This window comes from Lactuca sativa, chromosome 9 (genome assembly GCF_002870075.4).
Source record: "Lactuca sativa cultivar Salinas chromosome 9, Lsat_Salinas_v11, whole genome shotgun sequence".
NCBI lineage: Eukaryota > Viridiplantae > Streptophyta > Magnoliopsida > Asterales > Asteraceae > Lactuca > Lactuca sativa.
In genome coordinates this window covers 16,769,210-16,841,298 of record NC_056631.2, presented here as the reverse complement: position 1 = coordinate 16,841,298, position 72,089 = coordinate 16,769,210, and the positions used below count along the sequence as shown (strand labels likewise).

General features: G+C 36.9%; 2 protein-coding genes and 3 long non-coding RNA genes across 9 annotated transcripts; 2 read left to right on the top strand and 3 right to left on the bottom strand.

The window, feature by feature from the left end:
* Positions 1 to 38,581: 38,581 nt before the first annotated feature.
* LOC111903966 (uncharacterized) lies at positions 38,582 to 41,813 on the top strand. 4 transcript variants are annotated; one of them, XR_008226268.1, is made up of 4 exons: positions 38,582 to 39,553; positions 39,912 to 39,958; positions 40,678 to 41,667; positions 41,755 to 41,813. It is a non-coding gene; the product is annotated as an uncharacterized LOC111903966 (long non-coding RNA). The 4 variants fall into 4 exon arrangements; XR_002854389.3 differs by having other exon boundaries at positions 39,678 to 39,958; XR_008226267.1 differs by having other exon boundaries at positions 38,582 to 39,958; positions 40,678 to 40,853; positions 41,444 to 41,667.
* On the bottom strand, positions 38,632 to 43,755 carry LOC111903967 (uncharacterized). Of its 2 annotated transcripts, none has more exons than XR_006186641.2 (2): positions 43,093 to 43,755; positions 38,632 to 42,720 (listed from the first exon to the last, which is right to left on the bottom strand). It is a non-coding gene; the product is annotated as an uncharacterized LOC111903967 (long non-coding RNA). The 2 variants fall into 2 exon arrangements; XR_002854390.3 differs by having other exon boundaries at positions 38,632 to 42,713.
* A 2,387-nt stretch (positions 43,756 to 46,142) lies between these two features.
* LOC111903928 (uncharacterized) lies at positions 46,143 to 47,108 on the bottom strand. The gene has a single exon (XM_023899693.1). It carries the CDS (start codon positions 47,106 to 47,108, stop codon positions 46,143 to 46,145), a length of 966 nt encoding a protein of 321 aa, XP_023755461.1.
* Positions 47,109 to 48,508: 1,400 nt separating this feature from the next.
* Positions 48,509 to 49,234, top strand: LOC111903970 (uncharacterized). The gene is made up of 2 exons (XR_002854392.2): positions 48,509 to 48,758; positions 48,943 to 49,234. It is a non-coding gene; the product is annotated as an uncharacterized LOC111903970 (long non-coding RNA).
* A 2,442-nt stretch (positions 49,235 to 51,676) lies between these two features.
* Positions 51,677 to 52,668, bottom strand: LOC111903971 (EPIDERMAL PATTERNING FACTOR-like protein 9). The gene is made up of 3 exons (XM_023899745.3): positions 52,509 to 52,668; positions 52,175 to 52,245; positions 51,677 to 52,050 (listed from the first exon to the last, which is right to left on the bottom strand). Exons 1-3 carry the CDS (start codon positions 52,609 to 52,611, stop codon positions 51,886 to 51,888), a joined length of 339 nt encoding a protein of 112 aa, XP_023755513.1. The 5' UTR covers positions 52,612 to 52,668; the 3' UTR covers positions 51,677 to 51,885.
* Positions 52,669 to 72,089: the final 19,421 nt, after the last annotated feature.

Genomic DNA, 72,089 nt, shown 5'->3' with positions numbered 1-72,089 from the left:
ACTGTAGAACTCGGATCTACACTTGTTCTTCAACTTCTAGCTCCAACAATGGCTCCTTCTTCTCCTTCTTCACCTTGAAAAGATAACTTCAAGCTCAAAAACACACCCACATGCTAAAGCACGGATCTCAGCTCTCTAAGGACTCACTCAAGGGGATATGGTGGCTAGGGCAAAGGACTACATGTTCCTTTTATAGTGCACAAGCCAGAAATTAGGGTTTGCATCTGGGCTCACTACGCCCAGTGTAACCCCTGGGTACGCCCAGCGTACTCGGGCGAGTCCGCGTTCAATTTAAACGCGTGAGTACACGTGACGTACACCTCAGTACGCCCAGCATACTCACCAATCCAACATACAACTTTAAGGGACTAATTTGCCTACTCTCCAAAATAGATGGGTCATAAAGCTTACCTGGATTTCGGGCTGTTACACATATGCCATTATAGAGATTGAAAATTATGAATCTTGGAAGTGGTTCCTTGAATGTCTTGGTGATGACTTGGATCTACATGTTATGTCTAATTTCACTTTTGTTAGTGATAGACAAAAGGTAACGTGTAATTTGTTGCCAGGGTTTGCTACAAGCAGTTAGTCAACTGTTCCCGTGTGCTGAGCATAGGTTCTGTCTCAGACATATACATAAGAACATGAAGAAACAATGGAGAACCAAGGAATATAAAGATCACCTTTGGGATTGTGCCACAGCTACAATAGTGCCAGAGTTTAACCATTACATACACCAATTGAGTTTATATGACAACTCAACATATGAATGGTTGAAGTCAATACCACCACAACATTGGGCAAAAAGCCATTTCACAGGTAAGTTGTTATGATCCTTTTACCCTTTTACCCTGTTATGACCCTTTTACCCTTTTACCCTTTTATGACCACCACAACATTATGACACTTTTACCCTTTTCTATATAGGGAGAGCAACCACAGACATGCTGTTAAACAACCTTTATGAGGTGTTTAATGGCAAGCTGGTTGATGGGAGAGATAAACCAATTATTAGTTGCTTGGAGTTTATTAAGGAATATATGATGAAGAAGATATGCAATGTCCTTAAGGTGCAACAAAAGTGTGTAGGCCCACTCACCCCAACAACAACAAAGATCATGGAGAAGAATGAAGCAGCAGCTACTCAGTACATTGCAGATTGGTGTGGTGATGAAAAATACCGAGTCAAAAGGCCCATGGAATGATCAACATGTTGTTGATATGCATGAAAGGGTATACAACTACAGGAAATTAGAATTAACAGGTATCCCTTGCAGACATGTGATTTATGTGTTGTATAACAAAGCAGATCATGGTGAGTGTGTACAAGAGCTCCATACTTATGTCCGCAAGGTGCACTGGCTACAAACTTAGAAAACTGCATATGGGTACAAGGTGGAACAAATTAAAGGTCGGGAATTGTGACCTAGAAGTGAGTATCCAATGCAGATCACACCTCCCCCACACCGTAATCAACCTGGGAGACCCAAAAGGAAGAGAAGGCAATCCATGGAGGAGAGAAGTCAAAGCAAGATTCAAAGTCAGAGTCAAAGGTTAGATGTTGGTCCCAATGAGATTCATGGTCATGGCCCACATGGTAGTGGGAAACTAACAAGAAAGTTTGTTAGAGTGACATATAGTAAGTGTGGAAACAAAGGTCACAACTCCATGACATGTAATGATTAGGGAGGGACTTGATGGACTATGTTGGTTTTATCTTTTAGTTTGACTATGTTGAACAACTTTGTTTTGATTCCTAGATGTAGGATGTCTTTTGTTGCAATAACTTTGTTTTTAATTAACTTATGACATGTATTTTGAAGATGGCAATAGGTATTATGTGTTTAGTATGCTTTTGTGTTACCTACATATGGATGCATGTTATGTTATCTTTAGCAGGTTATGTATGAACAACAGAACAAATCCATAATTGGTCAATAGATACCAAATTTTCATTACCATTAATTTGCACTACAACAATGTTCAACATTTGCAAAAAATTAGCTAAACCAAGCACATATACCCTTAACCTATTACAAAAGATAACCATAACATTTATGGACTTACAACAAGAACACCAACACAATAACAAAAAAAATTCCAGCGATAGACTATGTAATACTTCAACATAGCTGCTTGTTTTTTGATCTTCACCAATTCTTTTTCATGCTTACTTGCTTGATCTTTTATATCATCCAATGCTTTTCGTAGCGTATTGATTGTCCTAAGCAGCCCTGGTATTATAACTTTGGAACGAGCACACATGAGTTCATCATACCACCCAATAAACCCACATGACAAATTTTTGAAAAAAAGAAGAAAGAAACATTAGATCATCAGGGAGCATTCGTCAAAAAAAAATTGTAACATACTTACCTGGTCAGGACATCCCTAAAATCGGCACCTTGGGTTGTTATCTGTCCACGATGTCCGAACTATCGCCGACTTTCTGCAGAAGCACATCACCATTGTCGATGGAGAAGATGAAATCACAGATGAAGTGATTGTTAGGGCTTGTTGCTGATGGGTTTTATCCATAAGAACTTTCCTATGTGCGCATGCAAAACCCTAATGCTTGGATCTAGGCTTTCTAATAAACATGCTTTGAATCCAAGACTTCTAATTACTAATTAGGTTAAATAAGAACATTGAAACAGATCTAGAATCATACCTTTGAGTTCCTTGTTGATCTTGAGGTCTTGGAGCTTCTAGAGTCACAAATGTCACTCCTCTAATGGCTTACAAACACCAAAGCAAAGAGGATGATTTGGGAGAGAGGAGAGGGGAGGAATTTCGACCAGAGGTTCCTTACTTTAGGTCAAGTGTCGAATTCCATCAGTCATAGGGTCTATTTATACTTGTAGACTCCTTAAGGGTTACAACCTAAACCCTAATTGGATAATCTTCTCTCAAGGCTATCCAAATCCATTCCTAGATAAGCATATGGACGATCTTAGCTCTCCTAAAGCTCTTAGAATCCGTCCAAACCATATCCTAATGGATTTACAGTCTAAAACTTAACTATCAAACAATTGACAGTTTATACCCCTTTATTTAATTAATCTCTTTAAGTCACCAAATTAATTCTATGACTTATATTAATCAAATAACAAATATATTATTCATTATATTATTCTCATAATATATTAATAATATTTATTCTCTCTTAATAAATCATCCTATCAAGTTGCTATGGTGAAGGCAACCCAAAAGGACCATGCACAACCGGATATAGTTACAGCCTTAGACACTATTCCAACAGTTGCTGGAGACGAGAATAGAGACGTTGAAGTCTCTTTATGGACTAAATAGTAATAAAATAATAAAGGGGCTTGATGAATGGACTAAAATACCCTTAAGTGAGAGGGACATGGGTAAAGCAACGGGAGCTTGGTAACGACTGTTAAGCCATTGGACTAAACTTGCAACAAAATGAAACTATTGGATCATCCTTGCAAGCCAAACCCATTTTGGACCAAACGTGCTAGTTTTGACATACCACAGGGACCAAATTTGCAATTTTGTCTTTCAAATTGTAATATAACAAAATTATAAGTACCAACTATCTAATAAATTGAAACCACAAGCACAATCATCATCAAAAATAGGTACTTACCTATGAGTTTTTGTAAACCACAAGTTCCATTTATGTAACTTTGTCTTTTTAGGGTGGAAGGAACCGTTGCCGTCGAACTCTCCAAACCCGCTCAAGCCGTCATTCTTGAGATGGATATGAAATAAATTGAAACCATGAGCACGATCATCATAAAAAATAGGGATTTACCTATGAGTTTTTGTAAACCACAAGTTCCATTTATGTAACTTTGTCTGCCTTTTTAGGGTGGAAGGAACCGTTGCCGCGTTTATTTAATCAAAACATGCAAAGTGAAACAATAGCTAAACAATTAACATAAGATAGTAACATTACTCATAAATAAAACTCCTTTATTTAATCATCAAATGTCAATTACATTTATCTATTACACGTTTCTAATACTATCTAATCTATGCTAATATCATCCTTCAGCCCAATACTCCTAGCATGCTGCAAGTGCTTAACCCTACTCAGTCCCTTCGTAAGCGGATCTGCTGGGTTATCTTCTGATGATATCCTCTTCACTACGAGTTGTCCTTCTTCTACACGATGTCTGATGAAGTGATATTTTCTGTCGATATGTCTTGATCTACCATGATCCCTCGGTTCCTTGGTCAAGGCAACCGCTCCTTCGTTATCACAGAAAATTTCCATGGGCTCCTTTATGGCAGGTACGACTCCAAGATCACCGATGAAGTTCTTTAGCCATATTGCCTCCTTCGACGCTTCGCTCGCTGCAATGTACTCTGATTCGCACGTTGAATCAGCTACGGTTTCCTGCTTGGAACTTTTCCATGTCACTGCTCCTCCATTTAGGGTAAAGACCCAGCTCGACTGCGAACGGTAGTTGTCCCTGTCGGTTTGAAAACTGGCGTCACTATACCCTCGCACCTTCAAGTCATCACTCCCTCCGAGGACTAAGAACCATTCCTTCGTCCTCCGAAGGTACTTAAGGATATTCTTCACCGCAATCCAATGGGCTTTGCCAGGATTCCCTTGATATCTGCTAACCATGCTCAAAGCGAAGGCTACATCAGGGCGAGTACAAGTCATAGCGTACATGATTGAGCCAACTGCGGAAGCATATGGTACTCGGCTCATTTCTGCTATCTCAGCTTCGGTACTCGCACTTTGAGTCTTACTCAATTTGGCATTACTTTGTATCGGTAGTTCTCCCTTCTTTGAGTTTTCCATACTAAAACGTTTTAGTACCTTCTCTAAGTAAGTATTCTGACTAAGTCCAATTAGTCTCTTACTTCTTTCTCTTACTATCCTTATTCCCAAAATGTAAGAAGCCTCTCCGAGGTCCTTCATAGCGAACCACTTCCCGAGCCAGGATTTTACCTCCTACAGAGTCGGGATGTCGTTTCCTATGAGTAATATGTCATCGACATATAGAACGAGGAAGCTTACTATACTCCCACTGGATTTGACATATACACAAGATTCGTCTTCGCTTCGTACAAATCCAAACTCTTTGACTTTCTCATCGAAACAAAGATTCCATCTGCGAGATGCTTGCTTAAGTCCATAAATGGACTTCTCAAGCTTACACACTCTATTCGGATGCTTCGGATCCACAAACCCCTCTGGCTGAGCCATGTAAACATCCTCAGCCAACTTTCCATTAAGGAAAGCGGTCTTGACATCCATTTGCCAAATCTCATAATCATGAAATGCGGCAATTGCTAACATCACTCTAATAGATTTAATCTTCGCAACTGGTGAGAAGGTCTCATCATAGTCAACTCCGGGAGTTTGAGTAAAGCCCTTCGCGACCAATCGCGCTTTATATGTGTGTACGTTCCCATCCACGTCGGTCTTCTTCTTGAAGATCCATTTGCACCCAACGGTCTTACGTCCGGGCACGTAATCAACCAAATTCCAAACTTGGTTATCATTCATGGATTGGATCTCGCTATCCATTGCCTCTTTCCACTTTACAGACTCTGGGCCTACCATGGCTTCCTTATAGCTATTAGGTTCATCAAGATTTACTAGTGTACCATCACTAATATACGTGTCCCCTTCGGTAGTAATATGAAAGCCATAAAATTGGGGATGAACTCTAATTCTATCGGAACGTCTAAGAGGTAAGGATTCGTCAATTGGTTCAACCGGAGTTTCCTCCTCGGGTTGAGTGCCAGCGGTAGAGGTTCCTTCATCTATCGATTCTTGAATCTCTTCAAGTTCGATTTGCCTCCCACTGTCTCCTTGGCTTATGAGTTCTCGCTCTCGGAAAACTCCTCTCCTCGCAACGAAGACAACATTGTCCTTCGGTCTATAGAAGAGATATCCAAAGGATGTCTGTGGGTAGCCGATGAAAATACATCGCTCACTTCGAGGTTCAAGCTTGTCGTGAGTATCTCATCTTACGAAAGCCTCGCAACCCCAAACCTTGATATGTGCCAACGAGGGAGTTTTCCCTGTCCACATCTCGTGAGGTGTTTTGGCAACCTTCTTAGTAGGGACTCGGTTAAGGATATGGGCGGCAGTCTCTAAGGCATACCCCCAAAAAGAGATTGGTAGTGAAGCACGACTCATCATAGAGCGAACCATATCCAATAAGGTTCGATTACGCCTTTCTGCCACACCATTCAACTGCGGTGTCCTAGGAGGCGTCAATTGCGAAACTATTCCACACTCCTTGAGATAATCGTGGAATTCAAGACTTAGGTACTCTCCTCCTCGATCGGATCGAAGCATCTTGATTTTCCTGCCCAATTGATTCTCCACTTCATTCTTGAACTCTTTGAACTTTTCAAAGGTGTCTGACTTTTGCTTGATTAAGTAGATATACCCATATCTACTATAGTCATCGGTAAAAGTCACATAGAAGCGGTTCCCATCCTTCGTGGTTGATCTAAACGGTCCACATACATCGGTATGTATTAGGTCCAACAGACCCTCGCCCCTTTCACAAGTGCTCGTGAAGGGCGACTTAGTCATCTTTCCAAGCAAACAAGACTCGCATGTGTCATTTTCCCTAAGGTCGAATGACTCCAACACTCCATCCTTTTGGAGTTGGGCTATGCGTTTCTTGTTGACATGTCCAAGACGACAATGCCACAAGGATGCTTTATCCATACTAGTGGAAGAATCAATATTCAAAACATCATTTCCTAAGTTATCAATAATCATAACGGTTTCATATATTCCATTACATGGTATAGCTTCAAAGTAAAAGACACCATTTAGATAAGCCAAAATAGAACCATTCTCATTATTAAAAGAAAATCTAAATCCTTGTCTATATAAACCATGAAATGAAATGATGTTTCTTGCCATTTCTGGCGAATAGCAACAATTGTTCAAATCTAAAACTAAACTATTCCTAAGCACTAAGGAATACACTCCAATCTTGGTCACATGCGACGATCTTCTGTTCCCCATGATTAGATTGATCCTTCCTTGCTCCACATCCCTACTTCTTCTTAGTCCCTGCACATTAGAACAAATGTGATAACCACAACCGGTATCAAGAACCCAAGAAATAGCATGATTAGAATCGTTAGATTTGATTGTATATATACCTGCGAAAGATGACTTGATCTTTCCTTCTTTGATTGCTTGCAGGTAATCCGGGCAGCTTCTTTTCCAATGTCCTATCTTGTGGCAGTGGTGGCACTCTGCCTCCTTCGGGTTAGAGCAGGGCTTGGCGGGATCAACTTTGGTCCCACTAGAAGAGGCACCATCTCGGGCTTTCACCTTGCGATAGTTCTTCGATGAAGCTTTCCTCTTCTTTCCCTTCCCTTGTCCAATAGCCAAGACAGGAGCAGCGGGCGGATTGGGAGTAGGTGCAACAGACTTGTCTTTGAAGTTGCTCTCAGCAACCCTCAAGAGACCTTGGAGCTTGCTTAGGGTGACCTCTTCTTTGTTCATGTGGTAGGTCATCCTAAATTGATTGTACATCGGAGGCAAAGAGTGAAGCACCATGTCGATCGCCAAATCCTCACCGAAGTCAACATTTAACTTGCGAAGGCGGTCGACATACCTTTGCATCTTTTGCAAGTGCACGGTAAGAGATTCTCCATGACCCATCTTCGCGGAAATCATGTTAGTGAAAATCTCGTACCTCTCTTGTCTCGCGTTTTGGTGGTACCTCTCCAATAAGTCTTGATGCATCTCGTACGGGTACATGTCCTCGTAGGACTTTTGGAATTCGGAGTTCACGGTGGCGATCATGATGCAATGTACCTTCGTTGCATCTCGCTCATGAGTTTCAAAGGCGGTGATTTCGGCTGGAGTAGCGATTTCGGTGTTGATTTTCTCGAGCTTCTCATCAAGGACATACTCTTTGTCCTCATAGCGAGCAATGGTGCGAATGTATCTTATCCATTCGCTAAAGTTCGTTCCATCGAAGGTGACCTTTTGGCAAAGGCTCATCAATGTGAAAGAACTAGCAGCAGTGTTGTTTGCGTTCGACATCTACAATTAGAAAAGGACAAAGATAGATTAGAATAAGAATCCCTAATTATCACCCAATAAGAAAATTAGGGCTAGGATCCAACAATGACATTTACATACTAGAAAAGGGATGCCGTAATCTAACATGCAAATAAATTGAAGGTAAGTGAATGACGATTCACTAATTCTCCATCACGAAACTTAAACTATTAGTCCTAAGTGTTTTTGAGAATTCCTAGGTTCGGATGAGATTCATTGAAACTATTCAATGGCATGTTTAAATCTCGATATGCCCCTCTTGTTTGTGACTGGGATGCTGAGGATCACAAAGCGGGTGTGAATTACCATGCAAATTCACATGGCGCCTTCATTGTAACAATCACCTATTCGATGTGCCGGTAAACCACACACGCTCCATCGAACTATGATAAACAACGAATCACCCTTTGCCACCTTCGCTTAGAACCAATTAGCGTGCCGGTAAACCACACGCGCTCCACTAACATCTTAGCAAGGTGCAAAGTGTAATTTCATGGGATTGCATCAATTCACTTTTCCTAAAGTAACTAGGATTGGGAAATTTAAAAAAATGTGTAGTTACTTTATATTTCTTATTATACTTTTAATGAGAGGATGAGGTTGCCCTATCCTACCCGTTCGGCTAACGACCCTCCACCAATCAAGCAAGCGGTAGGTGTGAGTGTACACCCATTAAGCGCCATTTTATAGGCCGCAACCTTATACCCACCTTAAAGATCAGCTTCGTGAATGAGGCCTACTAACGGTAAGACTAGCATTTAGTTATACATATATATTATTCTAGTAATATCATATTAGTATAGGGTTGTATTTTAAAACTTTTAAAATCTAGGGTTTGAAATTTAAGTTGTCTAAATTAAAAATTTTAATCACAAAAGTAAATTTCAAAACAAGAGGGTAGGATTTAAACATTTAAAATATGGAGGATCAAATAACAAATAATTCCAATTAACAATTAATATCCTAATTATCTATATTTGATTTATTCAAGATTTCTTTTTAAGATAATTACCAAAATAATCAAAATAATTAATTAATTATCATATAAGGAAATTAAATATTTAATTAGTTGATAATTACCTTTAACTAGATCAAGATAATAGTTATATTTATCAGAAAAACGAATTAATATTGATCTAATTAGTTTATGGTAAGTTAAGATAAGATAAACACAAAGAAATCCTCAATCTGGCCATTCCTGACGCCTGGACTCGCCGAGTGCACAAAGGGACTCGCCGAGTCAGGCCTACTCGCCGAGTCCACTTTGAGACTCGCCGAGTCCATGACTCAGAAACCAAAAATCGAATTTTGCAGGTTTGTTTCAGTTAATCAAGCAACAATTTACAGAAAACCAAGCTAGTCTCTGATACCACTGATGGGTTTTATCCATAAGAACTTTCCTATGTGCGCATGCAAAACCCTAATGCTTGGATCTAGGCTTTCTAATAAACATGCTTTGAATCCAAGACTTCTAATTACTAATTAGGTTAAATAAGAACATTGAAACAGATCTAGAATCATACCTTTGAGTTCCTTGTTGATCTTGAGGTCTTGGAGCTTCTAGAGTCACAAATGTCACTCCTCTAATGGCTTACAAACACCAAAGCAAAGAGGATGATTTGGGAGAGAGGAGAGGGGAGGAATTTCGACCAGAGGTTCCTTACTTTAGGTCAAGTGTCGAATTCCATCAGTCATAGGGTCTATTTATACTTGTAGACTCCTTAAGGGTTACAACCTAAACCCTAATTGGATAATCTTCTCTCAAGGCTATCCAAATCCATTCCTAGATAAGCATATGGACGATCTTAGCTCTCCTAAAGCTCTTAGAATCCGTCCAAACCATATCCTAATGGATTTACAGTCTAAAACTTAACTATCAAACAATTGACAGTTTATACCCCTTTATTTAATTAATCTCTTTAAGTCACCAAATTAATTCTATGACTTATATTAATCAAATAACAAATATATTATTCATTATATTATTCTCATAATATATTAATAATATTTATTCTCTCTTAATAAATCATCCTATCAAGTTGCTATGGTGAAGGCAACCCAAAAGGACCATGCACAACCGGATATAGTTACAGCCTTAGACACTATTCCAACAGTTGCTGGAGACGAGAATAGAGACGTTGAAGTCTCTTTATGGACTAAATAGTAATAAAATAATAAAGGGGCTTGATGAATGGACTAAAATACCCTTAAGTGAGAGGGACATGGGTAAAGCAACGGGAGCTTGGTAACGACTGTTAAGCCATTGGACTAAACTTGCAACAAAATGAAACTATTGGATCATCCTTGCAAGCCAAACCCATTTTGGACCAAACGTGCTAGTTTTGACATACCACAGGGACCAAATTTGCAATTTTGTCTTTCAAATTGTAATATAACAAAATTATAAGTACCAACTATCTAATAAATTGAAACCACAAGCACAATCATCATCAAAAATAGGTACTTACCTATGAGTTTTTGTAAACCACAAGTTCCATTTATGTAACTTTGTCTTTTTAGGGTGGAAGGAACCGTTGCCGTCGAACTCTCCAAACCCGCTCAAGCCGTCATTCTTGAGATGGATATGAAATAAATTGAAACCATGAGCACGATCATCATAAAAAATAGGGATTTACCTATGAGTTTTTGTAAACCACAAGTTCCATTTATGTAACTTTGTCTGCCTTTTTAGGGTGGAAGGAACCGTTGCCGCCGAACCCTCCAAACCCTTTCAAGCCGTCATTCTCAAGATGGAGGGAACGTTGTTTACAACAAATGTGCACAACATGTGTCCCTCCCTAGTTGCATCCCTCCTATTCTTCTCTGTGTTAAGCCAAAATTGGTTTCATGAACCCACATTTATTTTTTAGTAATATCATCCTTTTACATTTTATATTAAGTTTACTTTGATCTAACGTGAAACATAGTAACATGTTTTTATTTATTTTTCAGTAATATCATCCTTTTACATTTTATATAGATGTATTGTATTATCAAAACGCTTCACTAATAACATTATTTCAAAAATCTAACTAGTATAATATACGTTAAGAGCTAAGAAGTCAATAATTAGAGGAAAGAAATGTTAGAATTTTGTAATTTTAAACTATATCAATATTTTTTGTTTTTCGATTTAAAATAGAAATTGTGTCATGAGGCTTTTCAATTTCTATTTTGTACAAAGATGACCACTAACTTAAAACATTATTACTTAATTCCATCACACTATCTCTATATCGAACACACCTGTAACATCCCAAAAATCATAGAAATTTAAATTTTTCAAAAACAACCCCTTAACAATAAAGTGTTTACAAAAACCATTGTTTCAAAAGTATAATCATAATCAGAGTAACCCAAGATCCAATATTATAAAAATATAAAGATGTGCACGATCATGCCTTCGCCTTCCCACGATCCTTTCAAGTACTTGAAACAATAATCTAAACAGTAAACCAAAGCTTAGTGAGTTCCCCAAAGTACCACCACATAACATAACAAATAACAGCATGCAAATATGATCCTTCAACCTAATGGGGCCGCCTCGCAGGTCCTAAAGCCTATCTGGACCGCTCTCCGGGCCTTCGGCCTGACTGGACTGTCTCGCAAGGCCTACAACCTATTCGGACCGCCCCGTGTATCTTGCCCTTTAGCACAAAGCAGGACCGCCTCAAACCAACCATAACATGTAAACATATACAATAGATAAACATAAACACATATCCAACAAATACAAATAATCATACAGATATACCAATCTATCATATGACCAACATAACATCATTCTATATACCAGGATACATAATCTTGTGGGCCGACATTGGTGCCTTCGACCCACAAGTAAAGTGAGAAAGACTCACAACTCAATCCGAACAAATAGCTGAATAGGTATTTACTCTGAATATTAGCTCTACCCGTAACCTATTCATTAAATAGTGACCAAACTTAATTACAACTAAAAATAACCAAAATACCTCACGTCAAACTTGGTCAAATCCTGGTCAATGTCAAAAGGTCAAGAAGTCAACTGAGTCAAGTTAGCTGAGTACGCATAGCGTTTAGAATGGACACATAACATACTCAGGCTTTTGATCAGAAATCGTGATCTGGACTTCGGATGCTACACGTTCATGAGGGACGCTAAGCGTTCTTCAGCTAGTCCCTTTTTCTCTTATTAAGAGCTTAATCCTTAAGTTGTTTTCATCCAATTCCAGATCTAGTCCTCAAATGATGTCCTTAACCATAAAGTTTCCAACCTTATGGACTAACATAGCTATTTAGAGCCCAACACCAAAAAACTCTAACTTCTTAACCCATAAAGACATCCTAGTTCATGCATGGAAGGAAACTAATGACCAAGACTATATTTTTATGCTTCTAAACGTTCCAAAATGTCTAAACAGACAAGTTATATAAATTAGAGTAATCCATACTCATAATACCAAGCTTATGGGACCAAAATGAACACAAAACCAAGGCTAAACAAGATCTAAACATAACTTCATCAAGTTCAAAGCTTTTTACCTCCAAAAGATGTCAAATGATGATGTGATTATGGATCCAAGGTTCTCCACACTTCTAAGATGGTCTCCTATTCTTTCTCCCTTCTTTAAGATCACTAAAAAACACTTTAATGGCTCAAGAATGCTCAAAAAGGCTTAAAAATGGATTAGGGTTTGATTGGGGACGAAGTGTGGGTTGGAGGCTGATGAAAGGAATGATACTTGGGAATTAATGATGAATGTATAGGGTCCAAACCCTAAAAATTAAGGTTTGCATCCAGATCGAGAACGCTACGCGTCCCAGATGGCGGCTACGCGTTCTGATAAAAATGCGTTTTCTCCAAAACGCTATAAGGGACCTATTTGAAAAGAATTCCACATTTAAGGGTAAAATGGTAAAGACCTATAATCACGATGTTACAATTCTTCCCCACATGAACTAGACTTCATCCTCAAAACCCTCTGATGTAAACAACTCAAGGTAATGCTCCCGCATCTCTGCCTCGGGTTCACATGTCCAGTTTTCTGGGGAGAGGTCATGCATCGAGTAATGGGAAGCACAAAGGTGGGGCAACGAGTCATGGGAAGCATAAAGGTGGTACTCAAGGCTACTAATTTGATTCAACAGGTGTGCGACTGGTTGCGGGTCGCGCAAAGCCGACATAAGAGTTATGTCGATTGGCGACGTTCAGACCATGAGTTTCATGTAAGAGACTTAATGCTCCTGAAGGTGTCACTTTGGAAAGGTGTCATCCGATTTCGAAAGCGAGGCAAGTTGGGACCCAAATTAATCGAACCTTTCGTGATTTTGGCCTGAGTGGGCAAGGTTACATACCGGCTGGATTTTCCTGATGAGCTCAGTCAAATCCATAACACTTTGCACGTGTCTCAGCTTCGGAAGTGTGTGGTCGATTAGTCTGCAGTTGTTCCCGTGGATGATATTCAGGTTGACGACCGCCTGAAATATATGGAGAGACCGGTGACGATCTTAGATCGGAAGACGAAGGCTCTTCGTAATAAGGAGGTTTCACTAGTCAAGGTCCAGTGGCAACATCGGAAGGGTTCCGAATGGACATGGGAGACTGAGGTGGAGATGTGAGAGCGTTACCTTGACTTGTTCACGACAGCAGAGTTCGAGGGTGAAGTCTAGTTCAAGTAGGGGAGAGTTGTAACATCTATTTTTCTAGGTATTTGCTTTTAGACCCTTGAGTTATGAATTATTTGAAAAATGGGTCCCTAAGGGTAATTCTGTGACTTTTGGGTGTAGCTTAAGTACGTTGGGTGTACACCTTGGTACGCTGGGCATACTAAGCCTCGTGCTAGTAGGTTACGCATACTTGTGTACGTCGGGCGTACGTGGTTCAGACCAAAACCCTAATATTTAGGGTTTGTGAACTATTTAAACATCATTATGGCCCCAAGACCTTTCCCTTTATCAACCTTCACTCCAACATCGACCCTCCTTGCAAACTGTAGTCCTTTTTGAGAATTTTTGAGATTTAAACATCATTATGTTTCGTTAGATCTTAGTTAAGCCTTGATTTTCACCCTTTTATCCCAAAACCAAGAGCTTGGTGAGTAAGAGGTACTCCAAGGCATTTAAAGTGTCCTTTCAAACGTTTTAAGGCCTTATAAGTCATAAAACTGCAAGCTTGGATCTTGATTTGTCCCCATGCAAGAGTTATTGTGAAGGAAAGGTTTGATTAAGCTAGGTTGTTAGTGTTGGGTTTCTTGTAACCATTCAAAGGCATAAATTTTACAACTTTATGGCCTTAGGGGTCTTATTAAGCTCAAATCTATTTTTTGGTCATAAGTTCTTAAGGCATTAAGATGTTGTAATGAGTTTTACCCTAGGAGTGTGTACATTGGGCGTAACTCCTAGTACGCCGCACATACTGCACGTTAGTTGCGATCCTTTCCCGATGTGGCTGAGTATGCTGCACGCCCCTGTTGGTACGCTGGGCATACAACCCAGTCCAACTTGGGTTATTTTGGGGCCTTTAATCATTGGGATTTTCTTGTTGGGCTAGATCATAGATTCTCATGGTATTGGACCACTTCTGATTTTGGGCCCATATTGGACTTTGGATGAATTTTAAGGTTGGGCCTAGGATTTTATTGGGCTTGAAAGGAAAGGATAACTTGGCCCTTTTTACCATGGACATTAGGCAAGTAATGTAGGTTTTTAGCTTTGGGTTATGTCCCTTGATCTTTAGATTTAAGCTCCATATCAGCCTTCCGACTGATCTCGCATTAGGGCCCTCAAAGCGGTCTTCTTTGGTCGTAATCTTCTTAGATTATTAACATTTTTTCCCTCTACATTCTCATTAGGTCAAAATTAGAGGTTTCTTTATATCTTTTATGACCAACTTGAAATCATGTCCTAAATTTAAATAGATAATTACTTATGAGTGTATTCAACTTTTTTTTTTTCAATTGTACATATTTAGTAATTTTTTGTATATATTTGTCTTATAAACTATAATAAAGTGTTAAAAAAAAGACTATTATGACATGCATTATTAAAAAATTACATAGTTTCTGATGACCAATAAACTTGTGAAAAAATTAATGTTTTTAATTTCACACATTTAGCCTTTTTTTTTAACATTTAACCAATAAAGTTATATTAAATGTTTAAAAAAGATCATTATGACCTACAAATTATTTCAAATGTGTAACACCCCAAAATTCAAGCCCGAAAATTTCATTTTTGAATTAATATGTTTAATAAACATTTTACCAAAACATTGTCGATAAAACAACACCTTACAAAATCATAATGTTTTGTCTCAAACCATGACATCAAAAGTAATGAAAATCAGAGTACAATCCTAAAAAATCAATGCGGAAACCATGTGTGTGTGTGTGATGCGCTGCTACACCGCCGACTCCTTCCCCTTCGATGAAGAGGTACTTGAAACCAAAACCAAAACTATAAGCACAAAGCTTAGTGAATTCCCCCATCATACCACATACCATACATTATCGTCGGTATCTTTCAACCGGTAACCTTCATCGGTATCTTTCAACCGGTAACCATCATCGGTATCTTTCAACCGGTAATCAACATCGATATCTTTCAACCGGTAACCATCATCGGTATCTTTCAACCGGTAATCAACATCGGTATCTTTTAACCGATATCCATCATCGGTATCTTTCAACCGGTAGCTGAGGACTATTTCACCCCCTACCACTAGCATACATTCAACAGATATAAACATACAGTCCGACATATCCGAGTGTTGACCTACCCCCGGGTCCTAAGGACCACTGATAGGGAAACTAATCCCTACTGTACACATAACAGATAATCTAGATAAATCTCACAACCAAAACATAACAAGACCAAGATAATTATCACAAAGACCATTATCTTCTAAATACCCCCTTTTTGGTGGGCCGACATTGTGACATTAGACCCACCCCTACTGGAAGGTAACTCACCTCAATGTCGTGCGGTGTTTGAATTCTCCTCGGTGCACAAGTCGACTCCCTTTGACTCCGCGATCCCTACACGACAACCTTCAAGTCAACACACAACACGTGCAATCCCTAAACAAGGTCAGTCCAAGTCCAGACAAAGTCAACTTCAAGTTGACCCGACTCGCCGAGTTGGGCCTTCAACTCGCCGAGTCCCTCACCCTTTACTCGTCCTCATCTATGACCCCACTCGTCGAGTTGGGCCGTCAACTTGACGAGTTCTTCTCTCATATGAATATCACATGAAAACTCATCCGACTTGCCGAGTTGATGAACAACTCGTCGAGTTCATCTTCATCCTTAAGAAGATTGCCTTGGACTCGCCGAGTCTGTTCTAGCACTCGCCGAGTCCCATGAACTCCAGGTCTAAAATCACGTCCAATGCATTGGGTAACTCTTTCTGTCCGGTTACAAACCTTCTAACACTCAACTGGGTTCCTTTGACTCTCAACAGATATACGGCTCAAAGCCTCGGACTCATCGAGTCCAACAACGGACTTGCCGAGTTGGTCACGTCCACACTCTAAATCTTTGATTTCTGATGTACAACCTTTGATCAAAAAGATAGATCCAAGCTTCTATAATCGATATAGCTATAAAAATTGCAAAATTTCGGCTTCCCTTGGTCTCTACTTGCTACCTCAAGATTTTCTCCTTCCTTCTTAAGACCACAAGCACCAAAATCCACCAATAAGGCTTAGATTGCTTCAATGACGGCTAGGGTTTCAATGAGAGGTGTTTTGAGAGCATAAGGGATGTTTTGGACGACATAACATTGTTTAAATAGGGTACACACCCTTGGATTAGGGTTTTTGTCCAGACAGCGTCTACTTGTCGTGTTCGGGACCCGACTCGTTGAGTAGACGGCTTAAACCCCGCATCCCATCTCACTTCTACTCGGTGAGTTGGTCCTTTAACTCACCGAGTCCAAGGCAAAAATGCAAAATACATAGATAAAAATAAAAAGAAAAGCATACCAAGAACCAGGTGCTACAAATTTCCCCCACTTATTTTAGACTTCGTCCTCGAAGTCTGCTGCTCGATCCTGAAACAACTCTGGGTAGTGCTCCATCATCTCGTCCACCGGCTCCCAAGTCCATTCCGAGCCCTTCGGTTCTGCCATTGCACCTTCACGAGTTCCACTCTCTTGTTCCTCAGATCCTTCGACTTCCGGTCGAGGATCACCACAGGTCGCTAAATGTAGTTCAGGCTGCCGTCGACCTGAATGTCCTCCAAGGGCACCACTACCGAGTCGTCCGCCAGACACTTTTGCAGCTAGGAAACGTGGAAAGTGTTGTGGATCTGACTGAGTTTGACTGGCAGATCCAGCCTATACGCCACCTTGCCCACCCGGGCTATAACCCTAAACGGTCCAATGTACCTGGGTCCCAACTTGACCCGTTTCCTAAATCGGATAACGCCCTTCCATGGCGACACCTTCAGGAGAACCATATCCCCGACCTGGAATTCCAGATTTGATCGGCGCTTATCGGCATAACTCTTCTTCCGACTCTGAGCAGTCTGAAGCCTGCCCCAGACCTGATGAATCCTCTATGTCATCCTGAGCACTACTTCGGTGCTCCTCATTACCCTCTGGTCAACCTCACCCCAACATATCGGGGTCCTGCACTTCCTCCCGTACAACATCTCGAAGGGAGGACGATCGATACTCGCATGATAACTATTGCTATAAGAGAACTCCGCCAAAGGGAGGTAGGTATCCCAACTACCTCCGAAGTCTAACACGCATGCTCACAGCATATCCTCCAGAGTCTGGATGGTCAGCTCGCTCTGACCATCTGTCTGAGGGTGAAAGGAGGTGCTAAAATACAGACGAGTACCCAGCTCATCGTGAAACTTCTTCCAAAACCTGGAAGTGAACCGCACATCTCTGTCTAAAATCACCGACACTGGCACCCCGTGCCGTGCCACCACCTCCCTGATATAGATGTCGACCAGCTTCTCGGCCGAGATGCTCTCCTGAATCGGAATAAAATGAGCGCTCTTGGTCAATTGATCGACGACGACCCAAATCGAATCCACCCCTCGCGCGGTCCTAGGAAGCTTTGTGATAAAATCCATCGTAATATCCTCCCATTTCCACAGCGGAATGTCCAACGACTGCATCTTTCCGTGTGGCCTCTGGTGCTCGGCCTTGACCTTCCTGCAGGTCAAGCACCGCTCCACGTACCATGCTACATCCCGTTTCATGCAGGGTCACCAATAGTCCATGCGAAGATCCCTATACATCTTCGTTGCCCCGGGATGAATGGAGAATCGAGATTTGTGCGCCTCCTCCATCAGAACCTGGCGCACACCACCGTGGTACGGCACCCACACCCTACGGTGCAGTGTCAATAACCCTCGGCTGTCATAGTCGAAGGAGGAAACCTGCCCCACAATCCGCTCGCTCTTCCGATGTTCCTCCTTCATGGCCTCCTGCTGGGCCTCCCGAATCCGCTCCAAAAACGGAGTCACCACTGTCATCCTCAGACAGATATCCCTGATCGGCGCTACCTTGCGGCTAAACGCGTCGGCCACCACATTGGCCTTTCCCAGATGGTAAAGGATCTTGCAATCATAATCCTTTACTACATCAAGCCACCGACGCGGCCTCATATTCAAATTTGGCTGGTCCATGAGATACCTCAGGCTCTTGTGGTCCGTGTAAACCGTACAACGAACCCCATATAGGTAATGATGCCAAATCTTGAGGGCGAACACAACAGCCCCCAACTCCAAATCATGCGTCGGGTAATTTGCCTCTTGAGGCTTCAGCTGCCTCGAAGCGTAAGCAATGACATGCCTTCTCTGCATCAATACTGCACCCAAACCCGAGATGGACGCATCACAGTACACGACGAAATCCTCCATGACCTCTGGCAGGGCTAAGATTGGCGCCTCGCACAATCTCTGCCTCAATGTCTCGAATGCAGCCTGCTGCTCAGGCCCCAAACAAAAGACCACGGCCTTCCTCGTTAGCCTGGTCAGGGGTACGACTATCTTGGAGAAATCCTGGATGAATCTCCGATAGTAGCCGGCTAATCCTAGGAAACTTCGAATCTCAGATGGAGATCTCGGAACCTCCCATCTCATCACAGCCTCCACTTTGTCCAGATCTATCGAAATCCCATTTTGGTTGACAAGGTGCCCAAGAGACTGCACCTCGCGCAACCAGAACTCGCACTTGGAGAACTTAGCATACAAGTTCTACCTCCTCAATGTCTCCAGAACCTCTCGCAGATAGTCCTCATGCTCCTTCTGCGTCCTGGAATAGACCAAGATGTCATCGATGAAAACTATCACGGACCGATCCAACATCGGTCTGCACACGCGGTTCATGAGATCCATGAATGTGGTAGGAGCATTGGTGAGCCCGAAAGGCATCACCACGAACTCATAGCGACCATAGTGCATACATAACGCCGTCTTCTGTACATCCTCCTCTTTGAACCTCATCTGATGATATCCTTAGTGCAGATCAATCTTAGAGAATCAAGATGCTCCCTATAACTGGTCAAAGAGGTCATCAATCCTCGGGAGTGGGTAACGGTTCTTCACCGTTACCTTATTCAATTCACGATAATCTATAAACATCCGATGCGACCCGTCCTTCTTCTTCAAAAACAAAATCGGGGCTCCCCAGGGTGAACTGTTCGGTCTAATGAATCCCTTGTCCAACAGCTCCTGCAGCTGTGTAGACAACTCCTGCATCTCAGGAGGAGCCAACCGATACGGTGCCTTGGCTATTGGAGCCACACCAGGGACCAGGTCGATTATGAAATCCACCTGCCTCTCTGGAGGTACCCCGGGCAACTCCTCGGGGAATACGTCCACAAACTCCCGTACTACAGGCACATCACCCACCGTCGCCCTACCCGCCTCCCGGGTATCCATAACATAGGCGACATAACCTGCGTAACCCTACTGAAGGTAGCGCCTAGCCCTCACTACTGAACATAAAGTTGGTCCTCGTTGTGGCCTTTCGCCCTGAACCACCAGCTCTCCCCCACTAGGGGTCCTAATCTGCACTGACTGCTGCGCGCAGTCGATCACTGCCCCATTGGGGCTCAGCCAGTCCATACCAATAATGACCTTGTTCCCCCGCAAAGGTATGGGAACCAAGTCCACCAGATAGCGTTCCTCGAACAGCCTCAAAACACAATCCTTGTAGACTTCCAACGCTCGTACCGACCAATCATCCGCAATCTCGACCTCTAGAGGGCAATCCAACATGCCTGAAGCCTCCAGAAACTTCTTGCTAAGCGCAAGAGAGACAAATGATCGAGTGACACCCGAATCAAACAACACCTGAACTGGGATAATGTTCACATGGAACTATCCTAAGCGAGGCACATAATATATAAAAATCACAGAGACATAACATAAAAGCATAAAATAAGAAATCATACCCGTTACCACATCGGGTGCAGCGCATGCCTCCTCGGCGGTCAGCTGAAATGCTCGGCTCCGAACCACTAGAGCCTCCACCTTGGCCTTCCGGCCATCCACAACCCGTGCTGTTGCTGAAGTCGGCGCCACCGTCGGTGCCGCTACTGCTGCTGCTGTTAATCTAGGGCAATTGGCCTTTTTATGGCCCTTCTGATTGCAATGAAAGCAAATCAGGTCAGATATCTGAATCGTAGGAGTAGGGGTAGTACAATCTTTGCCAAAATGTCCAACCTTGCCGCACTTATAGCAGCCTAAACCCGGCCCAGTGTGACAAGCTCCCTCGTGTGACCGACCGCATTTCCCACAACGGTCCTGCCCTGACTAGCCTTTCGGCCTACCATCGGATCCCTTGGGCTTCTTCCCCGAAGCCCCCATCGTCAGCCCCTCCGCTGCCTTCCTCTTCCGGATGTGCTCCAGATCAATCTCCCTTTCCCTAGCCCTGGCAATCATGGAATCCAAGGTAGGGCAAGCTGAGAAACTGACATGCTCTCGGATGTCAGCTCGTAGCATGTTATGGTAGCGGGTCCTCTTCATGTCCTCATCACCCCCATACTGGGGCACCAGCAATGCCCTCTCCCAGAGCTTAGCGGTGATCTCCGCCACAGTCTCCGTAGTCTGTTTCATATCCAAGACCTCCCTAGCCAGCTGCTAAATCTCCATAGCTGGCGCAAACTCCACCCTGAATCTGGTCACAAAGTTTAACCATGTCATAGCCTCAACAGCCGAGGCTCCCACCAATCTCTGGCCTTATCTCTCAAACACATTGCAGCGAAACGGACCTTCGACCCTTTTGGGCAGAAGCTCGTCAGCTGCGCAGACTCGATGTCTATAATCTATCTCTTAGCAGCAATGGGGTCCTTCACCCCATGGAAATCTGGCGCACCACTCCCTCTGAAGTCTTTAAAGGAAAGTGTGCGTGGCCCCGACTGGCTGGTCGCCAAATCACTCCTGAACGCCCTGAGGCGATCCTCCATCAACTCAATGATCCTTTCCTTGATCGACCCGAAGATAACCGGGGTCGCATCAAGGATACCCTTCTTGATCTCGGACGCGATGAACTTGCGTAACCCATCATCCACATGCTCGGATCCTACGCCCGAGCCCGATCCTGATCCAGATCCTGAACCTCCTGCTCCATGTCGCGTGACCACCATTCTGAAAATAAACATACGATTGTCAGGGTCACATATACCTTTTAGAGGTCTTACACACTTTCCAAGTTTCCAGGTTCCATCTAGCCCCTCCTTGATTCGAGTACGGGTCCTCTGCTTTCAGTAGTACGGACCCATACTACCTTCCACATCTACCCGTACTTTCCTCAAGGATTGCTTCGAATTCGCCAAGTCCCTTTTACCGATACCCTTTCCACTGACCTCATCCTAGGCATCCCTAGGGCACTCTCCGACCTACTCTCCGCCATTAGCTGCACTAGGAGTCCCTACCACCTCCCCTTAACTAGCTTGCAGATACTGTTACATATCCGCTCCTTAGTTAGTTGGAGCTGCCCCAAACCCCCATAGCACAAAGCAAGCAGCATTCGTGCATTGAGTAACCAAACCAGACATAACCTACACATGCCATCCTACTGCTGACTAAACAGCCCTAGCATACAGCTCAAACAATAGGCATATAAGGCATCCTTCTTAGATCCTTAGCCCTAACTAGCATGCAGTTCTCAGAATCATATATCAGGCACGCACGACATCCTCCTATATCCTTAGTCCTATTCTAGCATGCAGTTTTCAGAATCATATATCAGGCATGCAAGGCATCCTCCTAGATCCTTAGCCCTATTCTAGCATGCAGTTTTCTGAATCAAAACCATATAACAAAACATAGCGAGTATGGGTATCTTGGGGAAAACTTACTTGAGCCTGGCCGGTCGCATGCATCACACACTTTTCCTTTCTTAAAATCCTTCCATTTAGATTTTAGAAGACCATTTTCCTTGTAAAAATCTTTTAGTCCCTCAGTTTGAGTCCAGACACCCCCGAGGGTGTGTCCGAATCCCTCAAACCAGGGCTATGATACCAACTTGTAACACCCCAAAATTCAAGCCCGAAAATTTCATTTTTGAATTAATATATTTAATAAACATTTTACCAAAACATTGTCGATAAAACAACACCTTACAAAATCATAATGTTTTGTCTCACACCATGACATCAAAAGTAATGAAAATCAGAGTACAATCCCAGAAAATCAATGCGGAAACCATGTGTGTGTGTGTGTGATGCGCTGCTACACCGCCAACTCCTTCCCCGTTGATGAAGAGGTACCTGAAACCAAAACCAAAACTGTAAGCACAAAGCTTAGTGAGTTCCCCCATCATACCACATACCATACATTATCATCGGTATCTTTCAACCGGTAGCCTTCATCGGTATCTTTCAACTGGTAACCTTCATCGATATCTTTCAAGAGGTAATCAACATCGGTATATTTCAACCGGTAACCATCATCAATATCTTTCAACCGGTAATCAACATCGGTATCTTTCAATCGATAGCTGAGGACTATTTCACCCCTACCACTAGCATACATTCAACAGATATAAACATACAGTCCGACATATCCGGGTGCTGAACTACCCTCGGGTCCTAAGGACCACTGATAGGGAAGCTAATCCCTACTGTACACATAACAGATCATCTAGATAAATCTCACAACCAACACATAACAAGACCAAGATAATTATCAAAAAGACCATTATCTTCTAAATACCCCCTTTTTGGAGGGCTGACATTGTGGCCTTAGACCCACCCCTACTGGAAGGTAACTCACCTCAATGTCGTGCAGTGTTTGAATTCTCCTCGGCGGACAAGTCGACTCCCTTCGAATCCTCGATCCCTACACGACAACGTTCAAGTCAACACATAGCACGTGCAATCCCTAAACAGGGTTAGTCCAAGTCCAGACAAAGTCAACTTCAAGTTGACCTGACTCGCCGAGTTGGGCCGTCAACTCGCCGAGTCCCTCACTCTTTAATCGTCCTCATCCATGACCCCACTCGTCGAGTTGGGCCATCAACTCGACGAGTTCTTCTCTCATATGAACATCACATGAAAACTCATCCGACTCGCCGAGTTGATGAACAACTCGTCGAGTTCACCTTCATCTAATGAACAAGTTCTGTCCTCGACTCGCCAAGTTGATGAACAACTCGTTGAGTTCATCTTCGTCCTTAAGAAGATTGCCTTGGACTCACCGAGTCTGTTCTAGCAATCGCCGAGTCCCATGAACTCCAGGTCTAAAATCACGTCCAATGCATTGTGTAACTCTTTCTGTCCGGTTACAAACCTTCTAACACTCAACTGGGTTCCTTTGACTCTCAACAGATATGGGGCTCAAAGCCTCGGACTCGTCGAGTCCAAGAACAAACTCGCCAAGTTGGTCACGTCCACACTCTAAATCTTTGATTTCTGATGTACAACCTTTGATCAAAAGATAGATCCAAGCTTCTATAATTGATCTAGCCGTAAAGTTACTAACTTTACGTGTTTGCATGGGACATTGAGCTCAAAAAGACATAAAACAAGCTCTTAAGATGTATGGGGCCTTTCATAGGTGCAAAAGCCACTCAAATCTCCCTAGTAACCCCTTAAATGATGTGATCCATAAGCTTTAACCCCAACCTTGTTTGCAAACATGGTTGGCCACCAAAAATGGCTTAGAAAAGCCCTAAATCTCCCCAAAGAGGGATCTAACAAATGAATGAGCAATGTTACAACTTTTTACCTTCAACGAGCTGTAGAAAGTGCACAATTTCGGGTTCCCTTGGTCTCTACTTGCTACCTCAAGCTTTTCTCCTTCCTTCTTAAGACCACAAGCAACAAAATCCACCAATAAGGCTTAGATTGCTTCAATGACGGCTATGATTTCAATGAGAGGTGTTTTGGGAGCATAAGGGGTGTTTTGGACGACATAACATTGTTTAAATAGGGTGTAAACCCTTGGATTAAGGTTTTTGTCTAGACAACGTCTACTTGCCGAGTCTGGGACCCGACTCGTCGAGTAGATGGCTTAAACCCCGCGTCCCATCTCACTTCTACTCGGCGAGTTGGTCCTTCAACTCGTTGAGTCCAAGGCAAAAATGCAAAATACATAGATAAAAATAAAAAGAAAAGCGTACCAAGAACCAGGTGCTACAAAATGTCTTTTGTTTTTACCGATATAAAGATTAAATACAAAAAACTGGCTAGAAGCTACGAAATTACAAATTGTTAAAGGGTTTTGAAGCAAAAAACCAAGACATATGACTTTTACAGTTCATATTAGTAAGTTGAAAAAAAAGATAACTCAACAATCGAATAAAAAACCAGCTCTCGTCTACATATACTATTATTAATAAATCACGTCGTTCTTGAATCGCTAAAGCACCCAATACATATATTGTTTTGCTCAAAAATTGATAAAGTAACTGTGTAACTAAATTAGTAAATGTGGTGTGATGATTTAAATAACAGATTGGTTTGTAAATTGTTTAAGATGTTTAGACGTGCTCAGGATCTTGGTCACACCCAATATCTTGGAAACAAAATACTAATGTTCAATAGGTTACTCGAAAATGTTGCTTTGACTAGAAGTAAAAGTGAGTGTATTTTTGAGAGTTGGGACAAAATAATGTTCAAAACTATAAATTTGCTGAATAAAATGATTTATCTTATCTCATGTATTTTTATGATTGAACTCTATAGTGCTTTAACTTCAGATTCTTGGAACCTTGACACATGATATGGTACTCGCATTTTTTTCTCTAATGCGGAGGGACTAAAGTGTAGTAGGAAGTTAAGACATGGTGAACTCGACTTAATCATGGGAAACAAAAACAAGGAGGTTGTTAATGCGATTGATGATTACGAGTTTATTTTGTATAGTTGGTTTTCAATTAGTTTTTAGATTGTTGTTATTCGGCTTACAGGACAATTAACGTTATTTCTTTTCATGCATTGTACCGATATGATTTTCAATTTGGATTTGATAATGGAAGTATTTTAGTTTTAAAATATGGTAATCTTTATTTTAAAGCTAATCCATGCAATGACTTTTATAAAACTATTATAGGTTTAAGAAAGAATGATAACTTATTCATCCAATGATAGTTTGGATAAATGATATCTATGACATTGTCTACTTGGTCATATAAGCGAGAAATGCATTACCAAACTTCAATCAGGCGTGATATTGGAATCATTTGACTTACGGAGGAGGGAGTCATTCCCTTCCAACCTACTCAACCCACTTTCACATAAATTTTTTTTCTTCATCTTCAACTTACAATACATGAAAATCCTATTTTTTTTCAATCCACTCAATTAAAAAAAATACAAAACAACTAAGGTACAAATCTTAAAACACATGGTATAAGAGAAAAGGAGAGAGAGAAAGCAAAGAGAGAGGATGAAAGCGGTTAGGGAAACTAATTAAACAACCCACCATTCCCAACCCACTGAAGAGGGAGTGATATCTTGGAGGTACCAACGGTAGCTTTATTGCTAATTAAGAATTGTACCTTAGTTTTTTTGTATTTTTTTAATTGAATGAGTTGAAAAAGATATAGTTTTCATGTGTTGTGGGTTGAGAAAGATGAAGAAAAAAATAGAGAAAAATTGATGTGGTAGTGGGTTGGGAGAATAACTCCCTCCTCGCTTAGAGTCACATGATGTATACGACTCTTGCTTACTTGACAAGATGATAAAACTCCATTCACATAAAATGTACACCGATGTATATAATTCTTGCTTACTTGACAAGATGACAAAACTCCATTCACAGGAAACCAGAAAACCATACGCAGTGACGAGTCTAGAAAAGACAATCACATGGTTCACCAACTAAGGTCGGTTAAAAAAAAGTTGGATTTAACCGAACCGGTTCAACCATAAAAATAACCTATTTAGTGTGTATTTATATATATATATATATATATATATATATATATATATATATATATATATATATATATATATATATATATATATATATATATATATATATATATATATATATATATATAAAATGACATTCTAAGTTAACTATCTAGGCATGCATAAAAACATAATACATGTGTAACTAATTATTACTCCAATCTAATACTCATTAATCATATATGTAAGTAATAGTTTTTCGTTTTTTTTAAGAAAACGTGATATGAAAATAGATTTAAAAGTAAAACAAAAAATAAAAAACAAATTAGCAAATGGATATAAAATCTCGATGAAATTAAGGATGGTATATCCTCCGATTCCCCCCAAAATAGTAAAATCTAATAAGGCAATAAACAATAGATAAATTCATTTTAATCGTAATAGAAATAATAAATATATAATAATTATCAAAAACAACCATATACATAAAAAAGTACTAAATGGACTCATAAAAAAGTACCAAAAGTCCATTCTTAAATATTGTGTTTTCCTTTTTCAAACACTCAAAAGAAACTTAATTTTGCTAATCTCGCTAATCTCATGGCTCTCTCTGTGTGATAACTGTGGCCGTTCCGTTACTCCAAAATCCTTTTTTCTTTCTTTTCCTTCCTTTGTTTTTATAAGTAGTTTCTTTAAAAAATTTAAGGTAGTTCCTAAATGTTTTGGTATATAATTTCTAGTGTTATTTATAAAATTAGGTGGGTCATGTGACCCACCTTAAACATATATTTGGTGTAAATGACAATTTTTTGAAAGTAAGCTTTTGATTTCTTTGTTAAATTTAATAACCTATTTTGAAACACCATTTATGCAATTAGATTCGTTTTATATCATTTATTTATCATATATGCGTTCAGACCGTAATACATATTCTCTTATTTCATTTTCGATACATGTTCTCTTTTATATATATATATATATATATATATATATATATATATATATATATATATATATATATATATATATATATATATATATATATATATATATATATATATATATTATACTTGGACAATGCTAAGGAATAGTGAACATTGTCCTTTTTTGTCGCAGCTGCCGTCGCTTTCTATCTGTCCTTCTTATTTTCGAATGAAATGTATTTTGGGTGCTATTTGACAATTTGTTGAGACTTTGCCGTTTTCGTATCCAATCACGCTTTCACTGCTGTATTTGTTTTAATTTTTTTTATGGGTAATATTTTGGCATTTTGTATATTCTAAAACGTGTTGTTTCTATCTTACTTTCACCGCTTTTCGACCCAATTAGATTCCGATGAGTGTTATTCTTCTTCACGTGCTTCCGATCAATGTTAATCCCTCCACCCATCCACCGCCTTGGATACTTCTTAATTCTTCATTATCGCTCACTTCCACTGCAAACTTTCATATGCTCCAAAACCCACCGTCTCTCTCTAAAGGCATCGATGGGTTCTTGACTGACGCGATTTATCGGAAGCTCGGGTTCGTGTCGGGCTTTCCAGAACAGCCTAATACTCCTTCTTCGATATCATCTGATGTGTCCAGATTGGGTGGATTAAGGTGCCCAGGAGTAGTTCATGTGATCCACGCCCAAGACGAGAACAAAAATCAGCGAACGATTTATCGGAGGCTCGGGTTCGTGTGGGGCTTTCCAGAACAGCCGAATATTCCTTCTCTAATATCATCCGATGCGTCCAGATTGGGAGGATTAAGGCGCCCAGGAGTGGTTCATGTGATCCAGGCCCAAGACAAGAACAAAAATCGGCGAACGTGGGCATCCAATAAAGGGATCGATGGTGCTTAACCGTAATCTATATGGTCGCTTTTGTTTCTCTTCTCCAATCTACATATGGGTGCTGCTGTTGGTGGGTTGTACACTATCAACCCTTTCATACACGTTTACTGGTGTTTTACCTGAATTTTTTAATTTGATTATACATATTGAATTCTTATACGATTCTATTCATTCTTGGTTTTTTTTTTTCGATTTCATCATGTTTCAAGTTGAAAACCATGTATCACAGAGGACATAATCGATTCGTCTGTGTTGCTGTCAGGTCATGGGAACAAAAAATATGAGTGCAGCCACTGATTGTTATAGTGCCGACCATCGGAGGGTGTAGTGGTGACGTCCCGTTTTTACAAACGATGGATGGAAATTGCCTAAGCAATATCGCAGTAAACAAATTAGATATCGACGTAAGTTCTTCAATCCATAGTTCACCACTCTGTTTGAACTGAAAAGGATATGGAGAAGCATATTGGTAAAGAAAGAATGTAGCATGGGTAATAAACATATATTTAGATATCTAGATGTATCATTTAGTTATATGTCAAACAAAATTAACATTAAGCATTGAAATACTTGGAAGAAACTTTTATAATAATATAATTTATTTGGTCTTACAATTCAATTTTTTTTTTATTTTTTATAATTCAACTATCATTCTGATTGGGAAGATAGTCGGTACTGCAGAAGAAATGTTGCTGCCCTCATAAAGGTTAGATATCTAATATCAGATGAATTATGTATTTCTACTTATTTCAATTTTTTAGTTTGAAAACAGGAAAGCGGGACTGACAAGGCTATCGTTGGTAATCAAAATACGGTTAACATGTTTCTATTTTAGATGCATATGAAGTGTTCTATGAAATGCCCAAATGAACCTTCTGTTTATAAAAACACTTTTCAAGTCTTAAGAAACGACATCATGTAGTGGTGTTTGAGAAGATCATTAGCTTTCACAATTTAAGCTTGAAGCCAAGCATATTTATTTATTTATTTTTTGTTGATGTATATTTTATATTTTATACATGTTTTTTTATAATTTGTAATAATTTTGAAGTGGAAGTTGGTATGAACATGACAGAAGTAGATGGACGTGTGATGGCCACACGACAACTCAAACTCGATTCTTTAGATGGTAAAAAATAGCAGCAACGACAGAATATGCGACAGTAAAAGGTAAAACGCAGACAATATCATGAAATCCAGATATAATTTGTATTACATTATTTATATTCATTATTAGATAGCCTAAAAAGAGATTGACTTATGCTTATGGTACTTTGAGTATATGACAAGCAACACTTTTGGAATTTATCTGGAAAATTTATTGATAGCCAAGTTGTTAGTTGCTGCTGATAAATATGATTTGTAAGGGTATATCTGTCCATTCTGTTGGTAGCCCTCTACCACTTGGAGATGGTTATTAACTTATTATGTCAGAGAATTGAAAGTTGTTTGCTTAAGATTTGTTGTTGAAAAAATTACGGGTATACTCTCATTTTACAAAAGCTTTTTTTTTTTTTTTTTTTTTTCCATTCAAACGATTAGGTGCATACCTATCGGTCACCGCTTCCAGCTCCTACATCGACAATCAAATCAAATACGTACACGAATGTAGACCAGATGCGACCGTCTTCACGGTTCTCATACGCTTTCATGTCCGTTTACACCTGTCACCGTTCCTGTGCAGGTTTTTTTTTTTTTTTTTTTTTTTTTTTTTTTTTTTTAAATTAGTAACTGGTCTTGGAATTGTGTAAAATGTTTTTTTTTGTAAAGAATTTGTGATTCTGGATTGTCACTGAACTTGATGGAACTCACACCGGTGGTCATAAAGCTCTTAAAGGTCTGATGCCGATGATTTCTCGGAGACACACAAATCCTCGATTTTCTTTTATTTTGTCCACATGTTTGCTTTTTCTTATGTTCACCGTTATGCTAGCCAATTGTGATTAATTATAGCTTGACACCCTCCTCACAATTGCTCAAAGGAGAGGACCCAGACTCCGGACTCTTCCTGAAATAGCTGCACTCCATCTTTGAAAGTTGAAATGGGTTTAATACACATCTCTAGGTGTTTTGATTTCTAAACAATTAAATCCAATTTACTTGATTTCGACTCTTTTTTTTTTTCATTTGGGATTTCATATCTTCTCCTGTTGAGGTTTTCTCTTGTGGTTTTTGTAGTAAATAATGATTGCATGGAGTATTATGGAGAAGGAAGCAAGTTTTACCAAAGTGATTGGTGGTGGTTAAAGCAAGAATTGAACATGGAGGCGGATATTTGGTCTTTAGGGATAACAGCAACTGAAATGGCAAAAAAGGAACCTCCGTTACCAAATCTTCATCAATGAGAGTACATTTCATTATCAGGTCTTGATTTTTCCCTTTATTTCATCATTTCAAGATTTTCCTTGAATAAAGTCTCTTTGTTTTGTTTATTAATTTTTCTATTTTCAATATGTATATTGATTGTTTTTATACTCTTTATTTACATACTGTTTTAGACAAATGGAACTCCAACTAAATAAATGCAACATTTTTCCAATATTGACCTTTTTCCCATTAACAAGCATTGTAATAACGATTTTGACTAAAGTCATTGACTTTGTTTATAGTGTAGTATAATTTTGACCATATAATTGGATTTCTGATTGAATTTGCAGGTTAGTGGATGAAGATTTGTATTTAAAGCTAAACCCATTCAGAAAATGAAGTTGATTGTGTCGACTATTGCAAAGTCTCAGGTAGACACCCGATGTTAGTTATAATTTTTGATTTTCTTGATAGGTCATTGATTCATTAACGTCTTATAATCAATTTTTATAGGCAACTGATTTGTTGACTCACTGCAGCCATGGAAGCGTATTCCAAGATCCTGAAAGACCTTCCCCACATGTAACAACGAATGATCTTATATTATCATCTAAACAGATAAGCATCGGATGTAATATATACTATGTCTTCACACCAATATCAACTATGTGACGTTCATGCTTTCAACTATCTCTTACCGCATTAAGTTGCAAATATTCATATTGATGTAGACTCAACAACATATCATTAACACTTAAAAAGAGTAGTTTGCATTCTACAGGTAACTAATATTTTTTACAAAATTCATAGCTATGCCATAACCTTCCACAAACAAATTGTCCATAAATTACTATATAATCCTTCATATTCATAAGAAGCATAAGATGCCAAAAATAATGATCATATATGTTTATATCCATCCCCGCAACGCGGGGCTCCTCATCTAGTTTAAAATTAATGTTAACCGAGTTTGTATGAAATTTTACATTAAACCTATATTTGGTGTAAATGACAATTTTTTGAAAGTAAGCTTTTGATTTCTTTGTTAAATTTAATAACCTATTTTGAAACACCATTTATGCAATTAGATTCGTTTTATATCATTTATTTATCATATTCTAACATTTAATATTATTTATCATATTCTTACATTTATGCATTGGTTAATATATTACTAGAATTCATAACAAAACTACTTATAGAAAACTATGTTGATATTATTGTTATTCTTGATTTTGTGAGGCTTCAGTTCGAAGCAAACTTATCGTGCATTTTTTTTTTATGTGTGTGTGTGGGGAAATGCTTGTATTTCCAAGAAAAAAAAGAGGTTCCTGCATGCGCATGTTTCTTACCGTCTTTAGTGACCAGCATCGAGCACCCCATTTTAGGTGTATTTTTATTTAACAAACTTATTTAAAATTTTTAATCATGACAACATTAAAACAAAAGGAGGCATACCATGTTTTTAAAACCTTAGCATTTCTAGATGAAATCAATTAAGAAAAAAGCAACAATTAAGAAAAAAGCAACAATGTTATCAATACAAATTAAGACAATATTTGATGCATCAACCAGGCATACCATGTTTTTAAAACCTTAGCATTTCTAGATGAAATCAATTAAGAAAAAAGCAACAATGTTATCAATACTATACTGTTTCCGTTTTTTTTTTTTAATTTTTATTAATTATTATTATTTATTTATTTATTTTTTTTATTTTTTTAAAATGGCTAACACAAGCATCTATTATTCTACTTTTGAATCTATACATTTTGTCTTCAACAAGATTTGAACTCTCAACTTTTGGCTAAAAGACACCTTTTTGTCAATATTGCTAGACTATATAGCCCTTTTGATCACAGTCATGAAAATCAAGTCCAAGATCAACCGCTCCATTCAAACAACATCACAACTATCAACCCAGTAAACCATCTCCATTGCCGAAATAAACTTTTAATCGTGTTATAAGTTTATATATAAGAAACGAATTAACTATAAATTTATAACGTATCTATCGTCGAATACAATTGATTGTACGGTTGGGCTTCCGTGAGCTAATGGGTTTTAAAAAGCTGTTGCTGTTAACTGTTATGGTAAAAGGTACTATTGGGCTAGAAATTCTGTTAGAAATGATTTTGTTTCAAAATGTTTAGCCACTTTTTGGCCTAATGCAGTAACAGCCCAAAAATTAAATTCTGATGCTCCTAAAAACGACTATGAAGAGCTACCGATGTTCATGCTATGTCACTGATGAATGATTTTCATTCAAAAATAAATGATGCTTTGACTCTAAATGGTGGTAGAGTTCGGAATTACTTAGTTGAACTTGATTCTCAAGGTAAATTAAGATGCATGCTAGTATGCTACTTACCAATAAAATAAGCAACAAGAATATAATGGCCAACCTTCAGATATTATCACTAGCTAGAAGTAAATCTCAAAGTTCCGAATCTTGTCACTTGATTCCATCTCGCTAATGTGAATCTGACTCGCAAACATTTACATTGTAGTACGAGACTCTTTCAAAGCAATGCAGATTAGAAGAAAAATCACGGAAAACAGGTTGCTTTTTCTTGTGATTTTCATTTATCTGAAGTTGATACAAGGGAACACTCATGATTTTCAATGAATACACCGTCTTTAAACATAAGAAGACTAGGAGGTTGTTTGTTTTTTTGCTGCAGATCTGTGAAATCACTTTTGTCTGCGTCGCGCAGATCACGCGCAAATATAGGTCCTCGCAGTGTGTTTGTTTTTTTTGAAGTGGGCAGATCCAAAAATGTTTGTGCGATGTCTTCACCACACAGACATGGACTAACATCTTCTAAGAACTACGAAGTGCTTTTAACCTAAAAAAAACACGTCTTTTTTTTTTCTCTATTCAGCCCATCAATTCTCACATTCCACCCACCATCGACGCTCCTGCCTCGCTCCAACATCTTCTTCATCGTTAATCTTTTCCGATCAGCACGGCCGTCCACCGCCGCCTCCTCTTCGACCGCAGGCAACAGAAAACGCTCCTCTCCCATCGCAGACGAACAGCAACGTAGCGAACAGGCTTGCTTTAAATTGCTTCTTGTTGTATGAATTTCTTGTTGGATATTGGAAATCCGAAAATATGGTTGAAAATAGATCTTCCTGTGTAAAATTCTTATTAAGGTGCTGTTTGTTTTTTCTGAGGCAAAATGTATGTAGTCTGTGGACCACATCTATAGACCTCTGCAGTAGAAGAGGTGGACCAAACGTCTGCAGTCTGAAAAAAAAAGACTGTTTGTTTTTTTAACATCTGCGGTAGGGATGAGCAATGGGCCAAACCCGGACCAGACCGGCCGAAGACCGAAAACCCGAAGACCGAAAATCGTGAATTTTCTTACCCGAAAACCGGACCGTTTTTGGATGTACGGGTTCGGGTTCGGTCCGGTCCGGTCTCGGGTACTAAAACGGGTTTCGGGTTTTGGACCGAACTAGGCTTTGAAATTGGTACAATGTGGGACTTTACTTAGATCACGTGCAAATGAGGTGTCTACAAAAAAATACAAACCTTATTAACATTTGGAACAAATAAAAATTACACTATTTAGCACAAAAACTACACTTTTTATAAAAAAAATGCATGTTTTAACAAAAAAGAAACAACATTGGTAATAAAAAAACTGCATTTTAACAGCTTTTTTGTGTAAAAAACAACAAAAAACAACATTATTTATAAAAAACTGCATGTTTTTATAAAAAAATTTGCATGTTTTTATAAAAAAAAATTTGCATGTTTGAACAAAAAATAGCATGCTAGATATATTTTTTCTTGTAAAGTCATAGGAACAAACGTTGATCAAGATCTATAAATAATGTTACAATAAAAACATCAAGTTTTATACATAATGTTATATATAACATTAACTAATAATTCAATATCCTTATCTATATATTTTAAGGAGAAATTTTTTTTCGGTCCGGTCCGGGTTAAATCCCGTATTCCGGGTACGGTCCGGTCCAAACCCGAAACCCGATTAGCGGTAAAAACAAAACCCGAAAACCAGCCCATTAATATGTATATCCGGTCCGGTCCGGGTCCGGTCCCGGTTTTTTTCCGGTCCGGTCCAGTCCAACGGATCATATGCTCATCCCTAATCTGCGGGTTACTAAAATAAACTGAAATCTAAATAAACTGATTTTTTTAAACTTCAAAGTGATTTTTAATAGTTTTATGACTTTGTTATAAATAATTAACGAATCTAGATCAATTTTTATGTATTATTGTATATAAAAAATAAAACTAAAAATGGTATGAATTAATGTATATATTTGATAAAAACCAACAACTTTGGTTGCAAAGTTATAACTAAACATTATAATTAGTGATCAAAGAATTTGATACATAAATGAATGGAAATAAACTTCGATTTTTTCAATTAAATCCATTAAAAACGTACCATAAATATTTTTTCGAAAAATTGATGATACTGTATTAAATAATGTTTTACAAAAGTTGGCAAAAAAATATAAGAATATATTATATTTTTTTCATATTTATATAAACAACTTCAACGACTAATATTGGAATAAATCCTTATTTATAAATTTGTCAAAAATATCATGTTTGTATTGTCGGACGTTTTTTTTTTTTAAGTTTTGTAATTTTTTTTCAAATTTTTTATCATTAATAAAGTTGGAAAAAATATAAATTACAAAATAATAATAATAATAATATATATGTTTTTTTAAGCTAGAAGATGTCTGAAGATGTTAGAATACTCTGGTCCACATCTGCGCCAAGAAGAGGGCGCGCATACATTTTTAGGTCTGCAGTCTTCCAAAAAACAAACAGTCTGCGAAGGCTAATGTTTGCGTGTGGTCTGCGCGGCGCAGACAGAAGAGGCCACGCAAATCTGCAGACAAAAAACAAACACTACCTAAATGTTGCTGGAAACCATATTCCTTGTGTATTTTGCTGGAAATTTCATGAGATTGCTGAATAACAAGTTTTTTGTTGCTAAAAATCAAGTTTTTTGTTGTTGAAAATATAAAAATAGTGCTAAAATCATATTCCTTGTGTATTTTACTAGAAATTTCATAAGATCGCTGAAAATCAAGTTTTTTATTGCTGAAAATCAAGTTTTTTGTTGCTGAAAATACGAAAATAGTGCTGAAATGTGAAAATAATGCTAGAAATTCCATAACATTGCTGAAAATTCAATTTTGGTGTTGAAAGACCTTTTTAAGTTGTTTAACATGCTGAAAATTGTTGTTGAAAATTGTGTATGTTGTTTATTCTTACTGAAAAGTCTATAATCTAGTCAAATTTGTTGATTCTTTTTGCAGAAAATTGTTGTTTTTTCTTAAATTTGATGTTAGATGTTGCTGAAAATGCTGTGAAGTGTTGTTTAATATTGCTCTGAAGTTTGTAAAATAATTTTATTTAAAATTTAGTTTATTTTAGCAGCCTGCATATGTTAATAAAACAAACAGTATTCTTATTGCAGACCGCAGACGTTTGGTCCACCTCTTCTGCTGCAGAGGCTTGTAGATGTGGTCAGCAGACTGCAAACATTTTGGCTTCAGAAAAACAAACAGCACCTAGGATGATCGGAGAAAATATGTCTTTTGCTTTTGATTGTAATAGTTCTTTAATTAGGACGTCCGGGGGTATAATTTTGATATTGGATTCAAATTCTTTTTATATAACCATTTTTTATTAAGTAATGAAAATTTTGTTGTTGAGGGTTAGGGGTGTAATAAAAAAACACATGAGATCTTTCATAGGACCCCAGTCATATATGAGCGGTTACTTAATGATATTATTAAATGACAAAAGACAATTGGATAAACGAATAATTTTATGGGTTATTCAAATAAAACTTAAGATGATCGCTTTGATTTTGTAAATGGCTGTCATAAGGCCTATCCTTACTTTGGGCATCTTTGGCAAAAGTAGTTGTTAGCTAGAAGCGGTTAGCGGGTAGCGGGTAACGAGTATTGGGAAACTGTAACTTTTATTTGTTATATGAGTGTATGACAAAAGTAGCTGAAAGCTTTTGAAATATATAAAATTACATAAAAGGACAAGTCATTAAAAATAAATAAATATATAAATATATTTTTAAGGGTAATTATGGAAATTGATTTCAAAAGCTCAGTAACGTTTTGTTAAACGCTACATGAAGTAGCTTTTAGATTTAGAGCGTTTTGTTAAACTAAAAGCTAAATGCTCGTATTGTCAAATGAAGCTTTTTGTTTAAATTAGAACGTTTTGTCAAAAGCTAAAAGGTACAAGCTTCCAAATGCTTCCAAAAGCTCCGTGCCAAACACGTCCTTGATGTTGTATGACATTCACATCTAAGATAAATTGAGATGGACAATTAGTTTGACTATTCTAATTCTTTCGAATTGACTTAACTTTTTTATTTATGAGATCCTCACCCTGTCACGAAATATGGGCATGGTTTTATGGCTAGCCACTATCCGGGTCATCCTGGTTTAATTTAAAGAGAAAATTAAAAAAAAAAATAGCTAATTTTCTTAATCATTTTATAGAAAATAGCCAAAAAACTTCAAAATTACAAAAATAACCATCAAAATAGCAGATGGATTAGAGCACCTGCGTTTTTAGCCATTGATCTGCAAATATACAAGTGTTTAAAGTGTGGGCATACATTGGCAGTTGCACATTCGCAAATTTGTTTTTTTTAGTTTTTTTTTTTCCGGAATAAATAACCTCACACCACCCTATCATCGCAGATTTTCTCTGAAATTCATCTGCGATTTTGCACAATTTTATTTATTTATTTTATTTTGACTATGCAATTGATATGGTTTGACTACGAAACAACCATATTATATATAAAGCCTTGCAAAAAATTATCACTTTAGTTGTTATTTCTTTGGAAAATTTGTTTAAAACCTCTCTAATAAAATGAATAAATATTTGGTTTGCATTGTAACTAGTGGAAGTTGAGAAGTTGTGGAAACAAATCTTGAATATGTATGTCCACATGGTATTTTTGAATTCGCTTTGATATTTTACGAGTATATTAGTTATAGTGATTTTATATCTTTGGTGAAAATGAAAACCGGTTTGTTAGATAAATATAAAATTAGCCTTCGTTTCATCATCCTAAATTAAATCATTATATAGCCATAGTTAAAGACATTGATGTTAGAATGTTGATTAGCGTAATCACATCGGTTGGAAGAGGGTCTGTAAAAGTGTTTGTGGTGGCTGATGAAGGTGATGCGGTTACGGAGGGGGGGGGGGGGCGAAAAAGGAAATGAGCCGATTGCTAACTTATGCAGAGATAAATGGAGCAACAACCCAATAGGTACTTTCATGATTCCTAGTGTACCTCAGTTTCATAGTGTTGCTGAAAATGTTAATGTGAGGTATTCACCTATTCACTATGTGGACCCCAAAAATTACAAGTACGTTGGTGATGATGATGTTGGTACATATCTTAATGACGTGGGTGGCTGTTATGTTTACGTTCCCTACCAAGAAGTTAAAGTTATGAATAAGGGTGAAGTACATAATAGTAAAAAAAGTTATGATTCATAAAGATGAAAATCTACATGGTTACAGGGATTTTGCTAAAGTTGCTGATGTAGATTTAGATATAACTGACTTAGAAAGCAATTTTGATGGAGATGAGTTGGGTGAACATAAAGCTAAGTTTCCTGATAACCTTTTTTACGGTATGCCCCCTCTACCAGCATGTCCAGTTGATGTGAATAAAGATTGTTGGATTAGTTGTCTAAGTACACAGCTATAATTGATATATACTTGAATTGATAGTAGCACAGTTCTTTTGGTTGCCCACAAACCTAGCAATTAGACATGAAGACTTTTAGAGAGAGAGATTAATTTATTATTTGATTAATAAACTAATATAAAAAGTTTATTAATGCATTATGAAAATAATATATTAATTAGAAAGTTATTATTTAATTAATAATTAATCAGAATTTAATTATACTACAGATTAAAATTATCTCCCGTTAGCTACAGTATACTTCCTAAGAGATTGGCAAATTTGGTCCTCTGATTATATATGTGTGTTCAAACGTTTCTATTTATTGAATTTTTGAAGACGTGTTGTATGTTGGTCCATCACCGCACCCTCAACCAATCTTTTTCTTCCAAATATCATCAATTTTGGACGTGATTCATGGCTCTTCTGCTACGTGTTCTTCTCCGCCTCTTCGAGAACACCACCACCGCCTCTGCTTCTATCTCCACCTGTTTGCCTCTCGATTGAATCCTTTATCGTCTCTCTCTTTCGACTTCTTCTACCATTTTTCCAAAGGATCCCGCTTCCAACGATGCCCTTTACTACCTGTTCTTCATCGGGTTACCGTAACTCTACTTTGGTCACTGCCTCCGGATCCTTCCCCACGGTCGGCTCCGCCGCTTCTTACCATTCCATTCGTAATCGGTGGAGCAAAAACAGATCAGAGAGGAAAACGAAGAAATCGCCAAGGCCTTTGTCGTGCAGTTGTGGCTTCTCGACTCTCATCCACGACCTGTAACAACCCTCCCTTATTTATTGTGTATCCAGTGGTCTTTGATTAAGCAGGAGACAACCAATGAACGATTATTTGTAATTACTGATGAAGTTATCGATTGGTGCCCTACCCCTCTAATCAGATAAGTTGCTATTATAGATTCTTCTTCAGTTTCAGTTTTTAGATGTACACAAATATGGCTGAACACGATGGCAAAGAAAGCGGACGGACGCCCATATGGGCTCTCTCTCACCGTTATTCTCTCTCCCACCGCCATTATCCTATTTCACTGCTTCTTACCGGAAAAGAACGACCTATAAAGCCAATTTTGACAAGGAACCAACAACAACCAGCAGCACATATCAACACTATGCTGGTGGTGGTGCGACGACGTTGGCTGCTGATCGCAGTGGCTGGAGGTGATGTTCGGTTGAACTTTCCTTACCGGTTGAAAGGCTGCTGTGGCGACCCTTCAAGATGAGTCGTAAGAAATTGAGAGGATGAAACAAAACATCATTGTTCCTCAATTTCCTGACTACTTTCGACATTGAAATAATCAACAGGTATCCTCGCCTAATTTCTGGATGATTTCAAGATTTGGATCGAACTAAGTCTTTTCTTTCTCAGCGCTCATAGGAAATTGTTGGGTTTTCTAATTTGTGTTCCATTTTTTTACGAAAATCATAGGAGAGAGTTCTGAAGTGGAATTGTGGCTATGGTTAATTCTTCTGTTCAGAAATCTGAATAGTGTGTAAAAAAATACATTTGATTTCCTTTTCTGTATGTTCTTCAATAGATTTGTCAAGTGTTTAGCATCCTATATTCCTATATATTTCGTTCAGCTGTTTTCAGATGTTGGTGACTTAAAAAGGTACTTACTTAAAGAAGGATTGGATTGTTTTTGTTATTCAAACTTTGCAGATTTGAGGATGCACATCAACTGTTTGATGAAATGCTTCAAAGAACCGGTAAGATTAGTTATATTCTATCATCCATTGCACTAGCTTCAGTCAATAACAACTACTTTTAAAACTGCATAAAAATAAAATTTACACTGTTGATATGATTTCATTCTCATCTATAGTTTTCTGGATTAAGTGTAGTATGACCATGCTATTTAACACCTTATCATTTTAGTATGACCATGCTATTTAACACGTTATCATTTTGTTTTGTTCAGGTAAACTTTAATGAATAAAGATTAAACAGTTATACACATCTATTATGCCATTTTTTTCTTATTGTTAAGTTCTATATGGCAAAGTGATATCCGTCCATTCTGACTTTTGACATGTTAAGATTTTTTACTTTTCACCTGAACCCAACATTGTTGAATTGGTTTTTAGAAACATACACATTTATTATTGTCAACTTTTGTTTGTTCCATGTAAAATTTAATGCATTAAAATGTGAAAATAACAACATTTTTTTTCATCGGTGAGGGCATTTTATATGAACAATATTCCAGAGAACACATCAATAGAGCATCTCAGGGCATTATTTCAATGGCAGTTGGCAAACAGAAGTTTAGATTTGTTCATTTTGCAAAAAGGTCAACTGCTTTTGAAGACCTGATATTAATATTACTCTTTTGTTTTTAGGCATATTAAAGTTTTTTTTTATTTTTGAAATTTAAATTGCGTTGTTTATTATAGTAATTGAAAAATATGTGATTTTTGGATGGCAGGTCTTCAAAAGAGTTTTCAGAGGCTATGCTACAAAGCTTTTCATGAAGATGCATTGCATATTAATATCATACAACCACATACAATTAACACAACACAAACCTCTCCAAGCCATAATCCGCAGTAAAACCTAATTCTTTGTGTGTCCCTATTAGGCATCCAATCACTGAGCAAAAAAGTAGGTTGCTATTAAACAAATTAAGAAAATTTAGTTACAATCAAGATTCAGCTATTTTTTCTTCTACTTTCTTTCACCAACAGTTCCATTCCAGATTTCTAAAAACCGAAATGCAATGTTGAATTTCACGTTGTAGTTGAACTTGTGGCTGACAAATATCAACTTTCTTATTGCGAGAGTGATTGTTTTAATTTTTTTTTTTTTTAAATTGCATCAAAAACAAATTAAGGGCAGGTTAAACAACGATTGCAGCAGCTTACCCAATTCCACACTTCTTTTTTTTTTTTTTTTTTTTTTTTTTAATATTATCTACGTCTTTTGCATCTTTTGCTTATTATCTACGAACGTATGTAATATTTATTTTTAAATGCAATCCATTTGCGCATATAACTGTAATTGATGTGGGTCGAATGTGTTTGTTGTAGTAAACTGAAGGGTAATTGCAACTATAAATATATCACTACTAGGGACATCCTTTTGAAATAGTTTTGCAGTGCTTTATTGTTTTTCTATTATCTGTCAGAAATTATGGAAGATCTTAATTTGTAAATTATTAGCTATTTTAATAGGGCTGCAATTTAATTGTGCAGGGGGAGAATAAAAGATTGATATTCTTTAACATGCTTATGTTGGATTGTTGAGGTCAGATTATCACTTAAAATTCCGTTTTCTGCATGCTAATATTGTGATTGCAGTTCAAAATTTGGACTAGGTTTCACCTAATTCGAATAAGAATATATCCAGAACAAAATTTGCCTTTTACAGCACGCCTGCTCTTATTACATTCTGTTTCCCCACAAAGGCTGCACTACAGGTTAGAGTCACGAAAATATGAAGTTATTTAGTGTTATAAGAATAGTAATTTTTTTTTTTAATTTTACAATCTTTTTGACTGTTGCAGGAGGTGTATTAAACCCCACTTATGTCCTTTGAAATCCTATCAGATAAGCCACACAAAAGTACACTTGGTCTTCTAAGTTATTAACCATAGAAAAGAACTTGATAAATCAACTTTTGGCTAAATGCAATACATACCATTGTACTTTTATTTATTGGTGTATTATAGCATCCTACTTTCATTTATTTTCCTTATTAAGGCATTTTACGTTAACAAATCTCTACCCAAATGCAACATTTTACCTTTTTTTTCTTATTAACTTTTTGTTTTTTTTCTTATTACTTAATTGCATTTTACCTTTTTTTCCTTATCACTTTATCTTATACGTTTTTGGAATAATACCACAAGTTTTGTTTATTTCATTTTGGAAAAAATATAACATTAATGGGTATTAAATGACTATTTTCCAGGAAAAAACCACAAGGCCTTTCGGTTTCTAAGTTGCACTATAAGCTAGAGTATCCCAAAACTGAAAGCATTTGAAGAGTCAATCTCCAAATATCCGCGTGACTGATTCGATTATGAAAAAACGAAAACTATGCTCAAAACTGAACCCCGCGGAGCGGGGTTTCTCACCTAGTTATAATTAATTTTGGGATTAATAAAATTAATTAAAAATGTAGGGTCTAAAGTGTAATTGTTCAATAGTTGAGCAGAAGGTTCAAGAACCTTCCACCTTAAGGAATGGACGATTTTTGGGGATATTCTAGGATTTTTAGAATATCCTATGTGGATAAATAAGAAGGTGGATAAACCAATTTGAAATATTATTATTTAATGTTATCCAGGTTTCCTCGTACCATTATATAAAGGACCCTAGCCCTTAGAATTTCGGTCACTCATCATTCCAATGGGATAATCGAAATTCATACCTCCCTTCTTCTTCTTCAAGTCATCTTCTTGCTAGCTTGTGTGTGATTCCATTAAGGGCACAACATTTGTAGTGCTAGCTTCCAAGAGATCTACAACCTCACAAATGCAAATGTACAACATCAAGAAACAACAAAAATCGTTTTTATATCACAAGAATCATATTATTACGATATATTAACACGTTTATAAAACATATTAACAAAAAATATCAAATATACAACCTCACAATGCACGATTTACACATCATGTACTTGTACAATCATATATCCAAGTATGCAATGCTATCAAAACCTCAAGGCTGCTTATGAAATTTTCTAAATATCAAATATAACACATAGATCTAAGAAAATCGGAGGGGAAACACCTTCGATTTTCGTTTTTTTAAAACTTTTTCCGGATAAATCATAAATAAATAAAGCCTAAACTTCATAAATGTTGATTAAAACACATAATGAGTAAAGATCTTACCATATTGTCGGGATTTTTCATAGTGTCGATTTTCGCCTCCAGAGAGATAGTTCTCCCAAGAAAAACTTTAGAAAATGAAAGCAAAAAAAAATGCGTTTTTATACCCTAACAAAGGGTCAATCGTAGTGGTTGCAGATGGAAGGAAAGGCATTGAAAGCTATGTTTTTTTTTGAATAAGAGGAAGGAAAAGAAGGATAATGAAGTATGTTATCCATTTTCATTTGAGGAAGAGAAGGAAAAGAAGGATAATGAAGTATGTTATCCATTTTCATTTGCGGAAGAGAAGGAAAAGAAGGAAAAGAAATTGGAAGACAAGTAGATTTTTTATTTTTATTTTTATTTATTTTTTTTGTTAATCTCTTTAAAAAAATGAGATGATTATGAAGGAAAGGCAATTCCATCCTTTGTATTTCCTCCACTTTCCTTTCTTTTCTCTCAATTTTATACCCGATCCTTTCTTTTCTCTCAATTTTATACCCGAAGATAGGGTGTAAGAAAATTTAGTTAAGATCTAAACAATTTGTAGGGACACTAGAGTGATAGTGTGTCATTTGGAATTTGACACAAGTCGTAATAGTTCCAAATTTCTTTTGATCATTTCATAAGCAATGTTGTGAAAGTGGTTTTGTTTTTCTAGGTTCCCTCAGACTAAATATTGTTCATACCCACAAAACAGGATTCTATTTTAAAAATATTAAAAACACAAGAATATAATATTTTGAGAATTCGAAAAAAAACGGAAAAAATGATATATACCGAAAATATGAAACAATTTGAGAAGAGAATACGAATATAGCAATATATATACTGATGATATTGCAAGAAAATGAAAAAGAAATTGATATTTAACAAATGTACGAAAAAAAGTTGAGATAATAAGATCGGCTTGAAAGAGTGAAAGACAAAGTGAAACCAACATAACCACACCTATTAGTTTATGTAAATGATGTCAACGGGGACAAACGGGACGGAGAGTACATCCCTGCCCCTGTCCCCGAAATTTCTCCGTTCGTCCGTCCCCACCCCTGTCCTCGATTGATTTTGAGCTGATTTTTTTGGGCTAAAAAAGTTGTTATTTAGGCTAATAGAAGCTATTTTTGAGGTAATATATAATTATTTATAACAGAATTTTACATATTAAAAATAAAAAAAGTTATGGCATCTTAAAAACATTATACTAACAACTTAATATATATATATATATATATATATATATATATATATATATATATATATATATATATATATATATATATATATATATATATATATATATATATATATATAGGAAGCTCAAAATCATGATATTGTTTATTATATTTATATAATTAGTATATGTAAATATATGTGCAATTTATTAACCGGGTCTCCATGGGGGTTTCGGGACGGAATTATATACCCCATCCTCTCCCCCGAAATTAAAACGGAGGTTAACCTTCCCCCGCCTCCGTCCCCGCCCCCCAATTTTTTTTTTAAAATCCTTCAAAACAGAAGGGCCCCCACGGAAATGGAGTCCCACGAGACTTTTTGACATTCCTACTTTATGGTTTGATATTTAGACTTGAAAAAAAAATATAATTTTCCTTTTATGTTCTTTTTAAGTAACATAAATATAAAGAAAGAGAAACCCTTCAATTTTCGAAAATATGAAGAGAAAGAAAGAGGTTGCTTGTTACCATAATTTGACAATTGTTTTTCTTTTCTTTTTTCTTATGTAACAAAAATTTGTCTTTTTAATTTTTTTTAAATATCATTTATAATTTATAATGTCAACATAACATCAATCTTCATGACCTAAACTTGAATATTTATGTTTTTGAACCTTAGTGTTTTATATGTAAAAATATAAATAAAGCTAGCTAATTAATTTTTAATCGTTTATGTTTATTTTTGTGTCAATCATTGTCACTAATTTCTATCAATTTTATTTATTTTGATGTCAATCATTGTTACTCATTCCATATCAAATTTTGTTGTACAGTATTAGTTAAAAACATTGTTACCCATTTCCTATGAATTTTTGAAGTATTGGTTAAAAACATTATTACTCATCTCCTATGAATTTTTTAAGTTTGCATTTACTGATGAGTTTGATAACCGTTGTTTGTGAGATTAGTTTAAAAAAGAAACCAGATAATGGTAATATATGGTGTCATAAAATATCAATTTGAACATGAAATAGATTCACAATTAAATTACCAATGGCCAATATATGGTGTCATAAAATTTTGGTTGTCCGTGAATCAAATTTTAGTTATATATGAATTATCAATGTCTAGTTTCTCTTTTCAAACTAATCTTATAAACAATGATTATCAAATTAGTTAGTAGATGCAAAACTTTAAAAACTAATAGAGAATGAGTAACAATGTTTTTTTAACCAATACTGTACAATAAAAATTGATATGGAATGAGTAACAATGACTGACATCTTTCTTTATATCTTTGTTAATTAAAAGAAGGGCATAAAAAGAAAAATCATTTTTATCAAGTGGAAGGATAAATTGAGTAAGTGGAAATATCAGCCCCATTTATTTAACCTATGCCGATTAGAGCAAAATCCTCATTTTAAGCCAAAAAAAGTTATTAACAAATATAGCCATTTTGTCAGAAAATTAAAATTCAAATGGCCTGTGGAAATAAACAGTTTTTTAGAGCATTGGGTGTGAGCAACAAGGTGCAACACCAAGTTGTGCCACCTCACATGCCACATAAGCAAATGGTGTTATAACACCAAGTGAGGAAATGGGCAACAAGATACAACAAGATGTAACACCAACATTTTGAAAATAAATATTTTTATTTTTGTATTTTTTTTTACTATTTCGTTTTTTTTTAACTTTTTTTTTTTGTTTTCGTTTTTTTTTCCTTTAGCGTTTTTTTAATAATAACTAATATTTTTTTTATAAAACATATAATTTTAAAAACAAAAAAAAGACATAATATTTAAAATCTAAAATCCGATTACAATGAAAAAACATAATTTTAAACCTAAATTAATAACTAAAATAACATTGAAATCACTACTAAATACCACACACAAATCCTAATCAACCCAAATATTTTTTCCTAATTTGTTCCTTCATTGCTTGTAGCACCGTTAGATCAGCAGGTGCTAAACCATCCTTGCTTGTCCGAAGAATTGACAACTGTTGTGTCATTAGTTCCCTCTCTTTTTGCTCCCGCTTCTCCCGTGCTTGACTTTCCAGAAATTCCAAATGACGACGTTTCAACTCATTTTTTTCTTTTATTAACAAATTAAGTTCGTCGAATTTCGCTCTCATTTCCGCCGCATCTTTTGCTCTCGTCTCCACCTCCTCCGCATGTCTTGCAGCGCGCCTCGCTTTGTCGCGTCCGGGCGGTCGTCGTGGTGGGGATATCTCTTGGATATCATTCGGGATCTCATCGTCATCGGCGTTTAGGTCGATGTTAGTCCGTGCGTCCGACACGTCGACCGAACTAGAATTGCGAGACCTTTTGGATTGAACCTCCGACGATGTAGGCGTTTTATTCCACTTTGGATCTGCTCGCAACAATTCCCATGATTTTTCAAAATCAAAAACATGACCCATTTCGACCCGATATTGTTCCTTAGCAGCTTTGAACAAATCAAATTCGTTGGTTCCACTTTGTTGTTGCGCCGCAATCCGGTTGTAAATACCGTTGAATTTGCTGCACCGCTTAGTAATCATACCCCATTTGCTGCTCAACATGTCGTTGTTGCGATACAGATTTTTCCTTAAAATAGCGTGAAACTTGTCGAGCACCGCCCCCCAATAAGCTCCTTTTTTCATTCCATTTCCACGAAGTTCCTCATTTGAAGTAGCACACCAAGCCGCCATCAAAGCGTATTCCTCCTCCGGTGTCCACCATTGTGGAACGTCAGCATTTTCAGATTCCACCGCTATTGATTTCCCTTTTGATTTTCCTTTCCCTTTCCCTTTCCTACTACTTCCCGCTTCCACTTGAACTGTTGGTTGTGTTGTAGGCGACGGTTGATTGGTTGTTTGTTGCATCGAACCAAAAGTAGAGAAAAGATTTTGTTGTAAATTTGGGTTTTGACCAAATTGATTTTGTTGAACGTAAGGTGAGTTGGGAAATTGCAGTGGCGGTGAAGCGGGATTGAAAGCGGCACCGTGGTATGGTATTTGTGGTGAACCTTGAGACGACAAAAGGTTGAAATAATTTTCGTACCCCGTAAATCCGAGAGGCGAGGTTGTGTTTGGGTTTGATGATGGAGGGGGGGTGTTTGGGTTTTGCTCTATTTTTTTATTAACAAAGTGTAGAAAATATAGAGAGGATTTTAAAAAATGTGTAAAGTTTAAATTAAAAAGAGTATATATATATATATATATATATATATATATATATATATATATATATATATATATATATATATATATATATATAAAAAGATAAAAAAAAGTTTTTTTTTTTAATTGAATTTCGACCGTTTTGAAACGATCAAAAAAATCAACGGTAAAATTCTTTGCGTTTCACTTCGTCATAACGCCCACGAGATGTCCTCGACGAGATGCACCGAGATAGGGGGGGCGGTGTTCCCCCTGTCATAACGCCGTCGCCGGCTGCCACGTCACCATGTTGTGTCTTGTTGATGTCCCATACCGTTTAGTCTTATCCAATTTTAGCTAGTAACGGTTTCTATTATACCGGGTTCAATCCAGTTAGATCGCTAGGACAGGTTACGAGGTATATATATAATGACATTCAAATCGCTATTTTCGGACCAGTTTTCTTCCCAAATCCTTCATGGGACTTCCTGATTTAACACCAGATAATGGTGGAGACTCGCCTTCTGCTTCCTCTTTGATATATATATATATATATATATATATATATATATATATATATATATATATATATATATATATATATATATATATATATATATATATATATATATATATATATATATATATATATATATATATATATATATATATATATATATATATATATATATATATATATATATATATATATATATATATATATATATGCTTCTGCTTCAGCCTCTAACTCTAACTCGTAACCAAAGGACATGACTGAATAACTACAAAAAGATGTAGTTTAATATTATTACATTGCACACAAGTAGCATTGACGTACGTAAAACATCAAGTATATATTCCACCGGTTAGAAATAACTACAAATATGCCCATACAAGAAACCATGGAAGCTAACATCAATAGTGTTACCCAAAAGAAGAACACATAAGCACATCAATCAAGAACTGCCAAAATTCAAGTTGAGGGAAAACTGTTTCTTTGCAATTAAAAACCAAAAAGTATATAATTGGTCTGGTGGTCCTTACATATATATGCATGGTCCCAACACCAGGGCTTAAGATGTACTATATGTTCTTTGCATAGAAAGCTACATTGTATCGATCTAATTCTAAACAACACATTAAAATATGAATCTTTTGTTTGCAGATATATAGAAACTTCAAGAACTGATCATAATATGATTGTCTACATCTATATATGTATATCATATTCACATTTTTGCTGATAGTTGGTGGAATTATATATAGTTTGAATATGAAAAGATAAACCAATCATGGAGTCGTAGCTAGCGTAAGCATGCTGCCTGTGCAGTGCATGCTTCATTATATTCGTGGCTACATCATCAACAACTTCAGGTCATGCCTCCATCCTATGTGGTCCATTTATCAACGTACCTTATTCCTTTACTATTATACTTTGTTCTTTTCCTTCTATTTAAAATCCGAAAATTAGATTATGCTTCTATTATATGTGTATAAGTCTGTAACATTAATTAATAAAAGCTAACAATCAAATTCCTTGCTTTTTACTGAAAAACAGAATATATCGTCTGAACCTGACTGGGGTACTTGGAAACAAAGTGATGATTGAAGTATGAAGTTTAGGTCTCTCAAGACAGAAGGTACATAATTAAAGTGGTCAGCTTGTTTGATCCAAGAAGATTACATTGTCATTTTCTTTTTTCCCAAAATAATTGTAGTAATTTTCAGTTTTGAAATCTCCCAAATTATGTATAATATTCCCTTTTAAGCAAATATTCAAGTAAAACTCACCTATTTGATCTATGAACTCGCTACCAATTCCTTCTAATTATCGGTAGTTGATAAATTTACTATAATGACTTTTGCTTTCTAGTTCTACTTTACTACTTACTTGAACTTTTGATCGGGACTTTCAGTTATTGTCACACGAACTTTTGCTAGGATTAATATTCACACAAAGATACCAAAATTAATAAGAGCACAAAAATTAACATGGTTCATATAATCATCGTAATTGTGTTAATCTATAGGGAACTAGAAAGTCATTTTAGATCTAGACTTTACAGCTGTTAAGCATGCTTTTGAGTCAAGGTTGCAAAAATGACACACACTCCTTTTCGTGCACCGGAAACCTTAGAACTGAGCACCACAGACCTTGGCTCGAGTGCTTGAACATCGATGATAGACCGCTAAGTTGTATGTTTTTTACAAAAAAAGTTTGTGTGGCCTCAGGGCTGTTTGAAACATATTTGAAACATATTTTGGACCCAGGACACGAAAGAAAAAAAAAAACTCTTAAAATACATAAACTTCATTAAAATTTTAAAAATAAATTAATAATCGAAAGAAATTTATTTATACTAGCTTCTAAATATAGCATTTTCGATTACAAAAATCCATATATTTAAAGAAAAATATTTCTTCTAGCTTTTTGAGATGCAAAATATATAACTAATAAAGTCCATAAAACTTTTGGGTCTCTATAAAAGATGAGCCCCGGACGATCACCTATATCGCTTACCCTCTAGGACGGGGACGTCCCTGTGTGGCCTCTTATTTTTGCGGGCAGGTAGACATCGAAACAAAAGACTTTTTGCTTTTGTAGAAGACTACAGTCTGGAGAGATAAAAAGATTAGAAAGATTAGTGTAACTTTTTTTACAGAAGACAAAAAAGCAGCTTTTATATTAAAAGACATTTTTTAAGTTTTAACCCTAACATGATTTTCTTTGTCCACCACCACCACCTTTGCCGCCGCTATTGCCCCCACCACCTTCACCACCTCCACCGTTACAACCACCGACACCGCCACTACCTTTTCCACCTCTACAATCATCATCCCCTTTGTCGCCACCATCACCATCACCATCACCACAACCATTGTCACCTTCACCACTACCACCTTTTCCACCTCCATCACTACCATTTTTTCCACCTCTACTTCCGCTACCACAATCATCATCTTCACATTTACCGCCGCCACCATCACCGTCTTTATTATGAACTAAAAATCAATGTGGCTAATGGGTGTATTTATGTAGTATGCATACTTTAAAAAACAAATGATCACACCACAAACTTTTGGTCTGCATCTTTTTTACAGATATTAAAAAAACTACATATATTTTACCTCGCGAAAAACAAACGACGTTTTTTATAGTCGGCAATACATACTCAAACTACTTTCACATTTATAATTCAGTTAAATAGTTCTTACTTTTTCACTATGCGTTCACCCTTATCGTTTTCTTTTCTTTTTGTCAAATACAACTGTTTATTCCTTATTGTGGGATCGAGTTTTTTCTTATGCTTTTTGTCACGCACAATTGTTTATTCCTTATTGTGGAATCGAGTTTTTTGTTATGCCGGTCATCATTGGAATACATCTTATCTTCCCTCATCGCATTTTAACAGGACGTAGGTATTGCCATTGTTATCGTTGTACAATTTGATTATATTTCTTTTAATTTGCAAACAATATGGATAATTGTTGCCACTAATTAAATATCGATTTAATTATAACACCCATCCTTTTGATAGATAATTTGTTGCAGTGAAGGCCTCTAGTTCCTTTTGCTACTTTTATCCTACGAATTACAAATTTGGCAATACTTGAGTAGTCTTCCTACCCAAATGGGACCTCCATGCTTCAGTTTATACTTTATACGTGTGAGATTTTTTAATTATAAAAATAGCTAAAATCCAATAAACACCTTCATATTCCTCTTCATTATCTTTTGTCATAACTTGAAACAAGCGATGTGTATGAATATATACGCATAGATTCGTGTAGTCTAATGCAAAATATATTAGATGATTTCAAAGAGAATGCCTCATGCCCTCATGTGACTCTTTTGGGACCACTTTCCATGTGCATATTTGCAGTCCCCCTCACTTCAATTTTACAAATTCAAACATTCACAACAAATTTATACTCTATTTCTAGAGTTTTATGAATAAATTCAACCTTTATAATAATATCAGTTTATCATCAACTTAACAAAAGATTCTCCGTACCAAAAAAATGTGGGTGAGACCCACATTTCAAAGGGGCAAGATGCTCTTATTTTTGTTTCAAGAACATCATGCAATAGTTGTTTCTAAAACCTTCTACATAAGTCGAAGGTACAACAATATATATATGATTAACAATGATGGATTCTTTCATGAAAGCTACACCGATTAAGTAAATATCAACATGTACATTATGCATTAAGAATCGTACATTCTAACTCTGCAATTCATACAAATGGCAATGCAATCACTATGACCCTCGTTCCAAGAACTGAAAGATAACACAAAACCCCAAAAATTCATACGGCTCTCAGAATGATATAATTAACATCACTCAAATCCCAACAAAATTCACAACACGAGTTCTCCATCAAGAATAGCATATTATAACATACTTTTTTCTTAACTAGAAATTGAATTGCCTCAAACTATATAGAGTCCAAATCTCATTTTTTTTTTCTTTTCTAAGAAGAAAAAAGAAAATTTAATTACCTATGACAAACACATCTATAATGGTAAGCACTGTTTATCGGGTCGTTTCCTTCAACTGGAACTTGCTCAGCTCTGCACCTCGACCTGCACCCTCTGCATTCGTTGTACGTACAAGTTGGCTTCACTGACCCGATCATTGTTCTTCTCCTCAGGACTACATTCTATATAAGTTTTTCCAAAACGTACAATTCATGAATTACTCAAATAGTTTTTTTTTAAACAGAATTTTGGTATATTTATAACGATGCATGATTCTACATGCAATAATGATAGAAAGAATTGTACCTTTTTCACCTGCAAGTGTAACTCAGAGTTCTGATGAGGAAGTAGAGTTACTGTTCTGGATCCTGCAATCCCTGAAAATGGTACATACAGATGCACTTAGAGTTAGATGCTTTAAGTACATATATATGTCACCCAAAAACACTACACCAATGTTAAGAGTTTTAGCAACAATAAACCGGGATTGAAGTTTACACAAATTAAAACCAACTTAATTTATGCAGGAAGTAAAATTTGAATCTTTGTGAAGCTAAAAAGGCCAAATTTTTATTTGGATAATTGAGGATAAGGTGCGTAAAAAGATAGAGAAAAGAAGAAGTGTAAGTTGAAAATAGACCTTGGATGATTAGTGTTACCCAAATTAAGAAGACGAGTAAGTTGGTTTTTGATGGGGAAGCCATTGTTGGTTTGGTTTGAAGAACACATGAATTGGTAATCATTCATATATATATTGAAGAGATGAATGTATGGAGTAGGGATGTAAAAAGATTTGTGGTCAAATAGGGACCATAAGAGATAGAATGAGTATCTAGGAGAGTAGGGAAGTAAAAACAAACAAATATATACAAATATTAAATACCTAGAATTTCAAGTATTTGAATAAAATAACCATTATTTACCTGTCGTCAAAAATGATATTTCAAGACATATTTTTGTCTGTTTTTTTAACAAAATGGGACTTAGATGTTATTCAGTGATGCCTTTAAGCATCGCAATTTAAGACATGTATTTATCTTGTTAGCAAAAAAAAAAAAAAACATTTTGACAAATGAAGAACCTACACACACGTAGAAATAAATATATGCAATAAAAAGCGAAAAGACAGTATTTAACGTGGTTTACTCAATCTGAGAAATCGAACTATGTACATCTTTAGGACGAACATAAGTGAGAGATTTTATAGATGACTGGCGATATACACTTTTTGCTTGCCAAGGGTCATACAAATTCATAAGGGCTCTATTTATAAGAGCAAGTTTTTAATTTTTTTTTTTTTTTTTAATTTTTAATTTTTTAACAGTCAGTTAGTAATTAGAAGTTAGTAGTTAGAACTTAATATTTTCTTATTAGTAAAATATGCCTACTCCTGGAAATCTGGAATTACACTTTTAGCTTACGTAGGGTCATACAAACTCATAAGGACTCTATTTATAAGATCAAGTTTTTTTTTTTAAACAACTTTTTTTTTAAACAACTGGTTAGTAGTTAGAAGAAGTTATAGTTAGAAGTTAGTATCTTATGGTTAGTAAAATTCACCTATGCTTGGAATTACACTTTTTGCTTGGGTAGGGTCATACGGATTCATGAGGGCTCTATTTATAAGAGCAAGTTATTTTTTTAAAATAGCTGGTTAGTAATTAGAAGTTAGTATCTTCTGGTTAGTAAAATTCATCTATGCCTGGAGTAGGACCGGGAACCTCCAATCTAAAAAGCAAAGCTTCTACCAAATGAGTTAATCGAAGCAAATAATGTAAATGTCAAGTATATAAGCTTGGTCTGTATAGCAGCTATTAGGTCAAAAGAAAAATCAGGTTCGACAACTCAAATATATATTGTTTGAAGATTATGTTGCATAATTTTTAATTGTTGATGTTTTTTGAAAATGATTATTGATTTTTTTCCTAAAGGGGTCCCCGGCAGACAAAGTTCGGCTTTGGACCAACTTATGCGGATATTGTCCAGTAGCAACCAAATTACCAAACTAGGCATGGTGTTTTTTTTATATATTCAACATACCAGAGGGCAAAATGGGAGTTTTATAGTTTTGGAGTGCCAAAATTTTGGATGATAGCGAATTAAATTAAAGGGCCTAAAGGGATAGAGATTCCCACCCACCAACAAGACGGTTTGAGGGTTTTTTTTTTCTTTTTTTTTCCTGAACCTTGCCAAAATCCTTATAAAATAGTATATGATTGATGATTCACATGCAAACTCATAGAAGAATGTGGAAGGAGTATATTTGCCGATTTTAGGCATGGCGTGTTGTGTTGAAACATGCATGTTGCTGATTCATAATAAGATATCTAGAAAATGACATTTAGAAAAACTTTTAGATTACATATATGCATACCCTTTATTTATAATCTTATATAAGAAATGTAGTTTTTGAGACTAAGGTTAAATTCCACAGATGCTAAGTATCTACTAGACAGAACGTCTAAGTTAAAATATATGTCCTATATACTCATATGAATACTTGTTTAATACATATATACAAGATGGTTTGATTGGTGCTTATCAAGTCTTGAATGCCTCTAACAGTGCAAGTTCGAATGCATGACACGTGGTTTTGTACTTAGGCTTCACTAATTTCATGGCATTTTCACTTGGACCATTTGGGAACATGAAAAAGACTAAAATGAAACTTTAATCGTAAGACCTACCATGGGCCATTTCACTACATGGTTTGTGACCTCAAAAGTTTGTCATGTTTGTCCTAAAATATTGTAGTATAGTAATGAATGTATTGCCCGTTTGTTGTACAAATGTATGTGATTTAGAAAGTATTACCATTGGTCCCAGTTAATATTACCAAAAACCTTGGAGGGTGTATTATCAAAATGTGTTTTGGTCGTCAATGGCGGAGCCAATAGAGGGTTGCCGGATGATTTGTCCCCTTCAATCTCTTTTAAATCTTTAGTCATATTATAAATAAAAATGGTTCCGCAAGTAACTATTGGTGATTTTATCACCAAATATATTTTAGTGTAATGGACTTAACAAGTGTTTCAAGAATAATGTTTTAGTTATAATACAAGTTAGGAGGTGTGGGGGTGCACACTTGTATTTACTAAACATTGTTACTACCGAACCCTAATCTACTGTGTCAAGGACTAATCTGTCATTCCTGAAAGATGCAAATTCAAGGACTAATCTGTCTTTCTGAAAGATGTAAACTGTTCTCGATTATCCGTTGAGTGGATATGTAACATCCATAACATTTACGCCAAATTTAAAATTTTTAATCACAAATAAAAACCAACAACCAATTGTTTACAAAATGTTTTCAATTCGTTATCCATCAGAGTGTCCCAAAACCATAACATAAGGATGAGGAGCGGTACGGTCACGCCTTCGCCTTGCCACGATCTCCTGAAGTACCTGAAACAATAAACTGAAAACTGTAAGCCCGAGGGCTTAGTGAGCTACCCCCAAAATATCAATACTACACTAACAAACCATATCAATCAATCAATCAATCAATCAACATGCATACTGGGCCATCGGCCTGACTGGACCGCCCTACTGGGCCTACAGTCTGTCTGGATCTATCCCGAGCCTTCGGCATGACTAGTCCGCCATGTGGGCCTATAGTCTCCACGGACCGCTCATAGGGTATGTTGGCCTTCAGCACAAAGCAGGACCGCCTCAACCCAACCAACAAGTAAATAACCATGTGCGCATAACTATCATATACTGGCATATACAAACATCAAGCATATCTATCTCACTGATCATCAATCATAGAATTCTCTCGTAACTAGAGCACCGACTTAGCAGGTCACTAACATACCAATGCCTACGGATCATAAGAGCATAACATATTGTCTACCCTGATTCCGATCAAGCAGATTATAATCACATGTAGCACACCATAACAATAACAACTAAAGGGAGGTCGGCATTGGTGTCGTAGACCCTATCGATATAGTGAGGATAACTCACCTTGCAGATGTCGACTCGGAAGGTAAACTCCAATTCTCGGATCACTCGACACAGGCTCTACCACCTATGATCATAGTACAATATACTCATAAGTCCTTAACCTTATAAGATACTCCATAACCCACTAGTCGACCCCTGATCAAAGTCAAAATCCTCAGTCAAGGTCAACAGTCCATGTTGACCTCAACTTGCCGAGTACCCTCGGCTACTCGTCGAGTCCCTTGAAGCACATTCCAACTCGCCGAGTCGTCGGGTGACTCGTCGAGTTCCTTCGATTCTCGATCAACCCTTAAGGCAACTCGTCGAGTTTCCTCCTTGCAACTCGACGGATATACACGCAAACATATCATGGACAAAGCTCATCCGACTCGCCGAGTTGTTCTTCACCTCGTCAAGTCTTATGGCAATCTTCATCGGACTCGCCGAGTTGTTCATCCAACTCGTCGTGTTCAAGGCCATCTTCATGTGACTCGTCGAGTCAACCTTACGACTTGTAACATACATGTTTTTGAAATCGTGTTTTATAGTAAATAATATTATGAAATATTATGTGAATTTGAATATTGAGTTCTAACAGATGATTTTTACTAGAAATGAAGTAAAACTATGCTTAGAATAATTCAGAAAATATTGGAAGTCTTATGAGATTCCAATCAAATGTCAAATGGTAAAAATTTAGCGAAATATAAATTTTGGAATAAGTAAAAATTTATTGTTGAAAATTTTAGATAATCTCATTAGAAACTTGTAGACGAAAACCTCGTCGAAATCTAAGTTATAACGAATAAGTTATGACCAATCGAAGATCCGTGGCAAATCCGACAAACACTATGTCACATAAAAATTTAGTTTTTTATAAACTACTTTTTAGCCTTAGTGATTTAAATAAAAGTTGTAGAACTCGTAAAAACAATCAACTTTCATATAAAGACCGTTTGAATCTGACTTCGTATGAGAGAGTTATGATTTTTTTAAGTTTCAGATTAGTAGTAGACAACTAAAAACTCGAATTTTAAATCGATTGATTTTTAGCCGACACAACCTAAACGAGAATTGAAGATCTCGTCAATAGTAGTACATCGGTAAAAAGTCTGACGAAAATGGACGTCGGATGAAGAAGTTATGAATTTTTAACGGATTTTCCTGTCCCGGTCTGTTAAAAATAATAATATTAAAATTAAAGTCAAAATTAGCCGACGAATTCTAAACGAAAGTTGTAGAGTATAATTTTAGCTACGTGTGCATATAAAGAACGTCAAAAACGGAGCTCGTATGCAAAAGTTATGGATTTTAGAAGTTTTTGGCACAATTTTCGAGAAATTTCGCATGAGTCATCCTTGGCCACGTCACCTCGCACGCGAAGGCGCCCCATGTCTAAAGCTGCTTAGTCACCCGATGACTCCTTGCCTGTCCAAAGCTGTTGCGTGGCGGATTCTGATTCGACCGAAGGGAGGCCCAATCCGAAGCTCGTAGCTGGGCCGAGCCTCGCAACCACCTGCCCTCTTCCCCTCGCTTCGGATCCGATGCTCGCACCTATATAAAGGGTGCGAGACCTCTCGGTTTTGTTGGAATTTTTGCCATCTTTCACCCTTTTTCCATATTTTCTTACATTCCGACTTCCCCCGAAGCCCCGGTACTAATTCCAAAGCCCGAAATACGCCACAAAGTGCCCGTGAAGCCCGAAAATTTTATCTTTTCGGTTTTGAAGCTCTACCTTCGCAGAGCCCGATTCTCAAAAAAACTCACAGATTTCAAAGAAGAAAGTGATATTTAGAGCCGAAGTGCTGTCCAAATTAATATTTTAGCCCCTGGTTATTTCACGGTTAGTTTAATATATAGGAGCAATTGTATGATATGTGTTATATATGCTATGTGCTTTTCAGTGATATTATTCCGGTCATTTTCCCGGGATATTTTTATTCACTATTTTTAATAGCAAAGAAATACCTTTGAACATGTGATCAGTGAAAGGACTTAGATTCACGTTGGTACTGGTATGTAGCCTCTGGCCATGTAGAACATGTCTCCGTAAGAGAATGATTTCTATTCTATGGTATTGGCAGAAGGTTAGACAGGGCTATAAGCCTGAAATCTACCAAAATGTTAATCCGATGTTGTATGTCTTCTGTGCCATTTGGGCCAAAGCTTTATTGATGTATATCAAGCATGGAAATTGTTATGTCTCATTCATTGTATATCTTCAATTCAAATCAATGATTGATATGGAATGTTTGTCACATGATTCACATATGCTCTTGTTGTTCCTTGTTCCTCTTTGCTTCTGCCTCATTGAAGTATATATATGGCATAACGTTATATTGTATCTATTATTGAACTCACTAAGCGTCACCGCTTACCCTCTCAATGTTTAACAAATTGCAGGAGATAAACATCCAATATAGTTATATATTGGTAGAAGATTTTTGAATAGTTTGAAACTATTGTATCGATAGAAGCTTATGAGTAGTTTGAAACTATTGTATTTTGCACTCCCATATGTATAAAACTATAGAATCCTGGGAAGTAATGTAATATATAACACTTTAAAATAGTCGGTTTGTATCCAGTAGTTTGTAACCTCTTTATCAATGTAAAATATTGTTTTTTTTTATGAATATGCAAGTAGCATGTTTTGGAGTAACTATATTGTCATGTATGAAAGTTTGGGTCTTTTATCAATACGAAAGTTAGGGTCTTTCAATCATGGTATCAGAGCAGTAGTTTGAGTGAACTAAATTCCACGGATTGGTATTTAGACTTAAACTATTGGAAGTTCAATATATGAACTTAATCATTGTAAGTATAGGGATACAAACCATAGGAAATATATATAAGTAAAAGTATTAGGTAATACTAAACCCTAATATTCTAAAATACAATGTTACCCTGTGTTGCAGAGCAATGGCTGAATAGGTTAGTAGCCATACCCCTGAGGTTGGTGGAGGTCCTCAACCCGAGGAAGCGAATACTCCAGTATCTCCTCGTGAGGAGCGAATCTTGGGTAAACTTACAGGTGTTATTCGACAGACTCTCGAAGAATACAAAAAGAATGGTGATAAGGGAAAAGAGAAAGCCACTGGAGAATCTTCAAAAGGAAAGGTGAAGCGTCCCTCGTTCAAAGATTTCAAGAGTAGTGGTGCTACAGAGTTTTCCGGTGTTCTCAACCCCATTATTGTTCTTACTTGGATCCAGAACACAGAGAAAGTGTTTCGTATTTCTCATGTGGATAATGAAGATAAGGCTAATTATGCTTCCGCAATGCTCATCGGAGAAGCCTTGATCTGGTGGGAAGCAACTTATGAAGCTCTCAACGAGTTTGACCAGGAGAATTTAGCCTAGGAAATGTTTAAAACTCGTTAGCTGGAGAAGTATTGTCTTCTAGACATGAGGAGGAGATTGGAGAAGGAATTCCTCGAGCTTAAACAAGGAGGAATGACTGTGAATGAGTATGAAACTCAGTTTAATCAAAAAGCAAGGTTTGCTACAAAGTATATTCCAACTGAAGACGAGAAAATTCAGTTATTCATGGAGGGACTACGACACAAAATCCACGATTTCGTTGCCAATCAAGAAGTTCTGTCATTCGATAAAGCCGTTGAATATGCTCGAAGACGTGGGTATGACTTAGAAATACGTGGTGCCACTGTTATTGCTCCGAAGCATCCACATACTGAAAGAACTGTTCCTGTTCCTTCTTTTCTACCAGCTCAATCCGTTTGGACTGAACCTGATAATCAAGTTCAAACTCAAAATGCATCTCGTGGACGTGGTAGATCACAATCTTTTTCAATGTAATCGCCTTGATGTCGTATTTGTGGAAGGAATCATCCGGGCCAATGCAAAATAGACAAGGAATCCATTGTCTGTTATGGATGTGGAGAAAAGGGTCATATAAAGCCAGCTTGCCCAAGAAAGGATGTTACTTGCTATGCATGTGGTATTACTGGCCACAAGAAGCGTTTTTGCCATACTCTTACTAGTCAGATGACGGTAAGTCAAGCTTCTGTTCAACAACCGGCGAGAATTCAAGTCCCTGTTCAACAATCAAAGGGTACTCCAACTAAAAAGGAGGAGGTGCCAAAAGCTAAGGGTCGTGCATTCCAGATTACCTCAGAGGAGGCACGCGAGGACTCGAATGTTGTGACGGGTACATTTCTTGCAACTCTAGACCTGCTCACATCTTATTTGATTCTGGTGCCTCAGACTCATTTGTGTCTTATGAGTTTGCGCATTCCTTTCAAATTGCTTGCTTTGTACTTGCGCAACCATTTCACGTAGATACTGCGGGAAGTATATCATTACTTGCTGATAAAGTCTATAGGGATTGTGTTATAGAAATTGAAGGCTATACTTTTCTTGCTAACCTAATCCCTATCTCCTTGCCCAACTTTGATATTATTCTCGGCATGGATTGGTTATCAAAGAACCACACAGAACTCTTGTGCTATGAAAAGATAGTATGCATTCCTATTGAAGGGGAGAATCCTATCTATGTCTACGGTGAACAAAGACTCTTAAAAATAATCTCTTTCCTTAAAGCTCGTAAATTCATATCGAAAGGGTGTTCTATCTATCTGGCCTACAGAGTTGATGTCTCAAAAGAGGAAAAGAAAATTGTTAATGATGTTCCCATTGTTAACAAATATCCTGATGTTTTTCATGATGACTTGCCTAGCCTTCCTCCGGATAGGCAAGTATAATATCAAATTGACCTTGTGCCTAGTACTGCTCCGATTGCAAAGACTCCTTATCGTCTTGCGCCAGCTGAGATGAAAGGCATGATGATCCAACTGCAGGAATTACTTGACAAGGGTTTCATTTGACAGCTCCGGTATTGTTTGTCAAGAAGAAAGATGGATCGATGCGAATGTGCATTGATTATCGTGAGCTGAATAAGGTGACTATCAAGAACAAGTACCCACTACCTCGTATCGACGATTTATTCGATCAACTTCAAGTTGTTAGCTATTTCTCAAAGATTGATCTAAGATCTGACTATCATCAGTTGAAATTTCACGAGCAGGATGTACCGAAGACTGCTTTACGTACTCGATATGGGCATTATTTATGAATTCCTTGTTATGCCATTTGGTTTAACAAATGCTCCTGCTATATTCATGGATATGATGAATTGGGTATGTCGCCCAATGCTCGATAAATCAGTCATCGTATTCGTTGACGATATTCTAATCTATTCCAAGTCTGAAGTTGATCATGCCATTCATCTTCGTGCAGTACTGGAACTTCTTCGAAAGGAAAAACTATATGCTAAATTCTCGAAATGTGAATTTTGGCTTCGCCAAGTTCAATTTCTCGGCCATGTTATTTCTAGTGATGGTGTATCCGTAGATCCTATCAAAATCGAAGCCATTCAAAATTGGGAAGTGCCCCGTAATGCTTCCGAAATTTGTAGTTTCTTGGGTCTCGCGGGATATTACCGGAGATTCATTAAAGACTTTTCTCGTATAGCCGTACCTCTCACGAGTCTTACACGGAAGGAAGTGAAGTTCGAATGAGGTGAAGCCCAAGAAAAAGCTTTCTCAACTCTAAAAGATCTTTTGACTCATGCTCCGATCTTATCCCTCCCAGAAGGTGATGATGATTTCTCCGTATATAGTGATGCTTCAAGATTGGGACTCGGTTGTGTGTTGATGCAACGTGGCAAAGTGATAGCCTATGCCTCAAGACAATTGAAAGATTATGAAAAGAATTATCCCACTCATGATCTCGAACTCGCTGCAGTGGTATTTGCTAAAACTTTGGAGGCATTATCTTTTTGGTACAAAATGCCAATTATTTACCGACCACAAAAGTCTCAAGTACATATTCAGTCAACAAACTTTGAATATGAGACAACAACGAGCCATGGAGCAGATCAAAGATTATGATTGTGAAATCATATATCATCCTGGAAAAGCCAACGTAGTTGCCGATGCACTTAGCAGAAAGGTTTATCGCAATAATATGTGTTATGCTATTACTCATACTACAGTAAAATTCACTATTTTAGATGAATTAGAGAAATGGCAAGAAGAGGCCCTAAAGCCAGAAAATGTGAAGAAAGAAGAGATGATACATTATAATGATGCTTTACTTGATGATCCATGAGGATTAAAAGTATTCAAGAATCGGCTGTGGATTCCAAAGATTGGTGGATTGAGACAGAAGATTTCAGATGAAGCCCATAAATCTAAATTGTCAATCCATCCTGGTACAAGTAAAATGTACTATGATGTAAGAGCTAATTATTGGTGGCCTGGATTAAAGAGAGACATTGGAAGATATGTACAAGAATGCTTAGTATGCTTACAAGTCAAAGCAGAGCACCAAAAGCCATATGGAACCCCAGAAAGTCTTAGTGTTCCTCTATGGAAATGGGAAGAACTGTCCATGGATTTCATTACCAAATTGCCAAAGACTGCAAGACAACATGATAGCATTTGGGTAATCGCCGACCGCCTGACTAAAAGCGCTCATTTTCTTGCCATGCGTGAAACGGCTCCAATAGAGAAATACCCACAAGTATACTTGGATGAAATTGTTGCAAGACATGGTTTGCCACTAAAGATCATTTCTGATCGTGATACTCGTTTTACTTCTCACTTTTGGGCAAGTATGCAACGTGAATTAGTGTTGGATTAGTGTCTAAGTCCATAACTATTTTGGTATGTACTTGACCCGATGGTGCATGGTCCTTTTGGGTTGCCTTCACCAAAGCAACTTGATAGGATGAATTATGGAGAGAAAAGATTAAATATGATTTATTAATATATTATGAGAATAATATATTAAAGGAGAAATCATATTGTTTAATTAATATTAGTCAATAATTGATTGGTAATTAGTTTTGTGACTAAAAGAGATTGATTAAACTTAAGGGACTGAAATTGTAATTATAAGATAATTGCAATTTGGGCCATGGATTGCCTTTTATTATAAGGTGGACGAATTCTATGGGGGAAGCCCATATGAAATCGTCCAAGGCTTTAAGGAAAGGGTTCCATGGGTTGCTTAGGGCTTAAGCATCAAAATTAGGGTTTCCTTGTTAGATAACCCTAATTGTCTCCTATATAAAGAGATCCCTTATGACCAAAAACGAAGAAAAAAAAAGACTTCTCTAGGGTTTGTACACGTTTTTGGGCAGCCTCTAACCTCTCTCCTCTTCATCCTCTTGCTTATGGTGTTTGTGAACCATTAGAGGAGTGACACTTGTGACTCTAAGCCTTCCAAAGTCAATACAAGGAGATTTGGGATTGTTATTGCTACATAACAATCAAGGTAATATTATAAACCTATTCTTATGTTAATATGATTACTTGTATGTTAGAATTAGGGTTTATAGTCTTGGATAACTTGCATGTACAATAGAGAAACCTAGATCCAAGCATTAGGGTTTGTATTAGCACATATGATGTTCTTAGGACCAAAACCCAACAGTGGTATCAGAGCCTAGATTGGTTTCTATTGTATTGATGCTTTGTATGTTGAAAAAATTCGATTTTTGTGTTTCTGGGGGCTGAACTCGTCAAGTTTTTTAGATGAACTCGACGAGTCCATGCCTGACTCGACGAGTCGGCTCGTTAGAAGGAGGGAAAACCGGGATTTCTTGCTGTTTTTCCTTAAGGATAGTCGCCTTATCATATTAGATCAATATAAATCCGATTTTTTGATATATATATATATATATATATATATATATATATGACTATATTCTTGATCTAATTGAAGATATTTATCAATTAATAAAATATTTATTTCCTTATGTGATAATTGATTAATTATTTTGATTAAATTGATAAATAGTTTTGCAAGAAATCATTAAATAAATCAAATATGGATAATTATGTGATTAATTGTTAATTTAAATTATTTGTTATTTGATCCTTGTGTTATGAAAAGTTTCACATTTTCCCTTTAGGTTTTATAGTTTAAATTTGACCTCAAAAGTTTTGTTGTTTTGAAATTTAAATAGTTGAAACCCTAATGTTTTGAAAAAGGTTTCAAAACTTGCCCTCTAGTTTTGGAATTTAAATTTAGATTAATAGTTTAATTTTGATGTATATTTAAATTCTAAACCCTAATGTTTTGAAATGTTACAAAACTTGCCATCAAGTTTTGGAATTTAAAAGTTGATTAAAAGTTTAATTAGGAATGTTAAATTCTAAAACCCTAGTAATGTTTTGAAAAGTTCAAATCACTCCCTTATGGTTTTATTAATTAATTAAGGTGTATAATTAAAAGAAGTTTAATAAATCCATAAAAGGTTAGGTTAACAATTTAATTGAATTAAAAGTATAATTGTTAAATTAAACCACCTAGTATTTTAAAAGTGTAAAATACACCCTATACTATATATATAACATTAAAAGTTTAACATTATATATATGTATGAGTAAAAGTAAGTCTTACCGTTAGTAGGCCTCATTCACGAAGCTGGTCTATAAGGGGTGTTTAAGCAAATTGCCTACAAAATGGCGATTGAATGGGTATCCACTCTTACCCACCACACTCTTGACTAGTGGAGGGTCGTTAGCCGAACGGGTAGGATAGGACAAAACCTTCTATTATAAGTATAATGAAGTACAAAAGTAACTAAATGTTTTACAAATTCCCAATCTTAGTTACTTAGGCAAAGTGAATTGATGCAATTCCATGAAATTACACTTTGTGCCCTTGCGAAGACGTTAGGGGAGCATGTGTGGTTTACCGGCACACTAAATGGTTCTAAGCAAAGGTAGCAAAGGGTGACTCAATGTTTGCCATAGTTCGATGGAGCGTGTGTGGTTTACCGGCACATCGAATAAGTGACTGTAACATGTGAGGGCACCATGTAAGTTTTCATGGTTATTCACACCCGCTTTGTGATCCTCGGCATCCCAGTCACAAACAAGAGGGGCATATCGAGATTTAAACATGCCATTGAAATGTTCAATGAATCTCATAGGATCTAGGAATTTTCATAGATTTAAAACTTAAATTTCTTTTTTGTTTTTCATGGTGGAAATTAGTGAATCTTCATTCACTTACCTTCAAATGTTCTGCAATTTGGGTTACGGCATCCCTCTCCCGAGTTGTAGCATATTGTGTTGGGTCCTAGCCTTAGTATCTCATTTGGGTGATTTACTAAGGACTCAATCAATCAACTAACTTGAATTTATTTTCTCCCGTTTTGTAGATGTCAAAGTTTGACAACTATGGTTTTCTCAAATCCTGTGGAACAAGCATTCCACATGAAGATGATATTCCACGATTCGATCAAGGAACAAGAGATCATACTTCACTTCCTCCTCTTCCTGCAATTATTCTCCCTAACCCACAAGTTCAAAGGCTTGAAAAGTTCAAGATCACTCAAGCCCTTTTGGCAAGTAAACATAAAGAAGGAAAGTCGGTGTGTGCACACGTCCTAGGGATGAAGTCACACATTGATAGGTTAAGAATGTTGGGATCCGTTGTCTGTGAGGAAATAGTTGTTGATTGGGTTCTTCAGTCACTTCCTAACTCATATAGTGAGTTCGTAAGAGAGTACTATATGATGAACCGCGACGTGACCCTTATAGATCTCACCTATATGCTTATTGCTGCTGAATCAGCAATGATTTGGTGCAATAGAAAAGCAAAGTTGATTGGTGAATCTGCCTTCAAGACCTCTATGGATATAGACAATGGCAACGAAAGACTTGCTATGATCAAAAAGTTTGATCATAAGAGAAAATCAATGTCTGAAGTAGTTCCATGTCCTGTTCCAAGAGAGTCAATCTGCTTTTATTGCCAAGAGAAAGGGCATTGGAGACGAAGCTGCCCCATTTACCTAAGAGATCTAAGAGATGGGAGAGTCGAAACGTATGGCTCTAATATAGGTAAAATCCATTAACTAACTCTTTTAAGCTTCTATTCTAGATTCCTAATACATAATGTGATAAGATTACAATTGATGTAGGATCGAAGAAAAGAAAGGAAGCTTAAGGGAAGAAGTGAGCAGAATCTAACCGTGAAGGAATAGATTTCGATCGCATTTCTCGAAGATTAGATTCTTGAGCTACTACTTAGAGTTAGAATTAGATTGCTAAGAAAGATGTATTAGCATAAGCTTTTCAATGAGTTGCATTGTAAGGACAAATTTTTCCGCAATAAAATAAATTTTTATTTTATTTATTTATCCTTGCAATGGCGTGTATGAAAAATTGATGTTTGAATGTTTCTATAATGGATTTGGTTCTGGTTCTTATTATGTTATTTATGGAAAGTCGAGAATTTACCAAATAGGGAGAGTTTCTCATCGCCCAAGTTTCAATTGGACAGAAACTTGGAATCATGCAACTTGGTTGCACGATGAATGAGAAATTTCATATTTGGAAATTAGACTAATTCATTGACAAAATGTCAAGTAAAGGACTTGGAGATTGAATACACAAAGTCGCGTGTTGATCAAGTCCACCATAAGAGTAACAAAGATATTTGTCATGATTTACTAAAGGTTTAGTAAATATGATTATACTTACAAGATTAAGTGTAATTCTGAATTGATTGAAAAGGTTTAAATCAATAGCAGAACGAATAAGAAGAATCAAGTAGGCAGAAAGATAAAAGTTTCTCCATTCTAAGAAGAAGGGAGAGTACCTTTTATGCTTTATGATAGGTCTTAATGATTAAGAACCATATCTCAATTGATCCTCTAAGTGAGTCTTAGTACAATTGTATGTCTAAGAAGAGGAATCAAGAATTGAAGAAATGGTTAAATCAAGAAGTCAATCATACTTCGTTCCAAAAACAAGTGTTAGAGTTAAGATTGTGACATTGAGTGGAAAAGTATTAAGAAGGTTTATAACATTCATCAAATGTTGAAAGTTGTGATGTCTTGGATAAGACAAAGACCAACTAGGACCAATTTATGAAGTGTTTTGATAAAAACTACACTAACTCTTGAATATTTGTTTGTCAAGAAATGGTTATTGACAAGAGAATCTTATATGTCAAGGAGTCAGTGGGAGTCTTAATGGTCTTGAAAGGTTTCAAGAACAAATCAAAATAGACCTTATTGATCATCACTAGCACACGAGTTGAGGTTTACAACCTATCGTGTTGACATTATTTTGTTTCTGTGTCAATCCAATCGAGTTAATTGTGCATGTGAGTCCTATGAGTTCTCATTTGAATGCATAAAAGGCAAGGACCTTGATCAATGGAAAGTACATTGATGAGAAAAGGTGAGCTGCTTAACTACTTGGAAGACATGGTGGGCAGCTGTGCTACCATGAAGGCAAGAAATCGAGATCAAGAAAATTTGATCCATATGAGTTTGAATTTTTCGTAAACTTTGGTTTTGAAAAATTCACATGGATAGGAAAAAATACACCATTTAAATCTAAGTGTCATAAGATTTCCTCGTTCATGAAAATGATTGTGAGGAAATGCTTTCACTAAGAAAGATTTTAAGAAGATAGTGATTGTAAAATTGCATTCTCAAATTCAATTATGGTTACGGTATCCCTTTCCATGATTTGAATTGTGAGGTTTGGCAATTAGTCTTAACTGTTTAGACACACATATGAACTATCTAAGGCAAAGGTGTATAAGTTCAAGAAGCCTTGATAAAAGATTATCAAAGCATTAAGTATTAGAAACATGGACTTAAGAAATTCAATAGGTATTGTTTTTCTGAAAGTTAAGATGTTTATGAATACATGTCGAAGCTAGTGGGAGCATAAGTGTTATGTTTTATAATAATCATCATGATAGTGGGAGCATAAATGTTATGATTGTATGATTATTAAGGCACGTATTGCAAGTTGGCAATATTAATTATAGAAAACAAGAGTTATACCTTGCAAAGTCGTAAGGGTTGTAAAGTTGTTTTGCTATAATTAAGGGAGAGAATATTATGCTTCATTTCAAATCTAAAGGATTAGGTTGAGAAATGTTAATAAATTTAGTCAAGGGTACATAGTGTGTTCTTAAAATTTCGATTATAATTACGACATTCCTCTTCACAATTCGAATTTTGAGAACATAGCAAATAAAACATTGTGCGTCATGTCCCATACGCTTCGGGTATAGGATCGATTGCAAATGCTTTAATATTTGACCATTCTAAAATTTTCCAAATGTCTAGCACATTTAGAGGGAAAAGGAACTAGAATCGGTTTTGACTAAAATAATTAAACAACTATCAAAGGACAATCCAAAGTTTGACGAGGATTGGTTGCTTGTGAGTAGTTGGAAGCATGGTATTGAATGGACCATATCGACTTTATTACGAATAGATAAGATTCTATTAAGAATGAGTTGTCATATGGAAAATATGGAAGCGTGTCCATATTAGGAATTGAATATTGAAAATCTATGTCTAGATTAGAAACTTTTATGCAAAAGGATGTTCAAAGGAATGTACTTTGAGTGAGAGACATCATATCTAAGGAATTGTCTTGTAACAATCTCTGTTAGAGAACTTTGTAATATCATTGGCAATAGTCTTTTTGATTTTGGTGCAGTGACATTACAAAAGGATCATTGCATAGAATGTTAGAATCTAGCATATTTTATAAGTAACAAGAATTTGATATTCTCACACTTATGAAAAAGGATTTGGAGTTGTGAAATGAGAATGATTGGAAATGTGTTCAATTTGGTCTATTTCACAAAATAAGAACCATAGGTAAACATTGTGTACATGCTAGGAGCATGGGACAAGTGTAATAATTCAAGTAAGAAGTTGATTACCCGAAACGACAAATAATGAGTAATCGATATGGTGATAGATAAAAGGAGTTTTATTTATACTCAAAGGTTTGAGGCCATATGGGATTAGTATTATTCTTGTGTTTCACATTTGCATGTTTTGACTTCCATAATAATTGAGTTTATTAAGAATAATCGAATTATTCAAACGGGCCACAGTCGTTCATATGTTGGAAGTAGATATGAATGAAGACTGTCGTGAATTGGTGTATGGATTGTCTAGAGGAGTATTAGACATAAGAAAATGTTTGCTGCAACGTTCATGAGTGCTTATGAATATGATTTGAGCATTGGATTAAACCCACGCTCACTTGGATCTCTCCATGAATTGTATCACGAGTGATTAGTGAGACGATAACATCTTATATTCTTGAAACCGAGATGTGTGAGTTGTATCTTGCGAATCGGTTGCACATTGATAATATGCAAACGCACTAGTAACTTGGTGTTATAAAACATATTTGTAACGCCTGTGTTTCCGGGCTTGCCATATTTAGCAATATAATAGTCTAGGTTAACCTTTGTAACCCGTTTTGAAATAATAAGAATGTATTATTTGAGTATTATGTGTTTTGTGCTTAATTGCTTAATTATGTGGTCTGATTAATTAAGAATAAAAATGAGCGTCAAAATTTAAGTGTAAAATAAACTTAATATCTTTGGTTAATGTTGTAGTAGTCGAAACAAGGTTTCCGAATATATATAGAACGCCCAAATCTGACTTCGTATGAGGAAGTTATGATTTATCGAAGTTCCGGCTTAGCGGTATACAGCCTGAAATACTCGATTTGAGATCGAGCGGTTGTTAGCCGAAGCAATCTAAATGAGAATCGAAGATCTCATTGTTGGTATCGAAGCGATAAAAAGTTAGGCGAGAACGGACATCAAATGAAGAAGTTATGAATTTCCGAAGTTTATTAATCATTTTGTATTTATTTTTAATTCAAAATTCGGAGGCATTATCCGAAGCCGTGTCACCGGTGTAATCCGGAGTACGCCCCGCGTACGAGGTTACGCTATCGCGTAACTCCGATAGTGTCGACACTTCGGATGACGCATGCAATGACGATTTCGGACGCGTACGCGCTGCGTACGCCTGTACGCCCCGCGTACTCCGAGGCTCCAGCCTCTATATAAAGGATCCGAAGGCAGCCTCATTTGTTGTTCAATTTCTTCTCTTCTCTCTAGTCTTTTGCATCGTTTTTCGTGCCGAAGCTACCCCGAAGCCCCGGTATCATACTCTAGCCCCGAGGCAAGTCCCGAGACCCCGAAGATCCCGAGAAGCGCGGTTCCCGAGTCGAAGCTCTGCCCGCGAGAAGTTCGATTTTCGAGGAGATCTTCCAGATCTGCTGAGGAATACTACTTCTATAAGCCGTAGTGCTGTCGGATCGTCTTCTGATCATGTGAGTGTGTAGTTATTTCTTCTAATACAATAATACGAAGTATTTTATATAAAAATACGTGCTATGTGTATATATTTGGTTGTGTTATGTGTGAATGAGTATTCACTCTCTTCTATCTTATAGATCTGCTTATTTCTTTATGAGATATGTGTTATGTGTGTGTGTGCCTCATCTGTTATGTGATATATGTGTTGATTCAAGCATGCTATACAGGTTTTCTTTAAACTATGTATACAAATGTATATTTTTATCTACTAATATGTTGGGTAGAACATGGGTAGATAGTTGGTGTGTAATAAACAGATGAGAGGCCTCGATGTTGTTGTTGTTGTTGATCTAGTTATTCAGCGGAGTATGGATAACGACCACAGACTCTTTCTAGACAGTCCAGTGGAACGCTAGCAGGTTCATAACCTGTAGGTGTTGTGAACGATGTGTTCACCGGTGTACTCTATCCCCCTCATGGTTGCCTTTAGGATATCTATTGTTGAGGAAACCCCTTCGCAGTGATGTCCGTCCCGATGAAAATCCTAGATTAGGTCCCTTGAGATAGTTGTTTTAGGGACGTAAAGTGAGGATAACGGGAATGGGTAATCGGGATAGTGTTTGGTTGGTGAAATTAAATATAACTTATTTATTGTGGGTTGAAAACCCTATATGCTCACCAGGCTCCCAAGCCTGACCCACTCAGTTTTATTTGTATTACAGGAAGTGGCACAAGGGCGTAAGATGGATGGATCATCTTGTTGTTTTGTTTACAAGTCTGTATATGTATATATTTGTTGAATGACTTGTAATGTTTATCGTTTATGCTTTATGGTTTGTATCGGAACATGACATCCCGAGTTTTGATTATATAATGAAATGCATCTCTTGATGAAATGCTTTGATAAATATTATTTTATCATGTTTTGTTTTGGGAACAAATTCCGCAACTCTTTCAAATCAAAAGGATTTACTCTGAAAATATTTAAAAGCATAAATGAAAATCGGTCTTTTCTGGCCGAGATTTTGGGGATGTCACAGTTGGTATCAGAGCATTAGTTTAAGTGAACTAGGAATTTGTAGGATTTCTAGACTTAAACTTAGAATGCTAAGTGGAATTTTGAGATGTGTGTCTGTTGGATTTAGACACGAGCACTAGTTTATTTTAGGAAAGTTGCCTAAAATGCTTTTATGTGCTAAATGTTATATGTTGCCATATATGATATTATTTGTTCGGATCTACGGTTTGTTGCCAACCGGATCTGAAGGTTTATGTGTTTAGGATTCTAAGCGTATGTATACGATATTAGAACTAGCATGTAATCGTTTGGAGTAATAAGGTGAAATTATTCGGTGTGTAGATCAAAATGGTGAGAACAAGGAGTGGCGTTGGAAACGCGGATGAAAACAGGAATCAACCGCCAGTGATTGAGCAAATACCTGTTGTAGCAGCAGCACCAGAACCAATAACAATGGCTGCGGTGCAAGCCATGATTCGGGCTATGCTAGCCGAACAAAGGGAGGAGATGCGACAAATGTTGCATAATAATAGGGATGAACCTATCATACCTATTGAGGAACCGGAATTAATTCCCGAGCAATCGGAGGAAGGGAACAATAGTCGCATGGTGAGTCAAGTTGGGACTCAAGAGGAACGAAGGAACAATCCAGAAAGGAGAAACAACAAGGATGGGCGTATGTACAAGAATTTCTTGGGCGCCAAACCGCCAAGTCTTTCTGGGAGCCCAAAGCCGGTTGAGATAATGGATTGGATCTCCGAAATGGAGATGGTATTTGAAAGTTGCGACTGTAGCAACAAGCAGAAGACCGTCTTTGCAGTTAGACAACTGAAGACTGGGGTCTTGAGTTGGTGGAAGTTGTTGGCAGATACTATGCCACGAGGAGAAGCTCTGAAAATGTCATGGGAGGAGTTCTTGGAACAGTTAAGGGTGCAGTATTGTTCAGAGATAGATCTGATTGATCTGAACAATGAGTTCCAAAACTTGAAGAAAGGGAAGATGAGCATAGATGACTATGCTACTGCATTTACTGAGAAGATGAAGTTGTTTCCGTACCTAGTGCCGACGGAACTCTCCAAGATTGAGAGGTTTGCTAACGGACTGCCTGCT

Bases quoted from the DNA above. Each gene is read 5' to 3' on its own strand.
- LOC111903928 (XM_023899693.1), bottom strand. From the start codon at position 47,108: ATGCAACAAACAACCAATCAACCGTCGCCTACAACACAACCAACAGTT.
- LOC111903971 (XM_023899745.3), bottom strand. From the start codon at position 52,611: ATGATTACCAATTCATGTGTTCTTCAAACCAAACCAACAATGGCTTCC. The intron at 52,246-52,508 runs GTCTATTTTCAA...TACCATTTTCAG, and splicing joins GGTAACACTAATCATCCAAG to GGATTGCAGGATCCAGAACA. The intron at 52,051-52,174 runs GTACAATTCTTT...AAACTTATATAG, and splicing joins TACACTTGCAGGTGAAAAAG to AATGTAGTCCTGAGGAGAAG.